The sequence below is a fragment of the Coffea eugenioides genome, chromosome 5 (genome assembly GCF_003713205.1).
Source record: "Coffea eugenioides isolate CCC68of chromosome 5, Ceug_1.0, whole genome shotgun sequence".
Taxonomy (NCBI): Eukaryota; Viridiplantae; Streptophyta; class Magnoliopsida; order Gentianales; family Rubiaceae; genus Coffea; species Coffea eugenioides.
The window spans coordinates 34,613,322-34,685,410 of NC_040039.1; the positions used below are offsets into that span (position 1 = coordinate 34,613,322).

At 35.5% G+C, this 72,089-nt stretch overlaps 4 protein-coding genes across 5 annotated transcripts; 3 read left to right on the forward strand and 1 right to left on the reverse strand.

Annotated features, from left to right (window-relative positions):
• The first annotated feature begins 12,771 nt into the window (after nt 1-12,771).
• On the forward strand, nt 12,772-19,921 carry LOC113772527 (chromatin remodeling protein EBS-like). 2 transcript variants are annotated; one of them, XM_027317139.1, is made up of 5 exons: nt 12,772-13,196; nt 13,876-14,218; nt 14,319-14,387; nt 18,697-18,832; nt 19,750-19,921. In XM_027317139.1, exons 1-5 carry the CDS (start codon nt 13,124-13,126, stop codon nt 19,900-19,902), a joined length of 774 nt encoding a protein of 257 aa, XP_027172940.1. In that variant the 5' UTR covers nt 12,772-13,123; the 3' UTR covers nt 19,903-19,921. The 2 variants fall into 2 exon arrangements, with proteins under 2 accessions (XP_027172940.1, XP_027172942.1); XM_027317141.1 differs by having other exon boundaries at nt 12,774-13,196; nt 19,755-19,873.
• A 3,544-nt stretch (nt 19,922-23,465) lies between these two features.
• On the forward strand, nt 23,466-26,752 carry LOC113771442 (serine/threonine protein phosphatase 2A 59 kDa regulatory subunit B' gamma isoform-like). Its single transcript, XM_027316021.1, has 2 exons — nt 23,466-24,725; nt 26,051-26,752. Exons 1-2 carry the CDS (start codon nt 23,466-23,468, stop codon nt 26,417-26,419), a joined length of 1,629 nt encoding a protein of 542 aa, XP_027171822.1. The 3' UTR covers nt 26,420-26,752.
• Nucleotides 26,753-28,579: 1,827 nt separating this feature from the next.
• LOC113770374 lies at nt 28,580-31,663 on the reverse strand. The gene is made up of 2 exons (XM_027314808.1): nt 31,504-31,663; nt 28,580-29,345 (listed from the first exon to the last, which is right to left on the reverse strand). Exon 2 carries the CDS (start codon nt 29,292-29,294, stop codon nt 28,863-28,865), a length of 432 nt encoding a protein of 143 aa, XP_027170609.1. The 5' UTR covers nt 29,295-29,345; nt 31,504-31,663; the 3' UTR covers nt 28,580-28,862.
• A 1,227-nt stretch (nt 31,664-32,890) lies between these two features.
• LOC113772501 lies at nt 32,891-40,555 on the forward strand. Its single transcript, XM_027317111.1, has 18 exons — nt 32,891-33,141; nt 33,371-33,488; nt 33,596-33,783; nt 33,895-34,002; nt 34,412-34,476; nt 35,213-35,318; nt 35,763-35,846; nt 36,336-36,482; nt 36,573-36,701; nt 36,949-37,016; nt 37,265-37,298; nt 37,379-37,463; nt 38,699-38,766; nt 38,834-38,947; nt 39,094-39,129; nt 39,220-39,306; nt 40,011-40,102; nt 40,222-40,555. Exons 1-18 carry the CDS (start codon nt 33,013-33,015, stop codon nt 40,343-40,345), a joined length of 1,782 nt encoding a protein of 593 aa, XP_027172912.1. The 5' UTR covers nt 32,891-33,012; the 3' UTR covers nt 40,346-40,555.
• Nucleotides 40,556-72,089: the final 31,534 nt, after the last annotated feature.

Below are 72,089 nucleotides of genomic sequence, written 5' to 3' on the forward strand. Positions count from 1 at the left end.
TTTCCAGCTTTGATCTTGATGGTTTCATTGCTAGAATTGACTTGTCTTTGGATGATATTAAACCTAGTTGAAGAGCTATTTTGTTAAGCTTGCTTATATGTTGAATTTGGGCTGAGTTGAGGAAAGAAATGAAGTCTTAAGTGATTGAAAAATAGCTAAATACAAAGGACACGCTACCCAAATTGTCACTCGAGGGTTAGGCGTATGTACTCGCAACTTGCACGAGGATTTGAGATCGAATTGAACTTGGATCGTCAAAGGTATTCGAGTTTTCTTTAGTAGATGTATATAAGATGAAATTTTGCCGGAACTCGTGTCCTTGAAAAAAATGAAAGTAGTGACCCTTGAAAATATGATTTTCTCGATCTTTTATACCAAGTGCGACTTCAAAAATATGACTCACTTCTTTATTGAAACTAAAAGAGTGAGCATGAATTTTCTCGAGTTTGATAAGCCATATGACTACTACTTAAACAAGCTTCATTTACTTGATTTTTTTGAAGCGAAACTCCTATGTTTCAAACCCTAGTAGATTTTAAACTCGTAAATGATATTTTATCGCAGATTTGGACTCCAACCAAGAAGTTGTACCTGAGCGTGATTTTGAGAAGCACTAAGTCTTTGGTGAGTGCTTCCAAGTGCATGTTTGTACTTGATACTTACTTTTACATGTTTTACTAATGTGCTTAGACAATATTTGACTTATTTGAATGGACAAGGGTGTACTTTATCGCACTTGTTCTAAACATGACTTGTTGTTGTGCCTTGAGTACACATGATTTGATATACCTGTCTATACGTGAACACTCTGGAATTCCAGAAACCCTGAGACTAGTTAATCTAGTCAAGCCGGCAAGGGCCTGGTCAATTAGATAACGAACTCTGGGTCTCTTGTTTTATCGAGTAGAGTGATACCTCCTCGACTAATCGGTATACTCGAGTATTACCACCCGTGTTTATTGAGAATTTTGGGTCCGGTGGGGGGTTTGAATGGTGGACGAAGACAGTAGTTAAGTGGTGCTCTACTGGACTGGTTACTTTACTTGAAAGTTGACGGAGTGTCAACTACTACTTGATCAAGCTCTGGTGAAGCAACGGGAATTTGGCTCTTGAGAACCATCCGTATCCTTATACTTTGAAATGATTATTACTTGTCGTGTTATTATTTCTTTTTAAAAACTTTTACACTCGCTCATTTTAAGAGGTCAAGTTTTACATATAGCCAACTTGCTACTTGGGTCCAATTCTTGACTTGTTATGCTCGCTACTTTACTACTTTGATACTTGTACTTTTAAATAATGGTCAACTTACTATTTGGAACCTCACTGAGCTTTAAATCACTCTATTCTGTTAAATTTGTTTTCCTTACAGGAGGTACGAGCGAGAGTATGAGGCTGGTACAGATTAGCTAGTTTTTAAATTTTTGGCAATTGTACGTGCACTAGTGCTCGATTAGAGTTGAATGTATCTAGAACTCAAATCTTTTGTTATACTTGGGAACTATTATTTCATTTACTCTTGAGGTTGTAAACTGTTTTATTTGAAATGAGTGAGTGAGTTCTGGCGAGAGTTGGGCAGGCGGTCCACTAAACCTTGGGGTACACCTTAGGGGGAGGTGGGGTCGTCACAAGAAGAAAGTATATAGATGCGATGTCTGAGGACCCGTAAATTTTTCTAATTTTATCTTATTTATTTTATTTCCTCGCGTGTAATTTTCTTCATTATACCCTACTATTTCGATTTTTCAGAGATTTTATAAGTGAATAGAGTTTTTAAATCATTTTTCCTAGTTTAAATTAGTTCATGATAAGTTTGAAGTATATTATTGACGTGGGACCCGCTAGTGCGGTAAATGCGATATATTTTTGACAAATTGTTGGAGTTTTGTATCAAGTGATATTATTTTACAAGGTGTTAGGATACAATTAGAGGTTAGTTAGATAAATTACCATTGGTAGACAAAGGATGAGAATGAAACCCTAAGGTGCCATTTGTTACAAAATCATTGGAAGTTGGACTTGCCTAACTTTCTTACCTTTACTAAATACCAAAAATTTGACCAAAATTTCCCAATTTCTTCTTCCTTCTTGGCCGACCACATTGAGAGAGAAAAGAGAGAAAACCTTTCATTTTGCCACTTCAATTCTTGTCCAAATCTTGAGTTCTAACCATTAACAAGTCAAATCACTCCATAAAAACTCTTTTCTAGGAAGGATTAAAGTGGTTGGTGGAGTTGTTTTGAAGGAGGAACCCTTAAGCTACTACCTTTCTTGAGGTGTCAAGATATTTTGCTTGAAAACTTACTCTTTGTTCCTAATAATGGTAGATTAGTAACTTGTGGTGGCTAAATAGGTTGTTTTATGGAAGATTTCATGGATTAAAGTGGAGCAGATAAATTTCTGATTTTTTTTGGGAATTTTTCTATTTTCATATGATAGTTATGGTTGGCCTTGGATTGATAGCTCTAAATTGTGTTAAATGGAGCCTTTGTACGAAAATTGCGGTTGTTTGTGGAGAATTTTCGAATTTGTGCGGAAATTCCAGTTTAGGGTTTCTTCTTACCCTGTTCTGCCCGATTCTGTTCAGCTATGATGGAGGCCGAATCAGCCTTAGGTTAAAACATGAAAGTTGTAGGAAATGATGTTTATAGTTGTCTGTAAAATTTCAGCTCAATCCAAGCACTGTAGCATGTGAAAAGATAAAAATACCCCTGACTGCCATAGGTAGAGTTCTGTGGACAGTGTTGACATTTCACCAATCTGATCGCATCTGTTCACCCTGATCCGTACTGAATTAGCATTTGGCCAAAACACAGAAGTTATAGTGTTATATCTTAGCTTTCTAAGGGCCCTGAAAACACCTCAATCGGACTTCGGTAGCCTGAGTTATTGTCATTTAAGTATAGTACGATTAACTAGCCTGATTGTGGGATTCTGGTTCTGTAATTTGAAATTTTGATCTGATTACACTATGAACTGGACTGAGTGGTCTTAATCAAAGCTGTAGCCCTTTATTTTAGCTTCGAAACGGTATAAATTGTACACCAATTCGATAAGCGTAGCTTCGGTTGTGTCCGATACACTAAGCGACGTCAAATCTGTCTTTTGTTTTATGGCTTAAACTTCATTTTCGGACATTTTCCTAACTTGATTTTGTATTTGTACGACATTGAGCCTATTGAACGGTTATTGAAATGAGATTATTTTGTGTGTGATGTTGGGGCTGATTTGAGAAAAAATGAAGCCATGATGGTTGGAAAAGTAAGGAAATTTAGGGGAAAATGCTGTCCAATTTTTTAGGCCGTCTGATTCCTTTAAGTTGGAGTTGCATTGTGGTTGAATGAGGGGGTTTGGGGTTGTTTGTAATCCTCGTACCAACTGTTATCTGTTTGCTCAAAAATTTCATTTTTATTCTTTTGTACTCATATATAACTTGGAGAGGCACCCGACTAGTAATCGAGTCTCACTTGTGCATTCCGTTTACTCGATTTTGGATGTGGAAACCTCAACTACTTTACCTTTGTTATTCTTAGGGTTTCATGGTGATTAAGGCCATTTTGGGTGAAAATTTTGACGTACCTGTACTTGAACTGGTGAGTGTACTACTCCCCTCATTTGTTGCTTAACTTGGTTTCTGCACCTGTAATCTGTGATTTGAATGACTGTACTATATATTTATTTTGTTTGAAACGAGGGTGTACTTTATCACACTCGTTCTCTTGTCTGTCTGAATGCCTATTTACTGTGTGTAATCTGTTATCTGTATCTGAGTCTGTTCGGACGTCGTTTGGAGGCTGGTATCCAACGACCTTTCTGTGACGTCTGAGCTCAACACCTGTGGTTAGTTACTCGAGTCGGACCGGCAAGGGTCTGATCGATTAGATAACGAATCACGGTAGTTTGTTTCTAGGAATCTTTGGGTATTGAGACTCTTAATTCCGGTATACTCGAGTATTACCACTTCTGTTTCTATTGAAGTGTTCGGACCCGGTAAGGGGTATGTTTGATGGACGAAATTTGGTGTAAAGTGGGGTCTACGGACATGTTGGTTCTATATACGTTGACGGAGAGTCAACGGGTTTGGATCAAATTCTGCCATGGAAATCTGGCTCCTGAGAGTCACCTTTATCCTTCCTATTTGAATCATGGTGTCTAACTGCTTTACTTTATATCTGGCATGTATATCTGATTGGTTAAACGTGAAATGCCAAAATTTGACTGCTATTATTTTGATATTTCATTGAGCGTAAACTCACCCCCTTCCCGTTATCTTTGTTTTCCTTTCAGGAGCAAACTTTGAATCCATGATCTTGGAAAAAAGGGTCGAGCTAGTGTAATTAATATTTTGTTAATCTCTTTTGCAATCGAAACCCGAATCATATTTTAAGTGTATGAATATTTTGGCTTGTATTTTAGTTTAGTTAATTTGCCAAAGACTCCGATGTAAATATATGTATAAGTGTTTAACCTTGTCTATTAAGTGTATTCAGTTGAGATTATGATTTTATGGTTTGGTAAGCATATTCTCACCTTAGTAGTCTCTGATTGTTCGTTTTCTTTGGGTCCTATCGCGCGTGCTATATTGGATTTGTGTGATTCGACTCCATAGTCTTGGCAAGAGTTGGGCAGGCGGTCCGCCGAACCCTTTGATTCGTTTTAGGGTGAGGTGGGGCTGTCACACGATGACTTTGGTCTAAAAATTTGGCTAGTCAAGTTTTTATTTTACCATGACATGTAATTCTAAATGGTCGACAACAAATGAGCACTTAATTGAAGAAGAAGAAGCACAGAATCGACCAGATTTAATTGTGAGGGTTTTTCATGCTAAACTTGAGGAGTTTAAAAATGAGCTTTTTAAAAAAATATATAGATTTGGTGAATTGACAGCCTATACTTGTGTTATAGAGTTTCAACAAAGAAACTTCCCATATGCACACTTCTTGTTAATTCTAAAACTTCACTACAAAATTTTCAAACTTAAAGAGTTTGACAAAATTGTGAGTACTGAGATTCCACACAAAGTCAAATATATACACCTTTAAAAGATGGTTAAAAAACACATAATGTAATGGCCCATGTGGTGTTTTGAATCCATAGAATGTGTGTATGACTAAGCGAGACAATTGTAGGCATTTCTAAAGAACTTTTGTGAGAATACAACCTAGACAATAGATGCCTAAGGTGAATAAACAATGGTATTAAAGTCAAAGTTAAGGGACACCTATTTCATATAATACCTATGTGCTTGCTAAATTTAGCTGCCATATTAATATCAAGATTTACTCAACAATTTGGACTGTTAAATACATTTATAAACAAATTTGCAAAGGACACAATAGGATCAGATTTCATGTGAATTTTGATAATCCAAATGAAGATATTGATGAAATTCAGTAATATCAAGCAACTCGTTGGGTCTCACCACCTGAGGGTGAATAGAGGCTTTTTCATTTTGCACTAAATGAGATGAAACCTACATTCATCCACTTACAACTTTGTCTAAAAAATTATCAGCCTATTAGCTTCAAAAAAAATATGAGAATCTGAACAATATTATTAGAAATCTAAGAAACAAAAAAATGATATTTAATGAATTTTTCTATATGAATAGAACAAATTCAGAAGCATAGGAACTGAAATGCACATATGCTAAATATCCAGACCATTTTGTTTGCCTAGCCGATGAAAAGCACTGGAAAATTAAAGATAGAGGATACTCTATAGGTATAATAAATTCAGCTCATCCATCCGAGAGAGAAAGATACTACCATAGACTCTTTTTATCAAAAGTTCATACTCCACAATCTTTTGATGATTAAAAAATTACAACAGAATACGAGTAAATACTTTTCGTGAGGCAGCACTTCTACGAGAGCTACTTGAAGATGATAACAGCCAAGAGCATAACCTCCAAGAAGTTTCTCTTTTTCACATGCCTTATAAAAATGAAAAGATATTTTGTGACTCTCTTTATTTATTCTTGTTCTTATAACCCTAGGCAACTATGATTAAAATTTGAGGTTGTAATGTTAGAGGATTTCCTTGAGTGTCTAGATTTGAATCCTAAAGAAGTTAGGAAAAGAGTTTTGCAACAAATAAATGGTTTCCTTGAATCAATGGGAAAAACTATAAGCTTATTTGATTTCGTTTCCAATAATTTCTCATCTTTCGATATTGAGAACCAAAAAGAGAATTGGCAGCAGAGAGAATCATAATGGTTGGCAAAGAGAACCTAAATGTACTTGTTTAATGAAAGGCAAAAACATGCATTTGATATGATATCTCAGTGTATATATGAGAATAAAAAAGGTACCCTCTTTGTACACGATCTTGGAGGCACCAGAAAATCATTTCTTTATAGAGCTTTCCTGATTGATGTTAGATATAAAGGGTATTTAGCACTAGCAATAAACCATTTTAGGTATTACTACATCTATATTGCTAGGAGGTCGAATTGCTCATTTGAGATTTAAGATCCCCATTGATATCTCAGAAGTAAAGCATGTAAAATAAGCAAACAAAGTAGCCTTATTGATATGATCAAAAAGTAAAAACTGATTATCTAGGACAAGACTCCATGGCTAAAAGATCAGTAATAGAAGCATTAAATGATCTATTATAAGGTTTGTTAAACTCACAATATCTTTTTGGTGGAAAAGTTGTTATTTTTGGTAGAGACTTTAGGCAAACATTGCTGTTATCCGTACAAGGAACCAATTTGGGACAATAGATGCCTACATGATTAACTCTCCCTTATGACCAAGTCTTGAAAAATTGCAGCTAACGAAAAATATGAGAGCTCGAATAGATCCTTCATTCACTGACTTTTTATTAAATAAAAATCCCTTCTTCAATTTTGCTCAAAGACAGTTGGGATGAGTTCACACTTAATGATCTGATCAACAGTGTATCCAAAAATTCAATCAGAATCAGAAAGTGTTGGCACTCCACTGAATCGAGCAATTTTGACCACAAAGAATCAATTTGTGGATGAAGTTAATGATGTTCTAATTAATAAATGTCGAGGTGAAACAATGAAATACCTTAGTTTTGATCAAACTTTGAATCCAAACGATCAAGGACAGTATGAAGACTTCTTCAATTCCCTTTTCCCTAGTGGCTTTCCACTGCATAGGCTCATCCTTAAGGTTAATGCGCCATTGATTTTGCTTAGAAATCTAGATCCAACTAAAGGTCTTTGTAATTGAATGAGATTAGTATGCAAAAATCTTAGTTGGAATATTATCTATGCGCAAATTGCAGTAGGAGACTTTGTTGAAAAAGATGTTTTCATTCATAGGATCCTATTGCAACCTTCTATGAATGAGCAATATCCCATGCCATATAAGAAAACTCAATTTTTGATCCGATTGTGTTTTGCCATGACAATAAAAAAAGTACAGGGACAAATCCTCGATTTTGTAGGCATTTATTTGAAAGAATCTGTATTTTCACGTGGCCTTCTCTATGATGCACTATTACATGCAAGAGCAGATTTACAAGTGAAATTACTTATTAAACCTCCCTTTCTTGACACACCTAAAATAGATCAGACTAAAAATATTTTATATAGAGAAGTTCTTGAAGCTTCTCCGTTAGCCACCGAGTATATTATACATTTTTCTCCTTTCTATTTTGTATTTTATTAATTCCTTGTGAAAAGTTATTTTCTCTCAACAATTGAATTCTGTTTGTTTCTGAAATGTACACATGACCATACTAAGGTGATATCTTCCAGTGAATCAAGTCCTTCAACGTGTAACAATATGGATAGTACTCATGTAGGTCATTGAAAAGAGCAATATTTAGCTTAGCCAAGCAAAAAAGCTTGTGAACTATCACCGTTTCGTCCTCACAGATTCTGAGGTTACAAAAAAAGAAAAGAAAAAAAGAGCCTATGTTTGATTTTTTTTTCAATTTTGATACATTTTTAACTATTCCCCATATCCATACTTATTTTCTATTCATAACTAAATAGGGAACCAAATTCTTAGCATTCATTTAAGGCAATGATATTCACTACTTTATTGCTATACTTATGCCATTCAGGAAATATTATATCTCTAGTGCAAGTCTGCATAAGGTTGACAAACAATACATGGTTAGTGATTACCAGTATTTTTGGGTCATATTTAATAAGACACTTGTCAAAGAATATGTGGAGGCAATTCCACCTACTATACTATGCCATTTTGAGCTTGTAGAATTCAAAAAACTCATCAAGTTTGCTAAGACAGAAAGATTGTAAAGTAAGCTTATCTCAACTCACATACTTGAAGTTAAATTTATTTTATTCTTTAATTTATAACTAAATTAAAATATTATTGCAAAAAATATTAGATGTGCTAGTTGTTGTGGTTCATGCTTTCCTCTTAAAAGAACAGGGTCTTGAGTCTACAATCATAGATTTCATTATTGTCAATGAAGAGTAAGTCAATAAGTCCTATAAATGTGTTCTTTTATTCAATTAAATAACACTTTATAATTCTTTCACTTTTCTATTTTTGTAAAGGAAAAGACCAATGCTTCTTATCTTGTGGAATGAATTTGAGGCAAATGAAGGAGCACAACCTGCTAACACTATTATAGTTAGGAACATCATCATAGCTATGAGAGTCAAAGTCATAACATTTAACTGTAACATACCCTATTTGCTAATTTAAATTTTTTTACTTCTTTGTTCATTTTAGTGCATGTCAAACGAAATCTTTTTACTTTATGTTCTTTTATTAGCTCTATCTTTGACAACAAGGCTTGCAAGTTGCCTTCTACTGAATGCTCCAACTTATCAAGCCAATTCACTAAAAGAATTGTAAAGTATTTTTGATTTATAATTATGCACAGATATTGCTAAATAAAGTTTGGTGTGCTCAATTGGATAGGTATGCTCATAATCCAGATGTGAGTTGCTTGTTTGGTTGAACAAGGCACCTACAAAGCCTCAACCAAATTGCTGCCGCCTCTTGCAAATATTGATATCATTTGTCTGAAGGATGCTCTCACGACACTAATAGATGTAGAGATGTAGTTTTCTTATTTCAACCCTTAAATTGTATTTTTACTTGTCAACAAAATTTTCATGTCCAATATCTCAACTCTAAAGTTAATAGAAAGATACCGAACGAATAAAGCATCTCTTGTATTTTATGGATGTTGAACTTAGTATATCAAAAGAAAAATAGAGCATTTTTGTCCCAAAGACTCGAGATGAATCTTTTTGGTTCATAACACTTTTCTAGTCATATTTTTTCTAAAGAAAGTGATGCATATATGTCATGTATGAAATTTAAATGGAAAAATTGGTAACTCAAAAAGGTCACACCAATTGGTCTCGCTATTTATTCTTCTAAATTTTAGCCCCTCACAATTCTAAAATGCACCATTTTAATCCTTCATTCTTTATTTTCTTGATATTTTGGTGATCCTCAAATAGCATGAGTGTAGGCCACAGTAGCTGTAGGTGCTGCAAGTCAAGAGCTAGTAGCACTACTAATACTGACTGGAACAATCTTTTATCATGGGTCTCAAGTAATTTGAGTAGCACTTGTAATGATAAAGAACCAAAATATAGGAGTTATAAGATGATGAACGTGGTGTTGGTGGTGCCAGAGGTGTTAGGGGAAAGATATAGGTGATTGGTAACAAAAAAAAAGAGATAGTTTGATCGCATGGGAGGAAGAAAAAAGTAATGACTATTGGGGTGGTGGAGGTAACCAATAAAGGTGCTACAAGATGGTTAGTGGTGAGACTAGTAAAAGCAGTGGTGATAGAGGTGAATTTGTTGTCTTTTGCTTCAAATTTGGCACATGTTGATCTAGTTATGTGGTTTTCTTTTTTAACAATCTTTCATCTAAAAGATGAAGGAATTAAAAGAATAATTTGGAAAGGTTAAAGAGAATGAGACCTATATGTTATTTAGTTTAAATTCTTTAAGTTGTCTTTTGCCCTTACTAATCAAATATGTGGTATATGAATTTGTTGTCTTTTGCTTCAAATTTGTCACATATTGATCTAGTTATATGTTTTTCTTTTTTGTACAACCTTTCATCCGAAAGATGAAGAAATAAGAATAATTTGGAAAGGTTAAAGAGAATGAGACCTATATATTGTTTGGTGTATACACTGACAGTGTATACACTATCAGCGTTGGATGAATGACAAATATGCAAAATTTAATTTGAAATTTAACTTTTACACACATGTCATGAATCAAACGGTGATACTGTATACACTGTTAGTGTATATAAAATTTACTCTTAAATTATTTGAGCTATTTTTTGCCCTTACTAATCAAATATGTGATATATGAATTTGTTGTCTTTTGCTTCAAATTTGGCACATGTTGATCTAGTTATGTATTTTTCCTTTTTTACAACCTTCATTCAAAAGATAAAGAATTTAAAAGAATAATTTGGAAAAGTTAAAGAGAATGAGGCCTATATGTTGTTTGGTTTACATTGTTTGAGTTGCGGTTGCCCTTACTAATCAGTTATGTGATATATGCATGACTTTCTCTGATGACAACATATGATAAAAGAGTGTTTAGTTGGGGGGGGATGGTGCATTTTGAATTTTTGCAGTGACAAATTGCTTCATTTTGCTTGTATGAGATGAAAAATCAACATCACCAAAATGTGATGGATGACTAATGTGGATTTTCCATAACCAATTAGTTGGTAATTGAATCTGTTTACGTTTTATTATAGGATAATTATAAAGGCCAATGAACTATATATATATATATATATATATATATATAATATTGTTATAGCAGTAAAGAAACGCTATGAGAGAAATAAAATTGAGCATTGTTCCGTCTTGAAAAGACAACATTCAGCAATCTAAGTAGAATTGTAGTTGAATTGTAAATTTGGATTCTAAAGCAATAAGGTATGACTAGAGCACAAAATTCCGTGAAAAAACAACATTCAACACTCAAAGTAGAATTGCAATTGATTTGTAAATTTGGATTCTAAAACAATAAGGAACGATCAAAGTACCGAATTCCAACAACTTAAATGAACATAACATTGAACACCAAATGTCAACTTTACTAAATATATGTTCACATTTTCTTAAAAAATGAAAAAAAAACTTTTTGCTATGTGATTGTATGTAATTTTTTTTTTGAAAGAAGAAACATTTTGATTAATATTAGAGTATGTTTGATAAAATAAAAAATTAAAAGTTGATATAGTATCTGAATATGGAAACTTAATTGTTAAAGTTTTAATTTGCTGAACCATATAGGTAAATTGGTTTGATAATCAGTTAATGTATAAGTGATTTGAAATATTTTAATCCATATATATAATAGTTTAAGTAATAATATGTTTATATTTATATTATATTTATTTTGTAAGTAGTAATTTTTAATACTAATAAACTATATGCTAATATGGAAAGTGTATTTGTGTGCGTGAGAAAGAGAATGTGTTTTATGTGTAAAATGCCTATACCTGACAAAAGAGAAATGCAAATCTATATGTTTGATGGAGAGATTATATTTTAAAATGTGTAGTATAAAAGAAAAATATGTGCATATGTGTAAAGCTCTGTTTGATAACTCAATTCAACATTTAAATTTAATGGATTCAAATCTTAACATATTTAGACATATTTGATGATAAAAAATAAAACATTTGAATTAATTAAATGACATTGAATTTTTTAGGCCAAATTTGTTTCAAAAAAAAAAAAAAAGATATACACTTAAATGTATCAAATTTAGTACTTAATAATTCAATAACTTAACAAATTCAAACTTTAGATTTTAGATTTCAGATTTCAATTTCATTAAATGCACTCTAAATATGTGATAAATTTTGAATATGTATACTTTTTAAGAGACGATGTGTATATGTCTGTAAGAATATGTAGAAGAATGAGGGAAAAAAGATTTTTTTGAGTAAGTGTTTTAGTTTAACAATTCAATAAATTAAGAGATATAATTCTGGCTAAAAATGAGTATATAAAAATTAAGTGAATCATGAAACAAACACAATAGACGAAGCAGTTTGGATTGTAGTTTTCTAATAAAAATTTTTAAATGTTCTATATACACATTTTTCATTCACTTTTCTATCTCACATACATTAAATTGCTACAGTATATTTTTTTTTTTATAAAAATTTCAAAAAATAGCAATCCAAATAGCACCTTAATTCTTTAATTCCAAGTGGTTAATGGAGTTCGTTAACACACACTTTTACCTAGGAGTGGGCAAAATTACCCACTAAACCGAAAATCCACTATGTCTAATTTGATCTGATCTAAAAATTAGGATACTCGATTGGTATTATTTGATCGGGTCAAAAGAGGGTTTTGGTATATTTAAAAAAAGGTGCTACTTATTTCAAATTTTTATTAATTTTGAATTCTTTAATTTTTTTCATTTTTCTTGGATTCTCTTTGCATGATTATTTCTTGGTGAAGACTTTTTTTGAAAAAAAAAAAAATTCTTTGTTAAATATTATATGAATATGTAAAATACAAATTTAAATTAGTGCATAAATTATTTTTAAAAAAAAATTAAATAATAAGTGGAGTGGGACGATTACCCCTTGATCCGATCAAATAACCGGACACCTCTAATATTTGGGACGGATAAAAATAAAAAAATAGTCGACCTCTTGTATAGATTGAGTCAGCAAGTGGTACATGAGACGGATACCCGGCTTGTGCCCCAACCGACTTTTACCACCCAACTTTTACCTCTAGCAAAAAGGCTTAGAAAAAGACTAGGTAGAAAGTCTAGGGAGGTACCACAGTATCAACTCCTATCCAAGCACCCACCCGACCAAGTCTCATTTCTTCCGACCCCTCTCCTCCGCCTTCTATCTCTTTCTCTCTCTCCGTTTCCCCCTATTTTCCAGCAACTAGGGTTTCTGCTTCCCTCTTCACTGCTCTATTTCCCATAAACCCAGCAAGACTTCTCAGTCTTCGGCTTTTCTCAGTATTGTCCAAGCCTTTTAACCCGAAAATAAACATAAAAAACCATTTTTCATATTTTTCTCAGTCCTTTTCGTTTTCCTACTTACTGATTTTCCCAGAAAAAAAATTTATCATTTTTCAGGGTTTTTGAGTAGTCAAAGCTAAAGGGCTCCTACTGAAACTGAGAGTTATGGCGAAGACTAAACCTGGGAAGAAGGACCTGGATTCTTACTATATTAAGGGCACCAACAAAGTTGTCAGACGTAATTTTTTTCTAATTTTTGGTTATTTTGTTTTTTTTTTGGCTTTGTGTTGTGCAAATTACAATGCCTGTTGATATTTGTGTTTTTTGTTGATGGGTTTAAGGTTAATGGCTTTATTTTGCAGTAATCAAGTTTTTAACATGCGTTTTAGACTGTAAATGTGGAAGTGTGTTACTTTGGTTGTTTCATTGCTCTTATTTTTATCGGCACGGTTTGTTTTCGCACATTTGAGCTGATTTGAATTTTTGGAGTTTGATTGCAAGCAGAAATGTTTGTTGATTTTGAAAAGTTTGAATTTTGAATTGTTTTTTTTTTTTGGGGGGGGGGGGGGGGGCTATGAGCATGTGCATTATGTACTGAAATGCAATGCATTTCGGTTGACTTGGTGCGTAAAGTAAAGATTATGTACTGAAAATCAATGCATTTCGGTTGACTTGGTGCTAAGTAAAGATTGAGGTTTGGTCTGTTGTATTAGTGGACATGTTTGGTTCATTTTTGGCTTTGTTAACTGTGACCTTTATCAGGTCATGGGGCCCGGAGTCTTGTAGACGTTTTTTCTTGCATTGTAAGCTTTGGACTTGGACTCTTTTGACCAGAATCTAACTGTTTGTACTTGCGCATTTATATGAGATCATGATTTTTCTGTCAGTAGAAAGTGATTTGCCAGCTATGTTTGCAGCTGGAGATTGTGTCTTGATGAGGCCATCAGATCCCGATAAGCCCCCATATGTGGCACGAGTGGAGAAGATTGAGGCAGACCATCGAAACAACGTGAAAGTCCGGGTAAGGTGGTATTACCGGCCTGAGGAGTCTATTGGGGGTCGCAGACAATTCCATGGGGCCAAGGAACTTTTCCTTTCAGACCACTACGATGTGCAGAGCGCTCACACCATTGAAGGAAAGTGCATTGTGCACTCATTCAAGAATTACACCAAGCTCGAGAATGTGGGTGTTGAAGATTACTTTTGTAGGTTTGAGTACAAAGCAGCCACTGGAGGCTTCACCCCCGATCGTGTTGCTGTGTGAGTTTGAATGTCTCGCATCTGTATGATGGATGGCACAAATTAAGTTCCTTAAGGCGTTTAATGGTTTTTTCTTTTTTGTGTTTTGTTCTTTCTATAGGTATTGCAAATGTGAGATGCCTTACAACCCAGATGACCTGATGGTGCAATGTGAAGGGTGCAAAGACTGGTAAAACTATTATTTATATTCAGTCTATATATGTGGTTTTAAAACTACTAATTTACATGTAAGTTGAACTAGTGTGTAAAAGTGAAATAAGTTTCTTTATCTCTTTGTTATGGTCATGGCTCATTTTAGGCACTGCTGATTGAGACTTGTTCTTAATCTGGTACTTTAAAATCAATTTAGAAATTTAATTTGTTTTGTGCACCTGTACTTTTGCAGATGGTTAATCCGTGGTTTTCCACTCTGGACAATTAGTTTTTGTGGTAACTTAGAGGATTACGAGAAGGAATATTTTATATTTGGTAAATATAAGAATAGAAATCATGAACTTGTTTACCAAATGAGCCATGTAAGAGAATCCTTTGTCCTTTGATAACAAAAAGTAAAGATCTTTGCTTCAAAAGAAAAAGAAACTAAAAAACCCAGAGGTAATGGAGTAAAAGAAATTGTATCCATAACACTTTATAATGATGACTGAAGGTCCACCAATAGTCGATCTTTTCCAGTGGCCATTCAGAGTTTGGACTAGTTATAGCAGGAAGCAGTGTGTTAATGGATCACTAAATGGCATTTGGGGTTCAGAGACACCAAAGTACAATCTGACAAGAAGGAAATTATTTAAGGAGCAGAAAATATGAAACTAAATGAAGATTTCTTGCCATTTTTCTCCTGAGTTTACTGGAACCCAAGACATAGAAAAGTGCAAGGAATGATCCATCATTCACTCAAGAGTATTATAAAGAAATTATCACTAAATGAAGTGTATTGACTATAGTTTTATAGCAAATTTAGAGAAAATACTGCATATTATACACATCTTTATAAGAAAAGACTGACATTTTACTGTAGATTCTTAGCATTATTCTTCAAGCAGGTGCTCTAAGTTAGTATGGTGCATGACCAACTAAACTAGATTTGACATGCCCTTTATGGCCGCCAAAAAGCAGAGCATCACTGTAGTGTAAAGAGAAAAAGGAAATGAAAAAAGAAGCAACATGCATTGTAAGACACATTTGTGGTCATAATTGTTGTAATTTTATAGTTGCAGTCAACCGATCTGGTGAAATGTTGTTCCTTTAGGTTGTGTTAGTTGGGTTCTTTTAGTGACAAATTATTCATAATTTGGAAGATTTTCTGTATACTTATTCGCCAAAGTGTATTATGGATATTTAAAAAATTATTACTAAAAAGATTAGGGAGAGAATGAATAATCGTGAATGTAAAAGTACACTAGAAGTTTCATTGCACTAATACATAGTTTATGTCTTCTCTTGGAATGTCCTAATTAGATCCAATTATAAAACACCATTTCCTTAGGCCTTAATTGAGGAAAGAAAATTAACTGTTTAATAACTTTGGAAGCCTGACCTGTTGACGAAATTCAACTATTTTACACCTTTACAGTTTGATAGTTCGTCACATTACTCTTCAATGGCCCTTGGAATTTAAATTGTAATTTTGAATAGTATCTGACAGTCCACTGACAAAGTTAAAAGAGGTTTTGGGCTTTTAGCAATTTGGCATTTAAGAACGAGGACATTAACTATTATATCACAAGAAATGCACATTTTGAATATGTTTGTCTTTGCACTTGTATGTGTTTATGCGGTTCATATGGTTCTTGATTATGCATGTTTGATTCATCAGATGCTTAAATGTTCTGACTTGATCATCTCTTGATGTAATATCTTTATCATGTTTTTGTTGTTTCAGCCAGCTGATTGCCTTAAGGAGAAAAATATAATTTAATTAGGCATCAAAACTGCCAACTGCCACTTCAACTGGTTTTCCTCTTTTATTTGGTTTTGTGTCTATGTTTGTGTATCTTGATTTTTTCCTGTTATTGTTTGTGTTCAGTTTTCTTCATCTCTTACTTGTCCCAACAATTTCTCATGTCAGAATTCTATGTTGTAGCTATATTGGAACTCATGCTTCCTTGAGCTATCAAAATTTGTGGATGAAACTATTTCTTTCAGATAGATGTAAGAAACAACTTGACTGTCTTGGGCTTGCCAAGAGTATCGTCATTTTTATATTGTCTGGTTATTTTCAAGCCTTCTGTTTTGTTTTTCTTTGGTTTAGAATAATTTTTTTTTAAATTACTGGTAAAGTGTATAGTCTTCCGGACTTCCAACAAAAATGGCTTAGGAGAGGTATCTAGAAGTGTGCCAATCTTCAATTTTGCAGAGATTATGTGGAATATGTATCTCTCTAAGCACATATGAAATGCATTGCATGCCTATATCTGTTCATCTTAGCTGCTTTTTCCCTTTTTTGGTGGGGGATTAATGGTTCCATGTGTTCTTGTGCTTCTCAGTGTTTATTCAATAAAAAGCTATGTAAATTTGGAACCTTGTGGCCCTAAATTGTGAAGAATGAGGAGACAGATGATGTTTTCAGTGGTGGCTCGTATCAAGGAAAAGTGCACACATTTTGTTGAAAACCACTATGAATGGAAAAGGCAGTGTAAATTGTTTTATAGAAGTACTTGGAGATGGCTTTTATCATTTTCAACGCGAGATCAAATGTTGTAAGATGGTAAATCCAAAAGGAGGAGAATTCTGTGAAGGAAATACGCTTCTCTTCTATTCAAAAGCTTGGCTGTTAAACACAATCTCTTTACAAAATGGGATTAAGTTGTATGAGAATCTTCAAGGAAGGAAACTTTTCATCAGATGAAATAGTTTGTATTACATTTCTCTTTTGTTGGGTCATTGTGTTCTCTGGAAGAAATTTCTAAGCATATCATGTAGATTATATATGGCCTATGCATTTGCTATGCCAATTAATCAGAGTTCCAGTTCCTGAAGTATGTATCAGATTTGCTCAAAAAAAGCTGAAGCAGGCATTGATGCTGACTCTTCCTACATAAGGCTTAATGTTCTGCAAGATAGATTAGCATTTGGAAATGTAACATAAATAGGTGAGTTGGCGTGATCCAAAGCCAAGAAGCTAAGAACTAGTGCAAAAGGATTAATGTGCTGATGATGGGTAGAATTGATCTATCGGTCGAGACTGAAGATCGGAATTGGAACAGGTTTCTGGGGTTGAACTTCTAAAATGAAATAAGATATGATGGCACCTCTGCGTCTCAGTTATAGCTATCTTATTTTTTTTTTTCCAGTGAAGACCTGACAGTGAGTAGCAGAACACTGTTATCCTAGCGATGGTCAGTGTTGGTTATTCTGATGCTACATATCAAAATGTATGCATGCCAAATAGGACATTATAGAGAAGTTTCTTGATTTAGCATCCCTTCCTAAAACATGTCAAAGACGAGCAAACTGATTCATTCTTCCTTTCTCCTTTTCTTGGAGTGAATGACACAGGATTTTCTCCTTTTTTTGGTTTCTTCATTTCTTCCCTGAAATCTGATTTCAAAATACCTTGCCTTTTCTTTTATTTTTTTTCCTTTGAATTTCCTGCTAAGTAATGATATATGTCAACTCTGGTAGTCATTGTATCTGAATATGTATGGAATGACTTTAGCTTGTGTTCTAAAACTTAGCCTTTTTGTTTATAGAAACCTAATGATATGTTCATCAAATATCATTAGATCAAATGCAAGGTTTCTCTTAGGGGATTTGGTTCAATTAGATGTGAGTTTCAATTTTGGTAACTAGAGTATATAATAACTGGGTTGTATGGCACTTCCTCCTGTTGATACAGCCTGGGAGGAATGTTTATAGTTGTCTTACCGTTGCTCAACTTATTGACAGGCTTTACATCTGGAACTTTGGATTTTTGAGCTGCTTAGATAGTAAATGTTTATAGTTGTGTTGTCTGTATCTCAAGTTATTGGGCTTTACGTCTGGAACTTTTGATTTTTGATCTGCTTAAAGTGCAAACGTTTATAGTTGTCTTACACTGTAATTTTGGAGTTTTTAGCTGCTTAGGCCTCCCTTCTGCTTCCCTTGGGCTGCAATCACTTCAAGTGGATTTCATTTGATAATAGTTGAATATTTAGATAAAATTCAGTCTAGAAGCAGCAATGCTGCATTGTTGTGGGCTGATTTCTGTTTATGAAATTGGACTTTGGCAATTTACTTGGTTCCAATTGTGTTTACGTGAGAGAAACTTCAGGCTACAGTATGTTCATGGTTCTGCTTGATGGTTATGATAGCTCTGTTTGGTTGCTTTGGCTGATCTATTGTAGGAAAGATTAACAGAAGTCAAGGATCAAAGAATCATGCTAATTTTGTTTTTTCAACTTAATTTGTATGCTATAGTAAATCTTACACTGTACGAGCCTGTAGAACAAAAATGAATAATAAGCGTCTTTCTTCATATGTGTGCACCACTCATCTTGCAGGTTCCACCCTTCTTGTATGGGCATGACTATTGAAGAAGCAAAGAAGCTGGATCATTTTTTGTGTTCTGATTGTTCGTCTGATGATGATGCAAAGAGGTCTTTGAACTCATTTCCTGTTTCACCATCTATTGAGAAGGTAAGCATGCATTACCCTGTGTTAATCTTGATTAAGATGCTTGTATCGGATTAAGTCTGATATGGTTAAGAATTTATGGCAATGTTACTGACAATAATAATAGCTTAATATAGATGTCTTGAATCTCATCCGTCAAACCAACAGTTTGCGGTTGCAAAGTTTGTTTGCTAAGTTTGTGTCATTGCATGATTAAATAGTTGTCAAGTTTGCCAATTTTCTTCAAGTCACATGAAAGTTGGAACACTTCAAAAAATATTCAGACACGGGTATAGAAAATTGGCTGGTAAAGAACACAACATGAAGATATATTGCTAATATCATGCTTTCTTATGCGGCTTAACTGATTCTGTTATTGGCTGAAGAATAGCATTTTTTTCTGCGTGTGCTAAAGAATAGCATTTTAAGAACATTGCAGCTATCGAGTAAAACTTTCATGCCTTAGCCTTAGATTGGATGTCTTGGGGTAAAAGGTGTCAGAAGGTAGTCTCTGATTTCAGGAGCATATTTTGCTGAGCACGGCCTAATTTTTAAGAGCCCAAATACAGTTTCTTTTTATCTATCCTAACAACATCCTGTCTCTGATGCCTTCGCCCTGTTACTTTTTGGAACAGATCAAAGGCATGTAGTTCTCTTTTCTTTTAGCACCATGTTTATCTCTGTCTGTGATAGTTGCTAGGGAAAGTTGAACGTTTTTTCAACATGAAAGTTTGAGGTCGTAAGCCACTTCTATTGTGTATTTGCAAGGTGTAAAAAATGTCCTCTAGCCTCTGCATTGGCTTCTTTTCTTGTAATATTCATGTGATACCCTTCCTTAAGAAGCTTGTATGTTTGTGAACTGTTGCTTATGATATCTATTCTCTGTTTCATTTAAATTCACTTGGATCCATCTGACTTTGTTCCTGTATTTGATTGCTAAGTGGAGCCTAAGCGCAGAAAGAGATGACAGGTTGATCTTGTTGAACTGCGGGGAGAGGCTCATTTTCGCGTTTAGCTCCAGAGTTTGTTGTTGTGTTGTTGAATTGTACAGTGAAGAAAAAGATACTGAGTGTGTTTGGATTGAGATGATTTGAGATAAAATAATTTGCTTCACAAATTCTAATCACCTTTTTATCTTCACAATTAATTTTTTTAATCTCGTATACATCACATCACAAAAAGTACTACAGTAATTATTTCAAATAAATCATCCAAATAAACTTCTATCCAAACAAACACACTGTGCTTGCAAAAAGACCAGATATTTCTTTATTCACTGCAAAAATGTCAACCTATAAATATCTGTATGAACATGAGTAAGAAATGACTGTTGATTTCTGATATGCACGAGTACAACTTAATCCATCCAGGTAGAAATTTCTGAAGTCATCTTTGTCAAATGGCAGAGAATCACATGAAATATGTCATGGTTAGATGAGGAAAAATTGTTAAAGAATCTGATGTCTCATCTTGCTAGTTAAACGAAGCAAAGTTTTGATGTGTTGTAATGCTACTCTATATATGCTGTACTGAGCATCCTTGCCCCGTGTAATTTCTTTAATAACAAGATGCAAGGAGGAAGGGGCAGATATTATAGAGTCCGAATCGTAGGCAGCAGCAAAACTTACCTGGAGTCGTTGCTGCAAGTGATAAAAAGATTAAATTTGTACACAGGCTTAGAATAACTGTCCTAGACAACTATGGTATAGAGCAGAGGTGTCAAGTACGATTCAATTATGTTGGGTTGTCCAAATTCGTTCATTAATAACCTATTAAAATTAGCCCATTAATTTTGAATGAGTCTAAAGGGGTATTTAATTGAATTTATTTAATTGGTAGATAGTGGATTCATTCAATTCATTGATTTATATTCATTTAAAAATAATTAAACATTTAAATTTAACTATTAGTGAGTGTTAAACAAATAAATTTGAATGTTTTACCTATCTAATAATAATAAATACCGTTATTAATTGTCAAATAATATGCAAAAAAAAAAAGAGAATAAGTAGAATTTTAAGTGACTCGTAAAATGGATAGTTGGATATACTAATATTTATTTATTAAATGGTTACCTATTTATACCCATTTATTTAAAAGGATAAATTGTGTTGATTCAATTATACTCGTTACCTAATTATGATTTGTTCAAACTCGTCTGAATCACTTCTTTTGACTCCTCTGGTATAGAGTACCTATAACAACATACCTCTATTCAAAGCCGTTCTTTAGGTTTATGATTACTTAAACATCAATTAATTAACTTACTATATTTAACAGGTTTTGTAACTACTTAATAATAGCTAAATTGCTGACTATAGTTGAACATAAAAGAGAGAAAAAAACACGATATTACGAGGAATTATGTTAAACTTAAACTAGACAATATTCCAGTTTATTAGTTTGGTCACTTAACAGCTCCAGGCAACTTGGGTCCAAGTTGCTTGACTCCTATAATTTGGGTTACGGATATGGACTGTACCTGCGAAAATGGGTCACCCATTTTAGACTTAAGTGTCAATATAATTTAAAAGACGTTTAGAATTTACTTTTTAAAATGGATCAATATTGGATGGAAGATATATAAGAGTATTAATTTTATCTTTATTTGTATTATTTTTTTAGATCTGTTATATCTATTGATTTTAGATCTATATGTATTCGTGTCATGTTTGTTTGATGTATTTTCTGCTATCAGTGGAGATTTATTTGAATGAAATGATCTTTTCTATATATAAAAAAAGGATCAATATTATAGATTTAAACTCAAATATAACCCAAAATGGCTCGTATTTGACAAGTTTAATTGATATATTAACACAAAGCGTTCACGCTTTCCGATTAATACCAACGATGAGTTGTAAAACAACCCACAACAATATTAGCTTACTTCAAGCATCTCTATGTGTGTATGTGTGTATATACATATATGCATGCATACATACATACATACACACACATATTTGGGTCCCAAGTTCAAGTAGCCTCATTGCTTGATCTATGATTTGAAAGGTCAAACGATAAAGAAAACCAAGCACATAATTTTCTTAAAGAAAAATTTATCACAATACACATGAGAAACAAAAAAAATAATTTTTTTTTTACCTAAACACTAGTTAGGGTTAGGGCCCCTATCAAGTGATAAATTCCAAAAAAACCATAAATCATTGTGATTTTAAATATGCATGGGAGCATGTTTCTGGATTTCCAAGTACACCGAGGAGAGGAGTTACATGCATTGTGGGGGAAAAATTGGTCAGGGCTGTGCTAATAATTCTGACCAGTTGACTAATAGTTGCAGGTTAATTGGATAGATTGGTATACTATTAACCCTTTATATTGCGGAATATAAATGTAAGATCCAATAAAATCTAGTTTGCTAAGTATTAATCACACAGTTATGTGAACGACTTATAATTTGTTGTATTAATCACACAGTTATGGATTAGATTTCACAATCCTAGGCACAGTTTTAGCTTCTTTCTATTGATTGAGTTATTTCGATACCATTGACTCTTGAATAAAAAATGACAATCGATTTTCGTTACAAACTAATCATGTCTCTTTGTATTCACTATGAATCTCAATTGACAAAAATGATGTTAAATCTTTGCAACATGTGTAGATATGATTTTTATCATTTCAAAAGCGTTTATGAGTTAAGCATCTAAGGTTGAGATTGCAAAAATTAGCTATTTTAGATTCAATTCCTCTCTTCCCCTTCTCTGTTTCGTAAATTTCAACCCTCCTTTGCCGAAAAGACTGAAAAAAAAGGCTTTACAAGGTGAGTTAAAGTGTCTAAGGAATGAAAACAATTTACAAGAGGATGCATAAGAAATTGCTCTTATGTTTTCTACAATTTTTCCCCCTCTGTTCATCGAAGATTGCAAAACACATTTCTCCTACTTTGTTGGGGCTTTTCTCCAATTTCTTTTAAGTTACATACACCCTTTCTGAAGCATAATCTTAATTCAATCAATAATATATATTCACAATGTTCTAAATGTAGACAATCCTCATGCTTTACATAGTTCTTCTTATTAATCTGATTTGAAGTTTGAACCCCCCAAAAAAAAAAAAAAAAAAGAAAGAAGAAGAAGAAAAAGAAAACTAAGCGCTACCAATCTAGTATTCAGCCACGTACAAAATTAGACCTAAGCCTAAAAATAGTACAGTATGGTAGGCCAGTGTAATTAAGGAAACTTTTAAGGGAAATCTTTATAATTATGGCAAATTTGAAGGCAGTTCGCATAATTATCCGCGCTTTACCTATTTCTTCCCTCCTAAATCCATCAGACTGAAATATTTCAAAATTAGGGTTTTTTTCCGATCAAAATCCATCGCCAAAATCCCTCTTCGAACGTTCTATACTCTAGGGTTTCCTTATTAATCCTCTCATACACTAAATTTCTTTAGTTCATCAGGAATTTTCTGTTTATCCCATTTGTTACTCCCTACATTGAATTGATTTTTGATCAAATTTCTTGGGTGTTAGATTGAATCTCATCAATTAAATCTTCAATTCATACCTCAGATTCATTGTTCAGAAGGTAAAACTTTTCTTTTTGGGTTTCTCGATTCTTGATGATTTCAGATTTTTGCCTTGTTTTTTGATTGATTTTTTATAGTGTTTGATATTAGGATTTTGTAGATAAATATGATGAAGAAGATAATTGGCAAGTTTTTTAAAAAATCATCGTCCAATAAGGATAAAGATTCCAATAAGAACAAAGATGGCGAACACTTTAATGGCTTCTCATCAGTTAAATCAGATTTTGGGATGAATGTTAATAACAGCTATAATTCCGTTGGGAAATCCAGTTCTGTTATGCGTTCTGGTGGTTTCTATGGTTTGAATCCTTGTAGCTATAGTCATGGAAATGCTGATCTTATGAACTTGAAGAAATTTGGTTCTAAAATGGGCACAAAAGTAGGCCCTGTTGGAAGGCTGGATAGTGATTCTTTGCCAAGGTTTGGGGAAGTTCCAAGTTCAGAAAAAGTGGGTCTTTTTATTAAGAAGTTGAATTTATGTTGCGTGGTACTTGATTTTAACGACCCCATGAAGGATTTGAAAGAGAAGGACATCAAGAAACAAACTTTGGTTGAGTTGGTTGAATTTGTGGCCATTGCAAATTTGAGGTTTGATGAGGTTATAATGCAGGAAGTTTTCAAGATGGTGTCTGCTAATTTGTTCAGAACATTGCCAGTTTCTTGTCAGGACATGAAAAGGCTACCGGTTAATATATATGATATGGAAGAGGATGAGCCAATAGTGGACCCTTCGTGGCCTCATCTGCAAATTGTGTATGAGTTTCTGCTAAGACTTTTGTCCTCCTCAGAAATGGATCCAAAAGTGGCTAAAAGATACATTGACCATTCATTTGCGTTAAGACTGTTGGAATTGTTTGATTCTGAGGATAAGAGAGAGAGGGAGTATTTGAAGAATATTCTTCATAGGATATATGTAAAGTTCGTAATGCATAGGCCATTTATCAGAAAAGCAATAGATAACATCTTGTACCAGTTCATTTTTGAGACAGAGAAGCACAATGGAATTGCAGAGTTGCTGGAGATCTTGGGCAGTATAATCAATGGGTTTGATTTTCCTTTAAAGGAAGAGCACAAGCTTTTCCTTGTCCATGTGTTGATTCCCCTTCACAAACCAAAGTGTCTCTCAATGTATCATCAGCAACTCTCTCATTGCATCATGCAGTTTTTGGAGAAGGACTTCAAGCTAGTGGACACTGTAATTCGAGGTCTTCTGAAGTATTGGCCAATTACTAATTCTGTTAAGGAGGTAATGTTCCTTGGTGAATTGGAGGCAGCTCTGGAAGCCACCCATAATACAGAATTTCAGCGTTTCATGGTCCCCTTGTTCCATCAGATTGCTCGGTGTGTCAATAGTTCACATTTCCAGGTAATGCAGATGCACTTTTGTCATTTTTTTTTGTGTTGTATCTTTTCAAAATCTGCAGTAACTTTTGTCCAACCTATAGCTGGTTTTCTTCTGTGAAATGTTTTTCCTCTACCTAGTGACTTCCTCATTCTATTTTCCTGTTAATGTTTTATTTGCTTACATTAGTTCAACTTTCATCTGATTTCTTGATAGATTTGCTCTAATTTTAGTTTATGGGGATCTTCTCCCTCCCCTTGTATTATGTATACATGGCTTGACAATCTGATCTCTTTAATTGTTCTACATTTTTTATTGATATTGTAGAAGAGTTAAATTCATAAATGCTTTTGACTTTGTGTTTGTTATATGTGCTAAAGTACGTGAAAGATGGATTAACATGATAAAAGTATTGATAAACCCTTCTAACTGCTTATATATAGTATTGGCAGTTTTGGACAAAGTCAGTACTAAAGCAATCTAATCTATCTTTAGACCAATTTTGGTTTCATACTCTGAGATAATTATAAGATGAAAAGTCTTTTGCTTGCATTTGGTCCGAGGGGAAGGGGAAAAGTAAAATTGAAAAGACCTAAAGAGATAAAAGGGATAGTGAAAAAAAAAGGCTTCAAAATAAGTATTCTTAAATTATGCAATGAAAAGAAGAATGCTACTTCATGTGAAGTTAGATCATTATGCCCCATTTCTTCCTTCCAGGTTTTGGAGTGAAGCCACCATTTTGATCCCTTGCCTTTTCATAAGAGGCAGGTTGTTCAATGGGCTCAAAGAGCTGTACGTGATGTTTCTTTTAAGCTTTAAGGGGATCTATTTTCCCTCATCTACATTAGATCTCTTGGAGGTCAAGTTGGTTTCTGTACCTTGTTGGTTATGATGTTTGGACGGAACTCCTGTTCATAGTTCCTGCTGTCATTGGCTTATAATGTTGTTTTGCAGTTTATTTCTTTAACAACTGTTTAGCATATGCTACTTACCTTCTTCATATTGCATGTTTTCCTTTCTTCTGATGCTGCTCGTGGACAAGAGTTCGTGATCTTAAACTATGATGTACAATTCTTGTGTCTTGTGTAGTATATGCCGCTTCTGAATGTCATCTATGCTTGAAGACCTAACTTGTCTTGCTGCATTTTTTTCTGTTTTCATCGCTGTTCAGGCAGAATAGTTTGTGGTCTTCAACAGAATGTATGACTAGCACTGTTCTTGTGCTAATGTGTTTCATTTTTTACCTATATAGAGTTGACTGTCTAGAGAGATTAAATTGCAGGGTGCCTTAAATGTCTGCATGATGTTTTCATGAGATGCATATGATCCTTTCCCTTTGGAACTTTCAGGTAGCTGAACGTGCTTTGTTGCTGTGGAACAATGATCATGTAAGAAATCTGATCATTCAGAACCGCCTCGTGATAATGCCTATTATTTTGCCATATCTGGAAAGAAACAGCCATATCCACTGGTATCAGTCGGTTCATAATCTCACGTTCAAAGTAAAGAAAATGTTTTTTGATGCTGACAAAGAATTCTATGAGGAGTGTATGGTGAGAGTACAAGAAGATGAATTCAAGGCTGCGGTGGCTCGTGAGAAGCAGGCGTTCACGTGGAAGCAACTAGAAGATCTTGCCATGTCCAAGGCTGCGAGGGAAGATGCTGTGAATGTCTCTAGGATTGCTTCCTCTCCAGTTACTGCTGCCAGCACCATCTAATCGTCAATTGTCAAGTTAGATATTAGTGCTGATGCAAATAATTGTCATCAGCTTGTTCGCTGACAGATATTGAAAGATGGACAGTTCATAAGATTAGGATCCTTTAGTCCCATGTGATGTTTTCCGTGCATATGAATGATAGAGTAAGAGGCTGGGAGTTTCTGTAAATACTTTTTTTCCCCCTTTTTCTGGGTAGAATTCTCCTTCACTCAGTAAAATATCTGCAGGAATTTGGTTCTTTTTTTTTTTGGTGGGTTCACCAATGAGGCATGTATCATATTGACTATCAGGGTAGTGGCTCATAAGATCTCTACCTGATCATAATCATCACATCTAACTTAGTTTTGCTTAAGTTTTCTGGCACTGTCAACTGGAATTATTTAATTCTGTGATGTATGCTGATAAAGTGACCTATCTCGTCTTTTCGCAAGGACTGATAGTTGCCATCCTTCAGTCTTCCATGAAAATTCAGGAAGCGTGTGCTGGTCTCCTTGTTTGTGAACTTCTTGGGAAAATATCTGCAAAACCATGCAATAAAGCTTCTCAACTAAATTGTACCAGTTCCTCATTTTTGTTTGAAAGAGTTGTCATCGAGTCTTCAGGCAACCCCTGCCATTTGGGTGGATTGTGATTTTGGATGATAGCCACTAATATTGTACAAATTACCAGTGGCCTCCTGGGAGTCAGAATCTTCCTTTTGTTTCAAAGAGGTACCAAATCTGTGATTCCATACAATTGATGACTAGCCTCAAGGAAACTAGCTTTTTTGTCTGTCTTCTCGTCAGGGCTACATCTTAAGAAGTTTTATATTGTTGGACAAATGCAGGCCACTGTCCTCAACCCGTTATCTGGCAAACCTTGGCTTCGTCGGGCGTCTATGGTTTTGCTTTGTAGTCACCATTCAATATGTTATTCCTTGATTTGCCATCTGTTGCTACGAAGTCAAGCATTTGATTGGATGTGTTTTAGGAAAAGATGTCCTTGGTTATTAATTCGGTATGTTACACTGTGCGGGCACGGGTCTGACTTTCCCGACCTAGTGCAAATGCCTCTCGGTAAGGTCGACTCGCCAGCAACAAAGAACGGGGTTTAAGGTGTGGAGTTTTACCTTGGTGTAACTCCGATGCCTAAGTTAGCAACTAAGTGTTGAATGATAAGTTCATGAATGAGTAGTTAGTGGGTTTCGGAAAGATTTGATTACCTTCAGAAGATAGAATGAGAGAGTATTTATAAGGGTAAAATAGTATGGTTCATTGGTATTTGAGCCGTCTACTTGAACCGACCTACTACCGTATGACGGTAAATGTGAGATAGGCCTATTAGAAATCACATCAGACAGCCTTTGTCCTATCAATCTTGTCATGTTGCATCCGAATTATTAATAACTCAGACTTTTCGAACTACATGAAAGGCAATGATCAACAAGAAATGCTCATCGACAATCGAAAGGCGAGGAGGCACTCTAAATCCACAACCACTTTACCCACCTAACCTCCCTTAAAAAATCCTTTAACATGAAATATCTAACAAATGGAAATTTTGTTGTGAAATGATAAAAAAGCCCAAAATAAATCATTTACATATCTTTTATCCCTTGCACGTTGCACCCACAAAAAAAAAAAAAAAAAAAAATCTAAGATGCAACTCAGCCAATGTAATTCAAAGTTCATGATCATCACGATCAATCGAGTAAATATCATTGGTTCCGTTTGTTTCACATTGTTTTTAAGAAACTTATTTTGAAAAGATTACCTATAATGGTATTGTAATAAAAGTTTCTCTGGAAGTACCTTAGAAACAACCATCCATTGGAGCCATAAAACAATGGCTGTGGCATAGAAGCATCATTACACATACATGGACAAAAGAACTCTTGAAGGACATTTTATTTGTCGTTGAAACTGTGAAACTTTTTCTCCCCTATATGAAAAAGTCTTGATAAGATTTTTATGAAACAGATTACAACAATAAAAATGTATTGGAATACAAAATGACAATGCTTGTGGGTGTTTTCCAGTGACTTGAGCCTCAAATATGTCAAAAAAGGAGCATAACTAGCGATATGGAAATTGGAATTCTAAAATTCTTTTTTCAGGTAACAAAGGATTTAAAAAGGTCTCCTCATAAATCATTCAGGGTTATGTTTATTTTTTCATAATATATTTCTGACTTGTCCAATGCTTTTCATTTTGATCATTCAAAGGGGCTGAAGTGTGTATTCCTTTGGTTCACCAAAGTATTTTCGTGGTCATTGTTCACGATTAATAGCCTAGTCTGCACTGACCAAACATGTTGAAAACAGGCATAGTGTGGAACTTCAGAAAAGAAACTCCGTTAGCTATAGTAAATGTAGTAAACTCAAACCACAAACTCATCCCTGCTACAATCAAAACTCAAGTGGAGAAAGTGATTTACTCCATATGATGCATTAGATGCATCATTGCTAGTCATCTCCATATGCTCGAAACTTGTAGCGTTCTTGGTAGAAATCATTGAACCATAGATCTGCTTCAAACCATTTTGGGTAACGAACAAGGTCACCAGCCACGAACCGCATAAAGCGTTCGCTTCCTTCAGGCACTACCCTTACCTCCCCTTCTTCGATATAAACCAACTGATCGACATGCCAGTCCCAAGGAAGCTTGCACTTGCCTGTCTTCCACACCGACCATTTTGAGACACTGAGCTCTGCTAATCGCTCCTTTGACACATTCCTTTCTACCCTTACATTGTATAGTTCCTCCAGTGGTTTCTCTATTCTCATGGCTTTAATACTTTGACACGGCCTAGAACAACTACCTGAGCTTTTATGCTCTCTGCTGCTACTTTTCATGGAGAAGGAACTCCATGAAGGAGTCATAGTTACCGTGGCCATGTTCAACCCTCAACTATTGCCAGCACGAGACAGTTGAATTTGCCTGCAAATCTGCAATGGAGATAAAATTTTAGTTGTAGTTTACTCAAACAAATAACATATACGTCCTCCAAGCTTGCTGCCGGCACATGATGCCAGCTTGCTGAAAATAAATTCAGTATCCAAACATGTATAATGGTTGCTTGGATGTTCTATGAATCTTTGGAGCAACCAATCAATTTTATCCGGAGGAAATATTGAGCACAACAACTCACAATGACAAATACATCCAAAGCTTTCTCAAAATTGCTTCGGAACAACATGGTGCGAGTTGAAATCTACATCAATGTGTAGACAATATACAGTACCATCAAAAGGAAATCCTACCAGATAGCTTCTTTGCATTGAAAGAAGCAAAAGAACTAGGAAAAGGGATCTGCCACCAGTGGGGAGGATGATTTTGGATTAATCTTTATAATGATATTTACAGAAATAAGGTCCAGGAAAGGTCTTCATTAACAGTTTAAAAGTATTTAGGCAAATGAGTCAAACAATTTAACGTAATAGAAATCAAAATACAAGATATCAGGAACACTCCCTGTATCAATGTGAAAAATCAGTGAGAACTATCACTACGACAAAGAATGTATGCTGAATTGGAACACCACTGGGCCACTCCACACATAAACCCCAATTAGCCTTTTCATATCTTACTTTGTTTACAACCAGCATTGTACATGCCTACTATCATCTGCTATTGAACAATACCCACATGTCTACTATCATCTACTATCATAGTAGAAAATACCCACAAATGAATTTAGAGGGTTACTTCATTCCTAGTTTCCCAGAGGAGGTAAAATTGTAGGAGCTAGAAAAAGTAACATTATCCTTCCAATAAACGAAATTTATCAAAAAGATTCGATCTACTATGGAACTTTTTACTGCTTCTTCTTTTTCTGGAGTTCATTCTCCAGGAAAGTCTGCGTGAATTTGCAGTCAAAACTTTACATTATTGTAAACTAACCTACACACTTAGTGACACATCTTCCATGACAGGGAAGAGTTATGAATTAGCATGTATTAGGTATGTATCCATGTCGAGAATCTATAGCGGAATGAATTTGATTCTGATACGTTTTGTCTGATATCTGATTAGTTGATAAGTCTAGGATTAGGTACCCAAGATTCACATCACTATGGCACATAGCTGACTTCCTTCTCAGCTACCAATATAGCAAAATTGCTGCTCACCACCACTTTTAACAGTAAATTTTTTTTTCTTGTACACTTTATTACACTCGGGTAGTTTGTATGCCACATCGTCTTTGGCTTGGTCTTTTACTTTAGGGTCATTGGATCAATCGATTTAATATGTAACAAGGATTAATGTGCTCTAAAATCTCTCTCTCCCTCATCAGCTTTAGTTGCCATTCCCTTCCAATGATTTCTCTTCTGTTGGCTTCACCTATTTCATTCTCCAAATCAGCAGGCTTCAACTTCAAGACTAATAATTAAATGCCCTGATCCCAACCTACAACTAATTGTTACATTTTGTTTCCCTCAAGTGGGTAATCATGTTTTTGTTGAATTATTAATAATTTCGCCAATCCGAAGAGAAAAATTTCTTCCATATTACAATGTCTTGTGTAATGTATATCCAAATTCTTCATTTTCCCTCTTTTTGCTTTTTCATAATAATTTATACTTGCTTATATCATCTCCAAAAACAACAAGACAAATACGAACGTAGGGATCATTCAATTCTCAAATAAAATATTTCATGCTGATTCCACAGGTACAACAAAGGTAAAGGCAAAAAAATGGCTATCAGTTCAAGACGATAAGTAACAGGAGGAGTGCAAAGCCACAAAAAATAAACTTTTTCAACATCTATGAAGTGTGTGTGTTTGTGTGAGTTTGCTGGGAAAGAAATTCTGGTGTCCCATCCTCTCAACCAACTGATCTAATTAGACCAAGAATAACTCCTTATGAGAATACCCTTGCCCTTTCTGCCAAATGCACAATATTCAAGCTGAAATTCATCCCAGATTAACTAATCTTGAAAATGCTTTATTTTTTCTATTTTTCATTTTCTCAACTCAACAGAGGATTTTCCAAGGAGAAAGTAAAGCAATGAAAAGGGTCAAATTCAACAAGCTAACAAACAAGCAATTATTGGCAATCAACAGCAAGGAATAAGCAAGCATCTGAGAAGAATTGGGTTCACCTTTTCCTTGATTTCTGATGAAACTGGACGATTGAATTGAACTTTCTTGTGAAGATTGACCAAAAGGGGTCTTAATTCTTAAACCCTTTCTTGGTAGAGACCAGGGAGCTGGCGGGGTTTATCAATTGTCTCTGCCTGTTTCTCTCATCATCTTATCCAGAAAAAATGCACTTTACAAGAGGTGTATGAGGAAAAATAAGATACAAAAAAGTTTTATTTGAATTATGATCCCCATAAGAGAGCAAAATGCTGTGCTGCCCCACCAATTATTATGCATTTTCGAGCATTTTGAAGTCTAATTTGGAAGGAGTCTGGGAAAAATAAGATTACAGGTTCTTGGACAGGTTCTGAGTCTTTCTACAAATTATGGGAAGATTTTACTGTTATTGTACCATTCAGCTGGTTTAACAGTATGTTTATGTAATAGTTTATACTTGATTAAAAAGATTATTATTGAAAAAAATATACTTAACCAAACTCTATTTATATTGAGTTCAGTTTTGAATTATGTACATAGAATGTGACGAATATTACTATCAAGTATAACAAATGCATGTATATGGCTATTTAGCACATAGATTTACCAAAACAAAGAGTAAAGAAATTTTTGTATCTTATTACATATTTAGAGTAAAGAAACTTTTGTATCTTATTGCATATTACTTGCATGTCGATACTATAAAATGATAAGTTGATTTTAACTTTTTCATATCACTTTATTGTTAAACAATGTTGAACAAATACAAAATGGGGCACCATGATTATAGAAATTTTATTCTTTTCTCCTTCTTTCAAAGATAACGATTACATAAACTTGAGTTGTAATTGACTTAAAATTGTGACGCCATTATAAGATATTTTGCCTAGTCATAAATTTTATTTTCTCATTCTTTTAGAGATAATGATTAGAAAAATTTGACTTGTAGTTGATTTAGATAAAACAACACCACAAGATATGGTCCATTCAACTAAGGCTGAAAAGCATGTTCCCATTTTTTCCTCTCACTAATTAGTATTTGGATCTAAATGTAAATTAATACACATTTACAAATAATTATATATCTAAATCAACACACATTCACGTGTCATACAAATATTACGCCAATCAAAATTTGATTTTTATACATTAGTTTAGTAACCTGGAATCCAAATGATAATTTGGGCTTTCACTTTGATATGATCTTGTTCCTTCGATCGATTGGTTATAAATCCATTAGCTTTAATCGTTTGCTTGAACTTTTGAAACATCGAGGGGAAAATTAAAAGATTGACAAAACTTTAAGGGCTAAACATCCAAATTTTCGAACTTTTATATTTGGGAATAGCGTGTCTAAAGCTTGTTCTTACATCCTATGTTCTACAGCCTAAAGCGGTTTTATCACAATCTTTTTTCTTAGGAAAAAAAACAAAAGAAAACAGCATGTTCGATAAGATAGTGCTCCACTTTATCCAGTGGCTTGAAGGAAGTGAAGAAGATTCAATTGTCACCATTTTCACTGCTTAATTATAATGTTGCTGCTTCAACTTCATCAATCACCCAAGAAAAATGGAGTCTTTGGAAGCCCCATTAGAGCTTCACCTATTCCAAGAAGAAGGAAGCTCTTCCTGCTATCACAAGCCATTCCTTCCAGAACCCAAGTACACCCTTTTCTCTATTTCCTCTCTTCTACATTGTTTCTTGGTCTAATACTGCTCTGTCGTCAGTACTAATGAACTGAAATGTACATGCATTGGATAGAATTTTACATGCCCAGAAATTTTCTTTTCTTTTCTTTTTTTTAATAAATTGAGAGCAATTCATGGTTGTATTAAGTTCTTGATGAAATTCTTGAAGCTGATATTGTCAAAAATATTCAATCTTGAGTAGAGGATAATGGAAAGCATTTCAGTAAGCGGGGAAGTTGGTGGTGCTGGTGGTGCATATTCATATAATGCCTTAAAAAGACTGGACCAGCTGTGGTCTACCATCTGCTCTGCTTCATCAGGTGTTATAATCACCTTGGCTTCTCCCCCCTGTTTGCTTGTTAGTTTTCTTGATTGTGTGCTGTAAATTAGAAAACATGATGATATATATGAAATTGTATGTTTGCAGCTGTCCAAGAACCTCAGCAAGTAGTTTCAAATGTTGCTGGTCTGTTTAGCAATTCTGAACTTGCTGAAAGATTTGAGGATAAATTTGATGTTGTAGTTTGTGGAGGTACACTAGGTATCTTCATTGCCACAGCATTGAGTTCCAAAGGACTACGAGTGGGAGTTGTAGAGAGGAACGTATTAAAAGGGGTATGGTGCTTAATTGCAGAACCTTTGTTTAGCCTTTGTTAACCTGGAGAAAATATAATTGATTTTCTATACATTTTCACGGAAGTTTCATATCTGGTGGTTAATAATCAGAGGGAGCAAGAATGGAACATATCAAGGAAAGAGCTTCTGGAACTTGTAGAAGTTGGCATTCTCACAGAAGATGACATTGACGAGGCTATTGCTGCCTCTTTCAATCCTGTATGTTCAATGGTCCTAGACAGCTTGAAACTTTTTTTAAAGTTGGTGAAGAAAATTATGACTATAATCTGCACAATACAAAGCCTAACAGGCTATGTGGTTGGCATAATGCTACCATTCAAGTATTTCAATCTGCTCGACTTTTGTCTGCAAGACACATAATTTTTGGCATAACAGACTGAATCCACAGAGATAATAGCTGGAAGTATCTTGCTAAATGCATCAGATGTCTTATTTAATCCACCCACATTGTATCATTTCTTTGTGGAGCATTTATTGGAAGCTCAAATGTACACTAATTAACAAAATATGGAAAATCCATCTTGAAGTCACCGCTCTGACATCTCTATCTTCTTGATGCTTGTTTCTTTAATAGCATCTTTTCACTGTTATTTGTTAATCTCTGCAGAACAGATGTGGGTTTGAAAGTAAGGGTGAGATTTGGGTTGAAGACATTCTTAATCTTGGGATTTCGTAAGTCACCTTAATTAATTTCGGCACGTGATATCGTGAAACAATGTTAAGATGTTTGATAAAGGCCATTATTTTCTTATTATAGCACTACTGGTTTTATCTCATGGGCTGCAAGCCTGCAAGCTAGGTCCACTGACAATGGATCTTCCAATTTGATGCTTATGCAGTGGCCACACCATATTCATATTTTCTCCTTATCAAAAGGTGTACAATACTACATGAAAATAGGTTTTGCTTCACATAGATTAACCTTAAATAGACATAAAAAACAAACAGCATCGTAATGACAGGTAGTCGTTGCCCTTCTATGTGTAGATGACTGGGCTTTTCATTATAGCAGACAAAGTGACCATGTTGAGTGGTTGAGCAATTTAGAAAGATTTTCCAATCTTTTCCTGCTTAATGGCAGAAAAGGATAAGAAAAAAAGGCTTCACTGGTTCAATTATTGTCAGTGTTTCTTTTGATTTTTCTATCTCTCTCTCTCTCTCTCTGTTGGGTCCCATGTCTCTTGAATTTCACTTTTTAAGACACGATGTTAACTGTGTACAAAAATGATGAAATTCTGTCAATGTTATCTGTAAAAACAACTAAGGTGCATGGATGTGGTCATCTTTATATGCTGAAAAATTGAACTTGAGCATATTACATGAATATAACTTGTGGCTGTGCTCATTTGAGTGGCTTTCTTTTATGAGTTTGTCTTTCTTTCATTTGTGCTTTTTTGCCTCACTGCAGGCCAGCTAAGCTCATAGAGATTATGAGAAGGCGCTTTGAGTACCTTGGTGGTGTCATTTTGGAGGGGTACAATGTGGCTAGCATACGTGTCTACGATGATACAGCAGTAGGTTACTAACATGAGATATGATATCTCATTGCTTTGTTATTTATGGTCTTCTGTGATGTTTACTGCTTCAGTGTTTCATCGAATATTTTATTCAAGATTGGAATTACAAGATGTGCTCAATCGGTTGCCAAGATGTAATGATATATGTGTATGTACATGAACTAGGAACTGTCACGAAATACAATCCTTGAGATCAACACAATGTTTGCTTCAACATGGAACTTGGGTGTCTTAAGTGAGCCTTCAAACTAGTGAGAAATTTGGAGTGCATCCTTGTGGATACTTCAATGGTGCCAGAATAATCTCTTAAATTGTTTTAAGTTCTATGGATGGACATAAATTTTGAAAATTTCGAAGCCGAAATGTAGTGACACAATGCTTTCAAATAACTATGCATGTGTATGCAGCTTTGGAGTATAACGACTGATCTTTTTCTTGCAGGTCCTGGAGCTTTCAAAGGGAAGGATTTTGTCTTCAAGTCTCGTAATTGATGCGATGGGGAACTTTTCCCCCATTGTAAAACAGGTAAGATTTGTCTACCCCAGTAGCTGCAGATTTGTGCAGGGTCTTCAAGTTTACAGTAGGCCTTCTATGATTCATATGTATTCTCTCCCTTACTATATGCATGTGTCACGTGTAAGATCTTCTATTTTGTTTTATAAAAAAGTCATGGTTACCGTCACATCCCTTTGGATTACGAATTTGTTCAACATAGAAATTGAAGAAACAAAAGCAGTTAAAATTCAAAACTCAGATGATTGGGAAATGCAGATTACAATACTATAAGGATTAGATGAAACTATTCCATAATTTGTCCAAAATTTAGGACCACAGAGCTTGCTGGTATTGCTTCAACTGTAGTTATGAGTTTTATTGCTCCCAGTTCCACTTTTTCTAATTTGAATCAATTGACAGTATTAGATCCTTCGCAATAGTTAATCTCAACTTGATGTCAATTTTGGAGATGTTGAATTCCTTCTTTAAATTGCTTCTTATGCTACAGACATATTGCAGATCAGATGTGGTAGGAAACCTGATGGTGTATGCCTTGTTGTTGGCTCCTGTGGTCGTGGATTTAAAGAGAATTCCAGGAGTGATGTCATATACAGCAATGCTTCTGTAAAGGAAGTTGGAGAATCACAAGTACAATATTTCTGGGAGGTAATTCCAATTGCTCTTGTTTCTTGTTCATGCCTTGATATGATATGATAGGATGAACTTTGGGATAACTTTGCTCCAAATGATTTGCAGGCATTCCCTGCTGGCTCAGGCCCAACAGATCGAACTACTTATATGTTCACTTATGTCAATCCACAACCCGAATGTCCAAAATTAGAAGAGTTACTAGAAGATTACTGGAATTTGATGCCAAATTATCAGGTAGCTGTCAAAGTGTTAGTCTGTGATTTGACAACCTGCGAAGCATCTTGTTCATGTCTTTATTTAGATCATTGAGCACTATCAGTCCTATTCTGGAGTTATTTGTTGCTCATGGAGGTATTGGCTTATCTAGAAAAAGCATAATTGTCTAACATATGGTTGTCCATGACATAAGTAGGTTTAAATGTCATTGCTGCAGATTTTCTCTTCTGCATGTGCTAATGTTGGAATCGTGCTTTTTCAACAGGGAGTGTCACTTGACAACCTGGAGATACTGAGAGTTGTATTTGGCATTTTCCCTACCTATCGAGACAGGTAAAGACATGGATGTGTTATATGAACTGTAGTAAGTTTCTTCTTGCATGTAATATGGGATTGTGCATTCCATATGTGGTTTAATAGAGTTCTAGGTCAATATACCACTTTTTATCATAAGAAGCTTAAACAAAATTAAGGAGCAATTTTGCAGCATCTAGACTTTTGACTATTTATCCATCTTTACCCAAAAGTTTTCCTGGCAATAAACTCTAACACTTTGAAATTGCTCTGAATTGAATTGGCAGCCCATTGCCTGCAGCTTTTAACCGCATTCTACAGGTGTCTGCCATCATACCTTGAAAAACCACATAATATTCTGGTCATATAGAGTGTGACGTATATGAATATATTCTCTACAGTTTGGTGATGCTAGTGGGATACAGTCACCAGTCTCTTTTGGTGGTTTTGGGAGCTTGACCAGACACCTTTGGAGATTAACAGAAGGTGTGAGTTTTTGCTTAACCATATATTTTCTTGTTTATTTTCTCATTCCTACATTTACAAATAAAACTGAGCCATAAACAATTCATTTTACTCTCGTTCTGTTCAATTAAAATCTCTTAGCTTTTCTATTAGTGCGTATGTTATAGAGTACATTCAAGGACACTGAAACCAACATATGTTTGTATTGTTTGGTCAAGTTTATATAGGTCCTAGGGACCAAGTTCATTCGATTTCCCAAAATCTGCAAGTCTAATTTTTGATATTTTATTTCATTGGTAGTGTATTATTTGGAGTACTAATCACTAGGAAGGAAATTTTTTGCATGAACTTGTATATTTTGTGATGTTTATAAATTTTTTTGCCCAAGTATCTTGTATTGCTTTAGTTTTACAGACACCTGATAACAGAATTTTATTATATGGACTTAAATACCTGAGATTATAAGTATGGTGAATTTTGACACTTAAAGCATGATGGCTAACATAATAGTATAACTTTCTGTTACGATTAGTCAAAATAACAAGTACATTGTTTTTGCTAAGACCACCTATGATGATAGTCATGCTTGCAAGACAAGTATGTTTTTCATTTTCCATCACCAGAATCTCAGCAGTGTCTGGAGAGCTTCTTACCGATGAAGAATGTGCATATCTTCTGAAGCTGATCTCTCCTAACCAACAAAATTTCAGTCTAGAAATTATTGCATTATTGGAGAAGGAGACTGTAGAATAAAAGGCAGCAATAGCACAGATAAACAAAAATACTCCCAACCCACTGTTACCTATGTAACAGTCTAAAAGAACAAAGAAGAAACAAATGGAAAAGAAGGCATGCCAAAGAATAGCATTGCTTTTCATCTATCTATGTTAAAAGGAAACAAAGAAATAGTTGAAGGAAGCTTGAAATTGAGAAGAGCAACTGATTTAGTTTCAAGCTACAATATCTGCTGTGATATAGTGTTTTGTATGCAAGGAAACATTTACTGAATTTTACTGCTCCACCATGATTGTTTTCTTGTACATGGTAACCACTCTTTCCCTAGGGGAAACTAATTTCTCGTGTCAGAATGTTGCAACATAATTAAGGTGATTTGCTCCTGAGGGAAAAAAATGTAATAATTGGTTTAAGGACTGTAAGCCCTTGATTTCCTGTCACGCAGCTATTCACAAATTTTGTTTTTGCATCATCTGAATTTGCTGCACTATTGTCTCACTTTCTTCTTTTTGAGGATATAGGCATTTGTGAAGCAATTGAAGGCAATTTTCTGGACCATAAGAGCTTGTCCTTGCTAAATCCATACATGGTAAGTTGTTAGTATAACATAAAGAATAGCATCGTTCTGCAGTTTTTGCTAATATTATGTCTTACAGCCAAACTTAAGTTCATCGTGGTTGTTTCAAAGAGCAATGTCAGCCAAGAAAGAGTCCAACGTTGCTCCTGATTTCATCAATGAACTTCTCTATGCGAATTTTCAGAGCATGCAGGTAGATATTTGTTCACAAGTGCATATGCATTCTCATTTTGCGGGAATCTCTAAGCGATCATTCTGTTGACTGCTGTGAATGAAAGAACTCATCTTTTTTTCTTCTGCTTTCTGTTTTCTTCTCAATTTTTGTTCCATATATATCAGAAACTAGGGGACCCTGTACTGAGACCATTTCTCCAGGTATATCTAGCTTGTCTCTAATTTGCAAGTCAGGGTATGGAAGTTATGAAAAACTTGTAGTTAACTTCAGATATGCATGTGCTAAAACAGGATGTCATTCAGTTTGGACCTTTAGTGAAGACATTGGGCCAAGTAATGTTGACAAGACCTCGAATTCTTCCATCAATATTTCAGCAGGTATCGTACTTGGTAGCTCATTCTTCGTATGTTTGCTCAGTTGCTGTTAAATGTCAGTTTTTGTTATAGCAGGTATTATCCAGTTGAACCTCTTCCATTGTCCTGACTATCAAATATTGATATTCTAAGATGAATCAAAAGGCAAAAGGAAAAAAAAAACATTGCTTTGCTCTATGAGCTGCTTCGAGAAACCCATATTTCAATGGTTCACAAAAGAAACAAACTAGGGACTTTACAGTGATATCTCAGGCCTAGAACTGTAGGAAGAATGAATACTTCATCTCATTTCCAAGTTGGATTGCCTCTGTAAAACCAGTGCACGTTAAGCAAATTGCATGCATACTTTAAGGTGCTATCTAAGAATTTACTAATTCCACCTGCATACTGACCTTACAAATTCTTATGTAATAATCCATCAGAATAGGTCCTTTGTTTTTGGGGGGTCGGGTCTGTGCTGTTATCTGCAATTGTATTTTGCTCCATTGAGGAAAATTGTTTCGAGTAGATTCTCAAACAGCTACTAAGACGAATTTGTGTCATTTTAGAGGATCATATTTGGGTATTGCTATCAGGTCTTTAAGCTAAAGGTCATACTTAAAACGAACTTAAATCTGTACATCTTCTGTTCTGCAATTCTTCCTATGTGTCAGCATTGGAATTCTCCTGGTTCTTTAAAGCTAATGCAATTATGGTCCCAATTTCAGGTTGGAATACCTGTACTGCTTGACTGGTCTGGGCATTTTGCCATGTTAGGATACTACACATTCCTTTCCACCTACATTGACCCTACAATTAGGTAATGGCCTTTGATTTAATATGCGTTTCATCTAGCGTTGCCACTAAGATTTTCACAAACTATTGCTGCTCAAAATTCTTCATCTGTATAGCAGTTCTGATGAGAAAAATATATTTTAGGCCATTGATAAAGACATTCCCCCCAAAGATGGAATACAGATGGAAGAGGCGTCTTGAGGCTTGGAAATATGGAGCTGGTTTAGACTACAAATTTGAGGCACCCCAGAACAGGACAAATAGATAAAGCACCTATAGAAAATTATCCAAAATAATGCTATTTTTTTCTTTGATGAATAGCTATTTACTATAGATAAGAAAGAAAATTCCCCTTGTCCCCTTTTCCGTTTCTTAAATCCTACCCTTCCCTTACTAGGAAAGAAAAAAAAGATTAGCTGTAAGTAAGAAGAGCAAACCCTCAGATCCTAGCTGTGCTTATTGGAATTTCCTTTACTAATTGACTTATTTTTGTTGGTTATTAGAAAATTACAAAAACAAAGACCAGTAGCAGAATTGCAATGGCTACAAGAAAAGAAACCTTTTGCATGAAAGCCTTGCTCAATCTAGAGGGTTATGATCTTTTAACCTCTTGGAAGATATTCTAAATAACAAAGACATAATCTGTAACAAAAATGAGAATTTCAAATTAAGTTCAAACATATCTGAAAGAGATAAACATCTCACAATTCAGGGGAAAAAAAAACAGAGCCTATGCAATTGTATTGGCCACAAGAAGTTTGTGTAATTTCCAAGGATAAACGTGTTCTCTGGTACAACATTTTGTTTTTCTAAAAGTTAACACAAACTAGCTCGTATTATATCCAGTCTTGTAATTTCGGCACAACTTCTTACAAACCACTGATCTTACCTTTACTTCCATCTTCAAACGATCGTTGATAATATCACCAAAAAGTTCTCTTGGATGCTTTTTGAACACCTCCTCAAGTTCCTCACTCATTCGACCATCCAAATACTGCTCCTCAAGTTCCTCACTCCTTTGACTATGCAATTCTCGCAGAGATTCCAAATCATCCTCTGAGAAGTACACTTCAATGTCTCGGAGAAACTCACCCTTGCTAATTGAATCCGAACACTCGAGCACTCTACCAGCAAGTTCTAAACTGTCAATCCCTCTCTTGATAGCTTTTTCAACTTTAGACAGCTGATTTTCGATTATAATAGTTTTAATTTCTTCGATTTTTTCCCGAGTTTTCTTATCTAGATCAGTGAAGAAGTAGCCAAATTCCTCCATCAAATCAAAGTGGCCAATGAACAGCTTCAAAATCTTCTCATAAACTTCTACCACATTATTGTCACCTTTTTCATAATCTTCCAATACTGTCAGGAACTTTTCATAAACTTTAGCGTTTTTCTTGAATCGATCCTTGACTTTTTTCAGGTACTTCATACATGCTTCGTCGTTCAACTCATAACCACCATGATTGCCGTTGCCATTCTTGCTTTTGCAACTAACCAAAGAAGCTTGATCAGTTTTTTTGCCGTTAAGCAAGAACTTCTTGAATCCTGAAAACAAGATTTCATGTCCTTCAAATGTATCTTCCACTATGGACATTAAATCTTCGAAACTAATTCTTCTAAATTTGTAGTCTTCCATTCTGAAGAAAAAATTGTCATACTTATTTTTTCCATCTTCATCGCTGGAGAGAGCTTGTTTCATTTGTTTGATGAATAAAAGTGCTCTATCCTCTAGGGTTAGCTTCCTCAGATTACCACATGAATTTGTGACCGGCTCCATTGAACAAATAAGATAATAGAATTCTGGTTAAGCAAATAAGACAGAAATTTTACGACAAAGATTCTTGTTAAGGCAGTACATATTTGATAGAGAGAATTCAAGAACAATGAAATCCATCTAGGAATTGGACAACGAATATTGAAATTCAAGTGGGATTGAAATTGGAAGTTTCCTTTTTCTTGTGGTTAAGCCAGTACACAATATTGAAATTGGACAACGACTATTGAAATTCAAGTGGGATTCAAATTGGAAGTTTCCTTTTTCTTGTGGTTGAGCCAGTACATAATATTTTATAGAGAGAATTCAAGAAAATCAAATCCAATTAGATAATGAATATTGAAATTCAAGTGGAATTCAAATTGGGAAGTCTCCTTTTCTTGGTCTGTCTGTGCTTCCTTAGTTTACAAAATAAAAAATAGTTATCGTTTTTTTTTAAATTTTTGTAGTTACATATTGCTTCATTAGCCCTCCAACAAAAAGAAAAGAAAAGTCTTCGTTTGTTAAAATTCAGTATTCCTGTTTTTAAATTCAAAAATTCTCTCTCTCAAAAAAAAAAAAAAAAGAAAACAAGAAATTAATTCTTGAGGAATATTTTTCAATCCATCTCCATCACTCTTTTTCATTTATTCTATTTAGTTGCCAATTAATGTAAGTTGGGATCTAATACCTAAAAAAGCTTGATGATGTAAGTCAACAACTTGCTGATTGGATACATAAATCCTAAAGCAATGTCAAACCTAAGTTACTAGCACGTCTAGAAGCATGTTGGAGAAAAGAAATTTTGAACTTGACATCAAAATTGATCAAATGAACTTTTTTCAATTATCTATCCAAAATCCTATATATTTTCATTAGTTGTATTTCCTTTATCAGGTATCAAGTGTTAGCTTTTTGGGCAAAGTGAAATTAAATCTAGAAAACTTGTAAGTGTAAGGGGGCATTTATGGAAAGTTAGCAAGTGTACAGGGACCAAGATGTAGTAATGAATCTCGTTACACTCATTAGAAAAATACTTTAACTTTCTTGTTTGGAAAATTTGATGGCGAATTACGTGATTTAGATTAGATTGTAGTTGAAACTAAAAAAAAAAAGAAAAGAAAAGAAAAGGAACTCAAACACAATAACAAATGGTAACTGGACTCGATATCTTTTGAGCTTTTGTTAATGAGTACTCAGTCTTCAACTCAAATTCTCAAAGTTTCCCAACCGTGAATTCTGCATAAAAGTCCTTCCATTTACATAACTTCTTTGACTATTTATAAGGGCCAGATTCATTCACTTATTAATTACTTTTTGGACAAAGAATAGTTACCATACTTCTTGATTTTGTAACATTGGAAACATTTTTCCTGGCTTTCTGATTGGAAAGGCTTAAGGCTGGCAATGTGGATAAATTGAATCAAAACACAGTTTATTTCCACTCAAGGTGAAGTAAATGTTACAGCAGAGGAAGGGGAAAAAAAAACACAGACACAAGCATCTGCTTACAGTCTTGTCTAGACATAATGCAAAAGGCACAAAGAAGAATGTGCAGAAACGCACTTATTGAAACCTTTTTTTTCAGAATTTGACCAAAACAAAAAAAGAGGGGAAAAGAAAAAGAGAACCTTTTTTCAGGAGGTTCTAAATTATTTTTCAGTACTCTCTTCTCTGATCATGCAGGAAGGACATAGGTGGGAACTCCGGGGACCAGAAGAAGTACTATTCCAATTACGGCATCAACTATCCTAAACACTACCAAAGGGTACCTAAGGAAGCCATTTGGGATGTTAAACATGCAGGAATTTTGTGGTATGGTCGCTTTAACATAGCACTTGTTGGGGTCACTTATCAAAGTATCAGCCGTCGTGAAGAGGAAAAAATATGCCCCTTCAAGATTGGTTACACCGGATTTTATAACACTTGAAGCGGAGCCATCTCCACACACGACATCCACCGGTGCATTGGATATCGCGGTGTAAGTTCCTGCTTGGGACAGAGAAGTGTTGCTGCGCTCAACAGTTCCTGCAAGGATAGCACCGGCGATGGACGGAACAACGGTGTTGGTATTGGCATTGGCTGGTTGAGCTAATGGAATAGTGACTGAGACAAAAAGGAGAGTGTTGATCGAGGGAAGTGTTGAAGGAAAGGGTGCCATAACTGATTTTTTAAGCTGATGCTGGCTAGTTGGTTTGTGACTTTGCTGTGGTGCTAGGGGTCCTAAACCAGTGCCAATTTATAGGAAAACAGAAGGGGATTCTCAACTTGGCATTGATTATAAGATCCATTTGTCCATTGGCTTTATTCTGAAGCCCATACCTGTGAGCGATTGTACCAGTCTAACAAACCAAACCAGGAGTATGGGATTAAAACAATTCATGTGGATATTGACTTGATTCTTTTCTCAATCTTAAGGAAGCATGGGTTGGACTGAGATGAGTACTGACCCTAACAGAATAACTTCAGCAGAGTATTCTAGCCCTGAATTGTATTTAAATCAATGGCATGTAACAACCTTTGGCAATTTAATTATTAATTTCCTCTCCCACGAGTAAGAAAACAGTCTCCCTTGGCTTCTTATACAGGCTGGTGCAGAATATATTAAAGCAAAAAATATTACAGGTACAAAAGCAAAAGGGGCAGAAGGAATATAATTAAATGCTATCATTCAATTGAGTTCAAAGAATTAATTGATCCACCTTCCAACCTACAGGATCGGTAACTAGTTTTAATTTGACTAATCATAGGCAAGAATTCTTGAAACATACCCCAAATTAGTTACACAAAAATTAGTTAGTTGACTCTGAGTACAACATATTCATCTATGTTCTATCCCAAGTCCCAACAATCATCAAGCATCAGCCGAGCCTTCCTTTTCCTGGAAATGCAATGCAACCGGCGAATTTCTACCAGAAAGTTGAGAGCGTATGATCGATACCTTACTAGTTCCTGTTCTTTCTGCTCCAATTGAGATAATACATCAGGGAAAATCTCTTTGGGACTGTTTTTCAAGGCCTCAATTTTTTCCATATCAAATTGTCCATAAAATCTCTTAAAACATCTGAAACGAAGTCCCCTTAATGGATCTTCAGATTCTGGGGAGGAATTTGACTCAGGATCTGATTCAGGATCGAACTCAGAATCTGGCTTCAAAAGCCCCAAGACTTTCTGCAGGCGTCTGATTGAAGTCCTCAAATTCGACAACAGCACTTCCAGTTCATTCATGTAATCATCGATTGTAAAAACCCGAATCTTTTCAACTTCTTTTCGAGTTTTATGGTCTTGATCGACAACGAAACCCTCGAATTCATATACCAAATCAGCATGGCCAATTAACAGAGTAAAAATCTTCTCAGAAACTTGTGCGATATCTAACTGACGATCCTTATACTTGATCATCATCTCCAAGAACGATTTGTAAACTTCAGGATTGCCTGCGAATCGAGCCCTGACTTTGTCCAAAAACTCGTGGCATTCTTGCCTTCTGGATTCAAAACGGGGATATTTCTTGTTTCTGTTAACAATCCGAACGACCCTTTTGGTTTCTTGTTTTTTAGGCAAGAAATTCTTGAACCCTGAACTCAAATTTCCGCAGCCTTCAAATAAAGCTTCAACAGTAGCAACTAAACCTTCGCGACTCAGTCTGTGATGGTAGAAGTTATCAAGCGCAGAACCAAATTGTTCATACTTGCTTTTTCCGTCATTCAGATAGACAAAGACTTCTTTTACACGTTTGATGAATTCTAAGGCATCATCCATGGTTGGGTTTTCCGTAGATTCTTCCATGGTTTGGCCGTTTGAATCCTTCAGATTTACTTGAACACTAAACATGATGGTACAACAATAAATCCCATATGAATTAATTTATATATTTTTCAATAGATATAGCAAATCCGTATTCCTTTAGGAGTTGGATACTTGGATGATGAATATTCGTATTCGAGTTGGATTCAAATTCCATTTTCTTATATTTTTGTTTATTTTTTGTTAGTTTCCAAAAACAAGGAAAGTAACGGTATAAAAAAGAGGCATGTAAAGTGATTAGATCGATTTATGTGAACACCACAATGTGCACCTCGTACTAGGTGGTGGAGAACTTAAGCAACCAAATACTGATTAGAATTTCAATTAATGTTGCTTAAAATAAATTGTTTTTAAATTAATAATGGATTTTCCTAATGAATGCTTGGGACACTCATCAATATATATAAATTATGCCTAATTCACCATGTGAGTGCGTACACTAGAATTTATTGCGTTTACATGTAGACATTTTTCAAATTCATTTTATTTTTGGCAAAAAATTAATGCTTGAAACCATCTAACGAGTGTCTCAAGGGCCCACCTTAAACAAACTCTGGCAAAATTTGCAAGCAAAATCTTGATCAAATCTAAAGTTTGTCTTCTAAACATGCAAAATAATTTTTCTCTTTTTATGAAGAAAATCATAAAAAGAGAAAAATCAATAATAGCAAGTAAATTCGGTAAGACAATTAATCGTTAGCCGTGATTACTACGTTCTTGTCTATTTCGACAAGATTGAACATTTTGTAATTTCCAACAAGGTAAATAATCTTCATGAAAGATAACCTAGTTGTCGAAAGTTTGAAGATTGATATTTGTACCCTTTTCTTAAAATGTTGTTAGATGAAGGTTCTATTAATTTTGATAATTTTGACATAGTCATACATAAGAGATTAGGAAATTCAGAACACTATGGGATAAATATTCAGACCACAAGGCAAAAAGATAAAGTGTATAACAAAGAAATTTTGTTGAGTTCAACAGTTTTATAAAAGGTTTAGTTAACAGGTGTTTAGGGTACTCGTTAAGAGGGGCCTCAATTGTTAAATTTTTTAGAAAAATAAAATTAATTTGGGAGAGTATTTAAATGCCTTTATAAGAACATAATTAAATAATTGTTTGAAGATTGATATTTGTTTGAGAACATAATTCAATAAGCCTTTATCATATTAAATAATGTGTAATTTGAAAATTTTAAATTTATTTATCGCTTTATTTAGTTCATAATACTAAATAAAATGATTAAATTTAATTCTAAAAGCATGAAATTTAAACTTTTACTACAAGTACTTTCAACCTCAAAAACTGCACTCCTAATTTTATGAAAGATGTTCACCAAACGCTTCAAAACTACTTTTAATATTTAAAAGTGCATTTTTTTTAATCAAAAGCACTGCAATCCCAAACCGTCCTTAACAGTGTATATTGGAGACATAGGGAATGAAGGATAGATACTATTAAGCATTTGCAATTGGAATATCACGATAATTATTAACCATTTTGGGTTTCAAGTTAAGTTTTCCACAGCTGGGCCAGAAAAAATACTGAGTGGACGTCGTCCCTCCTGTTGCTAGCAAACAACCAACTGAAGAGGCCTTTCTATGGTGGTCAAAAACAAAACTTATCTAGAAAATTTATGTATTTCAATCGATTTTGATGGCAAAAATGCTCTTCAAAATTATGACTTGGACATCTTAGATATAATTGTTTGATCTAGTCATGATTTAATTTTAGTTTCAAATAATTTCGTGAGATTGTAAGTCATATTGTTATGAAATTATAGAGGAGGATATAAATCTCACACAACAGAAGCATTTTCTTTTTCTATCTAATGAAAATCCCAAAAGCTGAACATCTGAGCTTGTAGGTCTATTCGAATTGCAAAGCTCATGCACAAATTCCTATTCAAGCGTTACTTTATATTGAAAAGTTAACTCCTAAAAGAATTTGGGTATAATCAAACTTGACATTTTTATTTAATTATTTTTCGCGTAAAAGAAAATGAACAAAAGAAGCATGTATCCGGCTCATTATCTTCTCTTAAATAAAATGTATAAAAAAACCAAAACCTTTTGTTGATAATCCAACTTTTGGTGATTTTTACTAATTTAGAAAAGAGGAATAGATTAGATATCTTACTTTTTTGTACACACATACCTATATTAAAAAAAAAAAAAAAGACTATTAGCAAATCTGGTTGAATAAAATGGAGGACGTAATCACTAGTCTTAAATATGTAATGGCCTGTAGTAATATTCTTAATTTTCCTTATATGGATTGGTTAGGAAAATTTAGAGCAGTGATCTCCCTTGTCACCAACCTAAAGGCTGAGATCCTTAGATCTTTAGCCCATATTAAGCACCAACTTCTAGTGAAGCCAGTGGATGTTACATTGAGCTCCTCATGTATAACTATACTCACCTATGGACTTATCTGTAGAATCTTTCATCATTTTGATAATAACACTACTAATATTTGGATCAAATAAGCTAAAGTTAGCTGATGGCTATTTTGTAAGAATATAAAACAAGTAAAAGTAAAATGAAATGCATGTTGTTGTCTATGTTTTGCTAATGAGATGTTATACTCTCCTATTACTTACACAAGATTCAATTACATCCACAAAATCAGAAGCTTAGCTGCATGCACCAAATGTCCAAAAACAATGTTCTTACAAAGTGGAGAAGTGAATAAAAATTCAATTGTACAACTCAAAGAAATAAAATGTACATAGAAATTTTAGAAATTGTAGGGTTAAATATGATGTATAGGTTAATGTGCAGCACAAGTTGAGGAAATTTAATTTGTGCCACCGCTAAGTTTAGACTCAATCCTTTTCAACTTGAATTAATTGCTATATGCACACTTAAACTATTATTGATTCACACTATGTACATAAATTGCCAATCTTACAATTTTAGTATTTCATACTATCACTTTATTGCACATTGTTTGATTGATTTTAAAAATTAATGAATTGTCCTGTCTTATTTTTTAAGGAAAAGACTTTACTATCCTAATTTATGGCTTTCTCTTAAAGTATTGTTATCCATTTAGGCCTGCTAAATTCTTTTTATTCAAAAAATAGCTTCCGCATTTTATTGGTCTTCAATAAATTTGAGCAATATGTTGCAAATTAAGAGTTTAACATGCAAACTACAAATTGGTGATAGTTTGAGCTTGCAATTTTTTTTTATTTTATTTTTGGGGTAAGTTTGAACTTGCAATTTGCATACACTCTTTCAACTTCCAATCTAACATGGTTTGAGAAATTTCCAAGTTTGTGATGAAATTTAAAAAAATTCTACAAAAGGGGTGATTTTGGTGAGGTATTCCGTAGGGGGTCTTCGCATTCCACGAATGTGAGCTCAGCAGAATTTTTCGCATTCGCGGAATGCGAGCTCTACTTATTGAGCGAATGCGAGCTCTCCCAAATTTAAGCTTTGGGAATTTAATCTCTCCCAAATGACACCTGCACTGGCTCATGGAGATCTTTATATGTTGCAGCCACTGCCTGCAGTCCTTCATCGCATACCGAGTCAAGCACCTGCATAAATCAAGGGTAAGGAAAACCAAAAGATTGACAGAATCAACATTCAAACGGAAATTCCATTTACTTACCCACAAAGTCTGGAGCTTATGGCAATGATAGATAAAGGATTTCAGTTGTTCAGTACTGATTGTGGCGTAGCTAAGATTCAGAGAGGTAAGGTTAGCACACACTAGAACTATTGCAGGCAGATAATGAGCATTGATTTCTCTGAATCCAGAAAGGCAAACTAGAGATTTGCATGCAGCAAAAGCAGAAACGTAGTCTGGCTCCTGTTCACCCTGAGCAACAATCTCTCCGGGGCCTAATGAACCAGTTCCCAAGTGGGTGAGCTGTGGAGCTCGAACCATCAAACGATAGAGCTGCACAATTGTTACATGTCGATTCAATCTAAGCTTCTTCAAAGACGGTGACTTAACCACAAGTCTCTCCAATGCCTCAAAATTAATAGGGGAGTCCACACAGTCAAATATCAAAGACTCGAGACAAGTTCCATTCTGTGGAAAACATGAAATCCAGTCCACTTCATCTTCTACCAACTCTGACTCAATCAAATTGAGCACTCTAATCTTCCTGAGATCACGTAAAAACAACTCACATTACACAAAAGAAGATCACATTAAATGCGAGCTCACTGACCTCGCATTCCCAAAATGCGAGCTCAGTGAGCTCGCATTCCCGGAATGCGAACACCCTATTTGTAGAACCCTCTCCAAGAAACGCCCTCGTTGTAGAATTCTTTTTTTTTTTTTTTCATCATAAACTAAGAATTCACCCAACATGGTTTCCACAATGATGTGCTGAGTTGCCACTAACTGTGGGATCGGACTCTGCAGCCACCACAGTAGAGTGGGCTATGTTTGTTCTGGTTAACCATCCTCAAGAGCGGATGGTTAAAGAAAAATGATTTTTTATTTTTAGAAAATAAAGAAAATTGACCTAAATGGGACTAAAAAGTGCGACGATTTTGCCCCAAGAATAATAGTTTAAAAGGGTTTTTAATGAAAATAAGGAGTCGCCACTTGTTATTGAGTTAAGGTGTACCAAGTCATCTAAAAATGAATTTTAGATAAAAAGTAGAAAAAATCCTTTTTAAATGACTCCAAATCTACGAAAAATCAGAGAAAAGTGTTCGGGAGTCACATTTGAAGAAAGGGAAGGCAAGGATAAAATCCAAGGCACCCTTTCAATCTAGCCAAGGCTAGTTGCGTGATTTAGTCAAAGATTTTCTTATTTTAATCTAAAAATTTATCACATTTAGAAGTCACTATCTGGATGCAAAAAACCTAGACCTAGGAGTATATCGGAATATCTCTTCGAAGTTTAATTTGTTCAAATCGCATTAGTTGTGGCGCCCAAAAAGTGACTCTTTGAAGAGGTCACGAATTTTGCAAAAAATGAGACTCGAAAGAGCGAAAATGATAATAATATACAAATATACGTGATCTAAGAGAATGCATCATAATGGGTGCGGGGAACTAATACTCGTGACTTTTCAACTTTCCCTTTAATAGAGGGAATACGAGCGTGCTAAGGCTAGAAAGCCAAACTCGTCCATATCCCATATTTAAGGGGTTTTTCCCATCTAAACAAGCAAATGATCTACTCTAGTTCTAATTCTTACATAAAATGCCAGTCTAATGTCATGTATCGCATATGGGGATAAGGGATATACATATAAGGAGAGAACATGCATGGGATAAGGGATATACGTGTAAGGAGGGATGTCATGCAAAAATGATAAAAGATCCTAGAAAGTAAAAAGATAGGCATGAAAATGTAGTGTAGTCACACAAACATGATCTAGTGAGTGAATGGTTCCTAAGGGTTTAGCGTTGGACTAACCCACATCTATGAATTCCCACTAGCGTTGGGCTAGCGGAAAATCGAGGGAAAATGCCACAACTAGCGTTGGACTAGTGTGGTGACGTCACACATTGAGTACAGCTAAACTAATCATATAAAACCTAATAAAGCAAGTAAACACGTAATATCACATAAACACGTAGCACATAAGCATGAAATCTAGATGCAAGGCCCTAAGAAAGCTTGTAACACGTAACACCTAAGCATGCAAAACACACAAAGCAAATAAAGTAAATAAAACCCTAACTATTACATTTGGGGGCCCTAACTACAATCTAAAGGGGGAAAGAATTAAATAAAATGAAATAATAACCTAACTATTACAATTTTGGCATTTAATTGCCTTCCAATTAATTACAAATTAAATTAAAATAAATATACAAAATTGAAACAAATAAAGTGACTAAAGAAATAAATATAAAACATTCAAAAGGCATGCAATTAAGCACATAGGGGGCACATAGGGTCGAGTAAAATCAAAATGAGGGATAGAGTGTACCTTCCTTGAATTGGCACCCTAATGAAATGAAATTTTCTTATTTATCCTCCAAAAACAAAGAAAAGGTCAAGGCATCACTTTAATTAACAAATAATCACATGAAATGGAAATAAACACGAAATTGAATCACAGGCATTCAAATAAACTAAACAATCCATATTCATCAAACTAAAACAAACAAGGACCCAATTGAAAGAATTAAAGAAGTTCGAGGGATCAATTTATTATTATTACAAATATTAAGGATCCAAAAGGAAATAAATTAAGATTAAGGGCTTAAGGTGAAACCTATCAAAACTAAACTAAAATTCACAAAAAAATAAATGAAAACCATTTGTTACAATTAAACAGCAAAATACCCAAAAATTTTACTAAAATCCGAATCAAAATCATAAATCTCTAAACCTCAAAGTTTCATCCTAAAATTCGTGAATAATTTGTCCAAAGACCACATTACAGCATGCCAAATTGCCAATCAAAAAATAACATTTAACTGGGACCAAATTGATTAGTTTTCCCAATTTTCCGGGCCATAATAGCATTAAATGCATATCAAGGGGTTAAAAGGCAGTTTTTTCTTTTTGATTTGCATGCAAGCTACGTAGAAGAAGCTTTCTTTTCTGCACCATTCCAGCAGCAACTTTCTTTCCATTTAGCCGAGACATATCCATGCAAAGCAACCCAAGAAATTCCTAATGGATTTGATAACTCAACTCAAATGAAAAGAACTTGGGACAAAGGGGAGAGGAAGATAAAAGCACAACGGAATGCTATGATCATTTGCTGAAAATTCGACTCAGACTTCCAAGAAAAACAAACTCAAAACAAGATAATGAACGCTGATGGGCTTTACCACTAAGCTCCCCAACATGCACACGACATCTCAGTCAAACAGCAAACAAATCAAGCATTTCAAGCAAGCAAATCTTTCACAACAATTCTTCTACAACTCTCCTAGATTGGTTCTACCCAAGTACAAACCGAAAGGAAATGAAATCCAAGCCAAATCATGCAGCTGATGCTTTTTATTTCAAAACTAACACCCAAGACACACAAGACAGAAAAAAAGGAAACAATGGCAAGAGAATCATCAAAGAACAACCATGTTAAAGCTGTGGAACAAGCTCAGCAAACCAGCGGCAAAAAGGTTTGACAGTTCATGCATCCTCTTAGCAGAAACCTCCTTTTCTTTCGCTGGTTTCTTGAGCTGCAATTTCTGGGTTTTGAATGCAATCTTTTCCGTCTAAACATTGCTAACGACTCAACCAACAACAGCTTGGGCCAAAGTTACAAATTCACCAAGCATTCTCTCCACTTTGTGACCCTAAAAACTGAAAATTTCATAGGAAAAGAAAAAGCATGCGAAATCTGAAAATTTCTGCAACTTTCGACCATGGCTTTCTTCCATTTCATCACGCAAACAAGTCCAACGAATATCAAGACTTTGGGTCAAAACAAACGAACACTACAAGTCTCAATCATCAACTAAACCAAATACTATATTTTGTTGCAGAATTAAAGCAGAAAATCTGGGTTGACCAACAGTAAAAGAAAGAAAAAAAAAATGCAGCAAGAACTTCTCTGCAGCTTCGCACTTCTCCGCTGCAAATTTGCAGCTTCCCCCCCTCTCACGCGGACATTTTTATGCAAAACTCAAATGAAACCCATCAACTAAACTCACATAAACCTCAAAACTTTTGTTCCCCCCAAACCATTCCAAACCCACGGATTTCTTCATTATAAGTCGAAAGAACAGAAAACAACGGGAAATCCATAACTAAACATGGATGGAACTCTACAAGAACCAGCGAACTTAACAGGAAACAAACAAAGAAAACCCTCCTTGACACACAATCTTAGATCAAAGGCCTTCTTCTTCCCCCCCCCCAAACCCAACCAAATTCAGAGAAATTTCTAAAATTATAATGATTTTTAAAAAAATTCTACAAAGGGAGCATTTTGTGTATGGTTTTCTATCCTTGGGGTCTTCGCATTTAGCAAATGCGAGTTCTTTTAGCTCGCATTTGCTAAATGCGAAGTCTCCCTGAATTTTTCCAACACCGAAATAAAAAAAAACAAACAAAAAAAATCAGACCTCGCATTTGTGAAATGCGAGGTATATGAGCTCTCATTTTACAAATGCGAGGTCATAAATACCTCGCATTTGTGGCAATCGAAGAGAAAGGCAGATTCGAGCCTCGGATCCGAGAGGTGAAAATGGATCCGAACTCGAATTTTTAGGATCCGAGGCCTTTTTTATGGATCCGAGCCCGGATCGTTTGTACTCGGATACACTGCTCCGGAAGTACAGACGAGGGCTCGGATCATCTCTTTAGTCACACGGATCAGGGCTCGAATTTTTAGAATCCGAGGTCTTTCTTTTATGGATCCGTGCTCGGATCGTTTGTACTCGGATACACTGCTCCGGAAGTATAGACGAAGGCTCAGATCGTCTCTTTAGTCACACGGATCCGGGCTCGGATTTTTAGGATCCGAGGCCTTTCTTTTATGGATCCGAGCTCGGATCTTTCGTACTCGGATACACTGCTCTGGAAGTACAGACGAGGGCTCGGATCGTCTCTTTACTTGTCTTGGCTATATCAATCACTTACTTATAAAATTAAGTAAAAATGAAAATATCATTAAACATGCAAAATTCTAAGCATAATTTTCCTTATTTAGCCAAATATACCTTCTAAAATATAAAAATCCTAATTGCATAATGACTAATTCCAAGTCAAATAAGAACTAAATTTTTCCAAAATACATATAATATTTTATGTAATGGAAGAATTAGACACTTAAAATTGAACATTTTGGCCATTTAATTGAAAGAATTGCAATGAAATATTGGAAAATATTTTAGAAAAATTTTGACAGAGTTTCCCCATAAAAATGAATGAAACTCCCTGCCAACAACCTCAATTTCAATAAAATTAACCTCATGACAATATTTCCAAATATAATTCCAATATTTTTAAGCCATAGACAACTAAAATCATGCATTTCAAGACACAATTACCCATAAGATCAAGTAATCCCTCCCTCACACTTAAAAGCTACAATGTCCTCATTGTAGAGGAAGGTTAAAGAAACTAAAACTTCCCTCAAAATAAGTGGTGATTCAGTGTGAAGCCATTAATCCTCACGATCATCGAAATTATGTCCACCATGAAACAAAAGAGTACAAAAAACCAAAAGTAGCACAAAAGATCCCAAAAGAAAACTACAATGTTTATACCGAACCCAATAAAAGAAAAATAAAGCAACAACGGATGTAATCAGCTAAAAATCTTCATGGCTACTCAGAACGAGGGTCTACTGCCTCCTCAACTCCATGAGGACCATGTGAAGTACCAATATGCCCCTCCTCATGCTGAAGTGTTGGAGTAGGTGACCATCGGATATGGAAATGATCCTCGATCGCACAAAAATGGCGATCATGTCTGTCGAGTCGCTCAGTCATCATCCGCTCCGTCTGGTTAATGCGCTCGACGACTCGTGTCTCCATACAACAAATAGCATTGAGAAACTCTTGCCACTTGGATCGCGGCGGAGATGGTGGTCGTGGAACGGGAGGAGGAAGACTCTGTTGTGCCTTCGTCTCTTGAGCTTCCGCTTGTGGTTCAGTGTGAGGTGGAGGCTAAGCAGAAGTCGAAGCCTCTCCAGTGTCTCGAACCAGAACAGCTCCAAAATCAGTAGGGATATCCAAGGATTTAAGTATCAAGACACTGACCTCCTCGGTGGACCTAGTGACAACGGCCCGCTCGGTTCCAAGAGGAACCTTGAGCTTCTCAAAAAGATGGGAGAGCAGTTGAGGAAATCCGAAGCAGGTCTTGCCAGCCCTCATTCGAGCGGTAGTCCGCATGTAGCTGATGATGATGCTGGGTAGAGGAATACCGGTCAACTGTCTACCCACTCCATGCATAATCTTATCCAGAAAATATAAGTCACTATTACGGAGCTCCCGTTTTCCACTCCTTTTGGCACCACATTAAAGGCAAAAAGATAGGCGATTAGGTGGTACCGATACTCGAAGGAGTCGGCGTATACCGTGAGCTTTTTCGCACTTCCTCGCTCACGGTACTGACCCTTAAGACGTGCCACGGTCTCTCCCACTTGCCATGGATCACGTGCCTTGAACTCCTTGGTCAATTTAACATCTTCTCCTTCATCTTTGAGTTTGATGAATTTGGCGATTGCATCCCGATTTAGATCAACTCTTTTGCCTCGAACCCACGAGACGATGAGATTGCCACTGTGACTCTGTTTGTTTTTCACATTGGCATAGAACTCTCGGACCAGATTGGGGTAGTAATGCTTCAGCAAATTAAGGATAGTTTCCTATCCAAGACGTTTGAATGCCATGGAGACCTTGTAGTGGTCATCCATCTCCGGTGCCAAATATTTTTCAATAATGATTTCTTTGTTCAAACCGGTCTCGTACCACTGTTGATTCTCGAGCGAGGTGAAACGAGTGGTATCGTAGTCAAGAAATGGCTCATCACGGCTCGTGGACACTGTCTTATGCCGTGAGCGTGGAGGCGACTCGGGTGAAGGGGATTTCTCCACTGGTGACTCCTCAGGCGAGGGAGTGCGTTCCTTACTTGAAGAGGGGGAAGGAGTGCGAATAATAGCCCTTCTTGTGTAGACCATGGTGCCTATATCAAGAACAAGATCAATGCACATTAAAAGCAATCTAAATTCCTTGAAAATACATTTCAAAAAATGTTGGAAAATAATTTGAAAAAAATTTCGGCAGAGTTTCTCCTTGTAAAATGACGAAACTCCTTGCCAACAATCAACATATTGAAACAAATACTCTACTTAACACATTCTCAAATCCACTTTTAACATTGAGAAGATATATTTTCTATAAGGAAATTAACTCTCACATGATAAATCCAAATGTGTGAGATTTAAAACCAATTGCAAGCATAGAATATTATCTCAAAGTAAATTGGACTATCAAAGACAATGTGCTATTAAGTTAAGCCTTAATCATCAATTGAACACAACATCTCCTCATGCATTACGAAAAACATCCTCAATTCAAACAATTCTCAGCTTTTGTCTATTTCCCTCAAAGCAATGCATAACAATCCACTATACCTACTACAATTTATCATCACTTTGCATAAAATGAACTTCATTTCAAACAATCAAATGCCACATATACAAAGAAACAAAAGTATAATGTGCGTTCATGAGAAAAATTATACAAAATTTATCATCATATTAACAAATTTCTCAATTCTAAGCAAACAAGCATTTCTATTGACATATACTAGCACAATATAGCAAAATTAAAGCATTAAAATCCAAAATTTATGCATTTCCCAAATTTATAGAAAAATACAAAAATTGAAGAATTGAGAAATGTGAAATTCCTTAGAAAGTTGAAAATAGTTACCTCAAATGTGTAGAGTGATGATGGAAGGTGATAATGATGCAAAAATGGAAGAGAAACAAGCCCAAATTCAACCTCAAATTTGAAAAAACTAGGTGTTGCCCGAATTTGTTTTGACGATGAAAATCCTCAAAATTGATGTTTTGGCCTCGAAATCGTTGAGGGTTAATGCTCGCAAGAGGTTAGAGAAGGTTTTTATTGTGAAAAATTGAAAATTTTATGGATGAAATGGAAGATTGGCGGAAGGGATTAAGGTTTCGGTGAGAAGAAGGAAGAGAAAATCTGGAAAATGAAGAATCGAGCCCTCGGTTTCATACATATCGCGAACCGATCCGAGCACGGATCGGTTCTGGATGTCCTCGGATCCGACAAGGCTCGGATCCGTCTCACCAGAAACACAGACGATCCCTCGGATCCATCTAGGTTGACTTGGATCCGAGCTCGTTTCTTATGGATCCGGGGTCGGATCCTTCTGGATTGACTTGGATCCGAGCTCGGATCTTTCTTTCTCTGTACTAATTACAAAAACTGTAATTTTTCAAACTTTTTCTCCCTTTTCCGGCCAATTGAGAAATACACATTGGACAAACTTTTTATCAATTCCAACCTCCTACGCACATGTCATATACAATAAACACAATATCTAACCTTTCAAAACACATCAAACACATCCACATTGCAAATCGAGGGATGAGGTTCTTTGATCATTTTTGTATTTTTACACAAAAATGGCATTTTTAGGCATTAAATGCACATCAAATGAGTCCATGAGCATTGTTATATATTGAAAAAGTTAAATTTCTTAATCAAATGATTATTACGTGATTATTTATGTTATAGAGTACAAGATATACTTTGCTATAAATGCTCCATGTGTAAAGATCCAACATAATAATCATTTCCAAATTTTATTTGTTTATTGTAATTTATTATGATTAATAAATATATATATATACATACATTTACTTTTTTTTGAAAAAATTTTGACAGAATCTCCCCTTAAAAGTGGACTAAACTCCCTGCCAGCAAATCCAAAATAGACAACATTTAATCTAGACAATATTTCCAACAACTTGTCCAAATATTAAACATAAAACTACTAAAAGTCCCACACATTTCCTCCCCTACACTTACAATAATATTCATAACACGAGCACATAATTAAAGTTTCGAATATCAATGATGTCTAAGTTTTCCATGAGTGCCACATCCTCTGGCTTTGTGTACTCTTTGTGTTCGACGTGGCTGGGCTGGCATCACTATATCGACTTGAGTAATCTGTGACTCAGGTCTAGCATCAAGTGCTTGGGTACTTTGGCCTGCATCTGTACCTCCTACATGTTGTTCACCACTGCCATAATGTAAGTCTGTATTGGGCGTAAATTCCGCCATAGGCACTGGGGATCTAGAATGGCCAATGGACTTAGGGGTGCCCTGATACTCAGTAGCCTATGACCCTCCATCAAATCTAGTTTGGACGGTGGGTTTTGGTGACCGGAGTCTACGACGCCGTCCACCACCATGCTGACCTCCGTGAACATTCCTAGGAGCTCTTTCAACGCGGCGTGGGTCAGCTGGTTGTGAAATTTGTTGTGGTACTCATGGAGGGTGAAATGCAAGTCGGGATGACTCCCCTACAGTTTCCAATGTTATGGATGCAAAATCCTTTATTGCATTAAAATAATTCGTGTGTTGTTCGTCACTCTGTGCTAGAGAAGTCTCAGCCATGTAATATACTTGAGACATAGCATCCATCTGGAGTGCAAATATTGGAATGAATAAGGATTAATAGAGTTAAATCTTAACAAATTGGATGAACTCAGAATCTATTTCAATAATTGTAAGGAAACCTTACTAGATATTGTGCTCTAGCGCTATCACCCTGAAAGCCCTCCGGAAAAACGGGATGCCTAGTAGGATTTGAAATATATAGCACTGTCCGCTCGCGATACCATTGACGACACTTATCGGATGGATATGTAGAATCTTCAGTTACAGCACCGTTTTCCACATGCATACGCCGATCAGTCCACACATCAATATATACTCCATGTGTAGTTATCCAGTCTTGATTCCCCTTGCCACGACGATCAAGAGAATGCAGTGCCTGTAGATTTTCAGTCATTATTAGATCAGGCACGGGCTGATGATATCCGAATTGCCTCATAACTCGATTAGGAAGATGTGGATCGACAACTTCTCAACATATGAGATACGTGACAGATCTTCAAATGCCGTTTCCTGCAGTACAATATGCAGGCAGAGAAGTGAGAATATCGTCCGAGTATGGCTGCCATATGAACTGCAAGACCAATAATTATTCAATGACATACATACAAATGAGTGCACAATAATTATCCTCCATTACACTTAGAATTTAGAAAATTTGGGCAGCATTTCCCCTATAACTGGACGAAAACTTCCTGCCAATCAAATCATTTTGACGATGTTCAAGCATAATCTTGTTGCTATACAACCAACATATACGAAAATTTTAAGCATCTTACTCAGATATAACGGCAAAGAGCAATCACAATGATATCAAAGGATAGTTAGTGTACCTCTCAGGCACATAAGCCCGTCAACTGATCTCGAAATATAGATACCACATGTCTTGCCACTCTGTGTACATCAAATTCAACATTCCACCTACGGGAACGAATTCCGAATACTGTGTCTTAAAGGAGATAGTTGATTGCTATTAGTATTATAGAAATATATTTGATATACATACCAAGCTCCATATAGACCAGGATAGTGCTCTTACGGCTGCACTCGATCAGGGTGCATTGTTGGTATACGTTTCCACGCCTATAGCTGTAATTAAATTATATTTGAATATATTAATTGACCATGTAATAATTCTATAGTTAAATTTAGACACGTTGAATGAGGCAAATGTACCTGGAGCGAAACTAATGGTCCCGCAATGGCCGATCTAGAGAGAGATGTGGCTACACAATGATCAATACAGAGTTGCTAATATCGTACTACCCCAACTATATTGCCCAACAGTTTTCAAATCTCGTAGTAATGGCATATACAACAGCGAAACTTTATTACCGGACTTATCCGATAATAAATGACCGCCTAATAGCAGGAGCAGGTATACGCGGGCCCGCTGTCTACATTGGACATCCAAAGTATCGGGTGCCAACTCTGTATCTAATACTCTAGATAAACACCCCAACTTGAGCCGTTGCCCATCAAAATCTGACATCGTTGGAGATAAACCAATCAACTCCTCACATATATTCATCCACTCCTGAATACTGTGAGATGTATCTATCCCTATAACTGGAGGACCATCTATGGATAGACCCTACAGAATCTCTACATCCTGTAAGGTAACAGTAGTCTCTCCAACGGAAAGATGAAATGTATGAGTCTCGGGCCGCCATCGCTCCACTAAACTAGTGATCAAAGCATGATCGAACATCATATATCCACAGTCAAGTACCCCTTCAAAGCCAGCCAATCGAATATAATGCCGAACATTCTCAAGGATAGGTGTATGGTCCCAAAAATACCTATCACATCATCTGACATCAAGCTGATCACCTAGAATGTGCCCGTAAAATATAGAATGTGCCTGGTGTGCAGTGCTTGCTGAGATTATATCATACACAAATGAGTCCGGATGCAAGGCTGCCTGTGTAGGAATGTCGGTCATACAAAAAACAATAGCTGCAAATACATTATGTAACATATAAGACTTCACACATTTGAATAGTAGAATATAAGTTTCTAAAACTAATGCAACACTTTAAATACAGAGCTGCTAAAAACGACACAAAAATATAACGAGTAAAATATTGATCAACAAAATATATCTCATAAATCATATTAATTTCATAATCCAAAAAATGGCAGATATCGGAGTACACTGGTTCCTATCCCTAAAACGGATGATGTCAAGCTCTAAAATTTGGACAATTTCTTCTATTATGACCCGATTGATGACAATTTGTGCATCTTCTTGGTTTCTCTGGGTCTCTCTCATCAATTTCATTCTGAATTCTTCTAGTTCGTACCTTTTCAGCCCGACGTGCAACATATTTACTACTATCTGCTCGTAACTCCCAATCTGGTTGGAACCAAGTATCCGGATGTGGCAAAGGGCTAAACTTTCCTCAATACTGCACCGTCCACCGCGTTTTTGTAAATTAGGGATCTACAAGTGCTCCAAGATTATCACCTCGGTGCCTGCACACAGCCATCACATGCGAACAGGGAAGTCTGTAACACTGTCACTTACCACAAGAGCATGTTTTATCAAAATATTTGACCGTTTGTGTATTACCCCCTTTGTCATCCATACGTCGGCCAGTCACAATTTTGTACACTCCCGATGAGCCATCGAACTCAACAACCCTGTGGATTCCTGCTTTCAAGTCCGAATTCTTAAATCGCCGCCATATTTTTGGAGGAAATGAATTACGGGAATGTCTAACATCCTCTCTTCTGGTTTTAAACAACTCAACTATCCGATGAAATGTCATATCAATACAAGCCCGGATAGGGAAATGACGTGCTCCTCTAAGTACATTATTATAACTTTCGGATATGTTGGTTGTAAAAATACCCCAACGGTTCTCACCGTCATGTGTTAGACACCACTTTTCAGCTCCAATGTTAGACAGATAAGTCTATGCATCTGGAAACATGTTCCTCAATTCTCGTTTGAATGCCCGTCACTTACGCAATTGTCTGGCTCTTCCCATTACCCAACATAACCTTTTAAGGTGCAAGCCTTTGAAGTGAGTCATTAGGTTACTCCTAACGTGTCATAGACAAAATCTATGAAAAGTCAAAGGCTCTTGCCAATAGTCATAATGTGTCATAGCATGGATGATACCATTATGCCGATTCGAAATTATACAAATAGGATACCGATCACGGGCCACATTATATCTTAGTTGTTCCATGAACCAAGACCAACTAGAAATAGTTTTTTCGTCGACAATGGCATAGGCTATCGGAATAATCTTGTTGTTGGCATCTTGCGTAACTGCAAGAAATAGTTTACCTTTATATTCGCCATGCAAATGAGTGCCATCAACACATATAACCGGTCGACACATGTGAAATGCATCAATAGCTGGTCCAAAAGCCCAGAAGACATACTTAAATGTCTTCACACGATCCGTACTATCGAAATGGTGCAACCACCTGATCACAGATCCCTGATTTGATTGCATAAGTGCATCCATATATTTTGATAGTTCGACAAAATTGACATTCTAAGAACCAAATATAAGTTCAATAGCTTTGCGTCTGTCGTACCAAGCCTTTTTATAAGAGACATCTACCTTCAAAACTTCCTTAACATGGCTTACTATATTATTTACTTTAAACCCAAGATCATCTTCAATGCTACGAACTATGTGTCTAGCAATAACCAAAGATGTAAGGCTAGCATTGCTATTACTCATCAAATCACCAACACAATTATGGTCGTTGACCCATTTGGTTATTTGTCACAATCCATGAGTCTTTTTTTTCATTGCTCGGACACACCAGTCCCATGGAGGATAGATACGTCGGCCGTAGTGGTAGTGCTCCTTTCAAATGCAAATTTACATTTGGCAACCCAAGTGTTACTCTTGCTCTCAACAACCCTGAACCCCCTATTATGATTGATAGACCATATTCTAATAGCCCTGTTCAGTTGTTGTTTGCTCTCAAATCTCATGTGCAGACTTATATTATTATTCTCCTCACTGAATGTCACAATGCACTCCAACTCACTTTCATCAGTGAGTTGATCGTCATCATCTATATTTCCAAGGTTAGAGAAGAATTTGAATCCTTGTGGAGCATCTGAGAGGTTGTCAGATGCATCAAAGGGCTGTTGGTTCTCGAGATCCTGGTGGACTCCACGTTATTCAATTTCGCCATCTGAGTCACTGCCTGACACATCAACCGACTCAGATTCTTCTACATCTTCTATATTATGCTCCGAATCATCAGCTAGAAATGTGTTACAATGACTTGGACCAGCAGTGAAATCGAAGCCATAACTACCAACATGATCCGGCGATTCTGGATCTCTATAACTTTGAATCGAGTCAAGGCCTTCAACAGATTCAACATCTGTCCTTAAGCCTGATGTAAGAAGTGGCTCTACCGAGTCCCTAACACAATCCCCATGTTGCAATTGTGATACCGATGCTGTCTCTGGTACTGCTGTACTAGATTATGGTCGAAATCTTGTTGGATCCATGTATGCATGGACAAGCGACATTATCGGACCACAATTGGCATTTGGTGAAATGAATGTGCTACTGACTCGAGGATTTTGGAATATTTCCTCCTTCTCAATATAAAGTTCTGCGATGTATGGGACAATTTCGTTCCATACATCATACATTATCTCCAGAGTTTCATCATCCACCACTGGGGAGACATTATAAGAGGTCCGGCCACGAGGTTGGTGGAGAAATATATTCAACTTGAACAGCCCCCTATCGACCCCCATATATTGATAAATTCTATCCACCAATTCATCATATCCAATTCTGGATCGTAATGAGAATGTACAGTTGGAGGTACGAGGCAAGTAACAAATTGACCCATCCTCATAGTGTATTTTACCTCCCCAATAAAGAGACACTCGCAGATGTTTCTCTATAGACATATGTGTGAAAAGAATCCCTATTTTGGAATAAAAAAAATTAGCTCATGTAGTACAAGACTATATAGCAAATAACAATCCCTACTTTTTTATACTGTTTAAATTGTGATACAAATGACATATATTTATCATTTTGAATGTGCGTTTAAGGTACAAATTAGTAAACGAATGATGTAGTCAGCATATCTAAAACTTTTCACCTTTTCCCAAAACATTTATGATGTTTTTCGGAAACACTAACCACGAAGAAAATGCGACAAATAATATGCGACTATGAGATCGCGTATTGTGTGGTCGCATATTTTTATTTGTGTGTGAATTTCCATGTGTGCTTGTGTCACCCACTTAACATTCTTGCAATGTTAAAAATATCACTAACTTCTCCTACAATTATATATTTTGTAACAAACTCACCCCTAAATTATAAAAATATTCTTAAAATATTCATTTAAAGAGAGAGATGTATTTGCTCCAAGAGAGATGTTAGCATTCAATAATTATTAGATTCACCATTTTTTGTAGGTTTACTTTTATTATCTTCTTTTTTTTGGCATATATAATGGTTAGAATGATGAGGATAATTTAATCAGAGGTAAACGTAGGAAGACTAAAAATCGAGGAAATGGGTGTTTAGGGAATTAATAATAACTGGAATTGTCAAATCTTATATAGTTTAGTTTTTTCCAATGTTTTTAGCAACAAGTTTTTTTTTTCCAAATAGCGATACTAAATATAGGATTGGTATAAAAGACAAAAGTAGTGGAGTGGGAATATTAAGCATTTTCACTTCAAACCTTGCCTTTACCTCCACAAATGTTAGCTTTAGTAAGGGGTGTTTAATATAAAGTTCGTATATAGGGTTTAAAAATTTGGAAGGATAAGGGTGCTTAAATTCAAGTATAATTCAAGTAAAAATTTGGTAACCCACCAATTATTATGTTGGTTCACCATTGCGGTCAGAAGAAAGCTGGAAAATGAGGAACCGAGCCCTCGGTTCCGTTCATATCGCCAACCGATCCGAGATCGGATTGGTTCAATTAGGGCTCGGATCCATGGGCTTCGGATCCGTTCCTCCGGATAATCAGCCGAGCCCTCGGATCCAACTGGGTTTTATTGGATCCGAGTTTGGATCTGTCTTTCTTTGCACTAATTGCAGAAACTGCGATATCAGAAAAGCCACTTCAATTCCAATAAATTGTGACAACAACAATGTCCCATAAATAGCGACAACAACAACAATGTCCAATAAATTGCCATATCAGAAAAGCCACTTCAATTCGGAAAACAAAAAATCCCAGAAAAATATTTAAACTCAGAAAAAAATTTAATTCTTGCCTCTTATACTGTTTCTGGTGAAAGGACTCAAATGGAGAAAGTCGGATGCCAAGAGAAAATAAAATGTGCAGTGCAAATGGGACTCAAAAGTGAGGGGACAGCTAGCTAGCAGTGATGGGTTCCCAAAGGGGAAGCTCTGCAATGGTCGAGAGCTTCCGTTGCTTCCGATGAGAGCTTCGGACCAGAAATACTGCGGCTCTACAAATTTGAAGAGCTTTCGAGGAGAAGGCCGAGAGATTTCCGATGACAAAGCGGTGACCAAGATAATTTTGAGAGTGAGGAGTTTTGGCTGCACGGAGAGAGTGAAGGGAGAGTGAGACAGACACCAAAGATGAAATTGGTGTCTGTCTAATTGTTTTCAAATTGACAGTACCTCGCATTTCTTGAATGCGAGGTACTCAATCTCGCATTCTCCAAATCCGAGCTTATATTAAGCTTGCATTCTACCAATGCGAGCTTGCAGCTCGCATTTGGAGAATGCGATCTTGTTTTTTCTTTTTTTCTGGAAGCACCTACCTCGCATTTGTGAAATGCGAGGTATCTGAACTCGCATTTCACAAATGCGAAGATCACAAGTCTGGAATCAGCTTTAAAAATTACCCCCTTTGTAGAATAACTTTTTTTTTTCATCACAATTTAAGAATTTTCTCCCAAATTCACGGCAAGATATACAAAGAAATAAAAACAACAGAAACAGTCATGACTCTCAATGCAGATCCAACAATCTGCTATCAAACAAGGTGGAAAACATCACCTTTAACCTTTTAAAAGGCAAAGCAAGCCATGAAATGATCGGAAAGAGCAGGTCTTGTGCTGGAAACAACTCAACTCTGGTGCTGATGATGCCGTGGGTTCCTCCAGAAACATTCGCTGTCTTTCTCCTTCCAGCTTTCTCTCTCACTCTTTCTTCTTTCGGTCTCCCCCCTCTCACTCTCCTCTCGATCTCCTTCAGCCCCCAGAAACCCTTGGTTCCTTCCTCAGCTCCGTAGGTTTCCCTCTCTTGGTTTCTAGTTCTTTCTTTTTTTTCTCTCCTGTTGCTCTTTTCCTCTCTTATTTTCTCCTCTCAGCCGCCTCTCTTTTTCTTCTTCTAGCCGTCACTCCTGCTCCCCTTTTCCACTGATTCTCTTTCCACTGATTCTCTTCCTTTTCTAGCTACAAAGATCCCTAACCCTATCATCTAATGGTGTCGACTGAATTGGTATGTTCATGATGATTTATAAGCCATTAGATGGACTTCCATTCTAGATCCTTCTTAGTTTTTGGATGAAAGCTAGGTGGCTTGAAGTTAAAATGATCCAATGGAGCCAAAAAATGAAAAAAAAAATGAATGAGAAAAAGCTAGAAAATCGCGGCTGCATTTTTAGTCCTGTAGCTTCAAACTGGTTGTACGATAAAGAGAAGAAGTAGCGCGCCTTCCTTTTTTTTCCTTATTATTTTTTGTTTTTGCTTTCCAAATCAATTTTGGGTTATACAAAACAAAATTAATTCCTAATAGAAAATACATTGCCCCCAAAAACACATTTTTCATTTATTTTAAAGTAATCGAATATGTTTTATGAAAATTTTCCTTTTCAAAATTTTAATGCAAAAATATCTTAAAAAATGAAATTATAAACCTAACTTAAAAAATAAATAAAGATAACACTAACCATCATTTAATAAAAATAAAAATAAAAATAAAAATAAAATAGTGTCTACAACATCCCCTTCCATTATACATATTAAATTCAAGAGTTTCACCATTAATACGAAAATAAGCTTATCTTCTTGGACATCAATTAGGGTACTTCCAGTGGCAAGGAATGGGTCTTTCAAGAATGATAGGTATGTTCATATTCTCTTTTATGTCTAAAACAACAAAATCAACAGATACAATGAAATGTGCAATTTTTAAAAGCACATTTTCCAAAATACCTATCAGATACTTAATTGTCCTATCCACCAACTACAATGTGATGTTGGTAATTTTCAATTCTATCAAACCAAACTTTCATGCCACTGATAGAGGTATAAACGAAATACTCGTATCTAAGTCACAGAAAGCATGAGAAAAAATTAGACTACCAATAGTGCAAGAAATGGAGAAACTCCCTAAATATTTTAACTTTGGAGGAAATTTGTTTTGTATAATCACACTACATTCCTCTGTTAATACTATTATCTCGTTATCCATAAGTTTTATTTTATTTGACGTCAACTTTTTCAAGAATCTAGCAAAAGAAGGAATCTACAAAATAACATCAATAAATGGAATGCTAATGTATAATTGCTTGAAAATCTTTAAGAACTTGTCAATCTCCCTCTCTTTCTTATCTTGCTTTAACCTGTTGGGAAATGGAACACTATTAGAGCCATTATTGAGAGAAATATTAGCTTAAGGTAAATTAATATCAATAATATCATGATCTTGTTCCATCAGCTTAACCTTTTCCTTGTTAATTTTTCCTCTTCTTGCTCCATTTGCATACCAAGATTAGGTTCCTCTCCTTGTTTACCACTACGAAGCGTGATTGCATTCATGCACTCTCTACGGTTCATCTTAGGCTTAGTTGGTAGCTTTTTAGGTTGTCTAAGGTTCAATGCATTAGCTATTTGACCAATTTTGACTTCTATGTTCCCATACATATTCATCATTTGGTTAGTCTACCCTTAACTCACTCAAACCTTTCAACGGAGGTATTATTAAACTTTTCGATCTTCTTATCTGTCTTACAAGCAAACTTCTCCAATTTCTCATTTGTGTTACTAACTAGTCTTTCGATGGCTAACTCCCAAGAAAGTTTAGTCTTCACAGGTGCAGGACTTGGCTGAAAACAGGGTGATTTGGTGGTCTAAGTTGGTTCCCTTGTTCCTTCCATCTGAAGTTAGGGTGATTATTCTGCTCCAGGTTATGTGTTAGAATATAGATATTGTTGGGTGGACAGTTGTAATTTTCACAAATTAGACCTGCACAATATTTGAACAAATAGAATCTTCATGTTCATCTCCACAAGTTGTATAACATGCCATACTTACATTGAAATTAGAACTAGAACCAACAACAACATGTTTATTAAGCATTTGAACCATATTATCCAATTTTCCAATCAACATGTTGATAGACTCTATCTTGTAAATACTTGCAGTTTGCTCAGGATTATCTCTCTCTTTAACCTATTGATAGTTGTTAGCAGCCATCTCTTCGATTAACTATTGAGATTTTCTGACTGATTTGCTAATCAAGGCTCCACCCTTGCAGAATCTACATGAGTTTTTGTTGGATATGTGAGGCTATTATATAGAATGTTTGAACAATGAGTCAATTGGGTGAACTAGGGTGTGGGCATCTTTGTTACAACTCCTAAAATTGCTCTTGAGCTTCATACAATGTCTCGCATTCTTGTTGACAAAAATTGGTTATGTGCATGTGAAGTTTGGCAGCTTTTTCAGGTGGAAAGTACTTATTTAAGAAAGTTTAAGACAAATCAGTCCAAGTAGTGAATGCGTTAAACGTATATGATTGCAACCAAACCTTGGATTTTTCTCTCAATGAAAATAGGAACAATCTAAACCTAATTGCATCATCACTTACTTCGTTAAGCTTAATTGTGTCACAAATTTCCAAGAAAATTGATAAATGAGAATTAGGGTTTTCAGTTGCATTAACTTCGAAATTGAAATTGCTGCACAATTTGAATTAATGTAGGTTTAATTTCAAAATTGTTAACATTTGTTGTAGGTCTTGCAATGCTTGTTTGTAAGCCAGTTCCAGTTCCAGGTAACGGAAAATCCCTTAATGCTCTATTTGCCTCCTCAGCCATCAGTTCAATTAGTGGGAGTTCAATTATTATTTCCCTTTCACCTTGAGCCTCTACTATCTCTTGTAGTGCACTCCTTTGTTGCCTTCTTAGAGTCCGTTCAATTTCAGGATCCAATAGAACAATGACTCGTAAAGCTCCATGGAAACACTATAATCAACCCAAAAATCAAAAGATTAATAAGAACCAAAGCCAAATGATAAAATTATCAAACTATACTATCTACGAAGTCAAAATATATCCATAACATAAAATACAATGTCTAGATTAATAAAATTTGCTGAGCCTCAATTTTGCCTTGATCCTCGACAATAGAGCCAAATTTGATGAGATTTGAACCTACGCATTAAATTTTATACTTAATTCCTCGTTCATTGCAAATATACAGGTTATTGTTGTAGTATAAGAGGAGTTAGGATTGATCCCGTAAGGATCACTACCAATTACTGAAACTTTTAACTCACTCTATTATTTAGACTAACTTGCAAGTTAACAAAAGTAAAACAACAATGATATTATAACAATGTAATGGAAAATTACTTGAAAATGCTCAATTAAACACAAATGTCCTAGGGAATAGAATCCATTAATGCACCTATGGATGAAATGGTCATTTATTACTATTGCACCTGTCTTACATAGGATGCATTTCACTCAAGCATTCAGGACTCACTTTTGCTAATGAACCGAATTTAGTCATGACTATAGTTTCTCTGCTTTCATGGTAAAATCACAATTGAAGATTTAATCTAGATCTAAAAATGCCAAGAACATCCACCTATTTAAGTGTACCACTACTTAAGATCTAGTTTCTCTAATTAAGTGTACCACTACTTTTGTATGTTTATTCATTAAGTTTCATCTATTCCGTTTTTATCATTGCTAATTATTTTCATAGATTAACAACAACTAGAATGATTTGCAAATGTTGATCAAGCATTCACAATACTAAAGATAGAATAGGTGAACTAACAAGTATAAGACATAGCAATAATCAAGCACACATAGCTTTATCTATTTATAGAACAAAAAAATCTAGCTAGACGCAGTAGATGCAAGAACCAAGTTCAAGCCTTTAATGTAACTAAACAAAAACTCTAACAATAAAGAGACTGGGGACGAAGAAAATGCTAATTCAAGTGAAGAGATAGGATTCTCTAAGTTTCATCATCTTCATTGCCATCAAATTATTGAATTGCATCAGGAGTTCTTTAAGTTTTCTCAAGAAAATGTAAAACTAAGCCAAGCTAGAAAAAACTAGAGAAAAAGTTGTTCTTGAAGCTAAAATTAGATAGGATTCTCCAAGCTTCATCATCTTCATTGCCATCAAATTATTGAATTGCATCAGGAGTTCTTTAAGTTTTCTCAAGAAAATGTAAAACTAAGCCAAGCTAGAAAAAACTAGAGAAAAAGTTGTTCTTGAAGCTAAAACTAAACTAAAGTTATGTCTTCTCTTGATTCTTGTTTTTCTTCTTGTAGAAGAGTCAACAAAAGAAGCTCCTTGAGCCTCAAATACTGATGCAATACAACCCTATATGTCACATCAAGGATAGATAGTGAACAAGCAAGTCATGCAAATTGCCAAGTTGCAACTGCAAAGAATCCATGCATGGATTGTATATAAACCGTGCCTGGATTGCCAATCCATGCATGATTTTTTGCTAGAGTTTGTAGTGCCCTATTTTTGATCATTGAAGGTAACTTGCTGCCTGCAAACTGTAGATAGAAACCGGCTGAATCCTCAGCATTCGGCTGCAGTTTCTCTTCCCCTATTTTTTCTCACTTTCCGCTCTTCATCCTTTCAAGTGTTTGGGTTGCTTCGCTTCATTTAGTCATTGTAGTGACTTCTCAATCTTCCTAATATCACTTGGTTAATCCACCATTTCACTCCTAATTGAGGTTTGATCATTTCACCCTATAAGAACACAAAACTTTTGTGAGTAAAATGAACAAAATCACAAACTTAACTAATACTAGCTCAATACATAAGTCTTGTCATTCTAATACAACCAACTCTACAACCTACAGTGACTCTGTCCACTACTGAGGCAGAGTATATGGCACTGACGGAGGCTGCTAAAGAGGGAATTTGGTTAAAGGGGCTGGTTGGAGATCTTGGCCTATATCAGGATCAGGCTAATATATATTGTGATAGTCTCAGTGCAATATGTCTAGCCAAGGATCAAGTTCATCATGAGAGGACTAAACACATTGATGTCCGATATCACTTCTTGAGATTTGAGACAAGGATCAAGGTGAAGAAAATTGGCACTGCTGATAATCCTGCTAACATGTTCACCAAGCCGGTTCCTCATAGTAAGTTCAAACACTGTTTGGACTTGCTAAATGTCCTAAGTTTCTGATAGCCCTTATGGGCATTCTGATGGTACTTAGAGACAATTCTGATGGTACTTAGAGACAATTCTGATGGTAAAAGAAGACTCTGAGTACGTCTGGCACTTCATCAGTGCGTCTGCTACATCTGTTTCCGAGAAGATTCAAGTCAAGGTAGAGACTTGTTGAAATACCTTGAATCAGATCTTCGACCTCCGCTGAGCTTACAGTATATATTAGATATTGTATCCGTTTTAGTTTGGGTCTCGGTTTTTGGGCCTAATTTTTGGATCCAGTCTGTTTTGGTTATTTGGTTGTATATATATACCTTATATCCATTCTGTACAAAATATCTGATACATTCCGAACCCTAATAGAAAAATCTGATTTCTCCCAAATTTGTTCTTGCTTGTTCTTGTTTGTTCTTCCGTTCCGCTGTATCTGTTTAACAGCAGCCATGACTATTATGTTAGCATCCGAAAGCCATGTTGGCTGGCTTTTTCCATGTTGGTGGTCACCTCGAGTGCAGTGGGGATTACTTGACTGTGAAAGACAATCAAAAGGTTCACTTGGACCCTTAGAATGGCTTATGTATAACGAACGGATGGTAACTGGAAGGAATTTTATCCGCATGGTAACTGCTATTGATGGACAGTGGCTGATTGAAATTGCACCACGTTATTATGATCTCACAAATTTTCCAGATTGTGGGGCAAAGTGTGTTGTGAAGAGATTATACACGAAGCAGGAAGAAGAAGCCCAGTAAAAAAAAGAGGAAACGAAACTAAGGAAGGAAGGCCCTAGGTCTAGTCCTTCTCTCAAAAGAAGGAAAAGATCCAGGCCTTTTAAAATACAGCTAAAACTATGTAGCGTAGGAGGCTGAAATTACTTTAACAGAGGTATTTTTGAACTGTGAAGTATAGCATATCTTGTAAAATTTGTGAAGTTATTTGACAAATGAACTCTTCTGAATTTAGAGTAGTGAAGGTAAATCTAATATTCAAGAAATCATCTTTCAATTGTA

What these genes read in the sequence shown, in the direction of transcription:
- LOC113770374 (XM_027314808.1), bottom strand. Translation starts at nt 29,294, where the DNA reads ATGGCCACGGTAACTATGACTCCTTCATGGAGTTCCTTCTCCATGAAA.
- LOC113772527 (XM_027317139.1), top strand. Translation starts at nt 13,124, where the DNA reads ATGGCGAAGACTAAACCTGGGAAGAAGGACCTGGATTCTTACTATATT. An exon ending in CACCAACAAAGTTGTCAGAC is followed by an intron (nt 13,197 to 13,875) that starts GTAATTTTTTTC and finishes CTATGTTTGCAG; the next exon opens with CTGGAGATTGTGTCTTGATG. An exon ending in TTTCACCATCTATTGAGAAG is followed by an intron (nt 18,833 to 19,749) that starts GTAAGCATGCAT and finishes TTGATTGCTAAG; the next exon opens with TGGAGCCTAAGCGCAGAAAG.
- LOC113772501 (XM_027317111.1), top strand. Translation starts at nt 33,013, where the DNA reads ATGTTGCTGCTTCAACTTCATCAATCACCCAAGAAAAATGGAGTCTTT. An exon ending in AAGTACAATATTTCTGGGAG is followed by an intron (nt 36,483 to 36,572) that starts GTAATTCCAATT and finishes AATGATTTGCAG; the next exon opens with GCATTCCCTGCTGGCTCAGG. An exon ending in ATTTGATGCCAAATTATCAG is followed by an intron (nt 36,702 to 36,948) that starts GTAGCTGTCAAA and finishes CTTTTTCAACAG; the next exon opens with GGAGTGTCACTTGACAACCT.
- LOC113771442 (XM_027316021.1), top strand. Translation starts at nt 23,466, where the DNA reads ATGATGAAGAAGATAATTGGCAAGTTTTTTAAAAAATCATCGTCCAAT. An exon ending in TCAATAGTTCACATTTCCAG is followed by an intron (nt 24,726 to 26,050) that starts GTAATGCAGATG and finishes TGGAACTTTCAG; the next exon opens with GTAGCTGAACGTGCTTTGTT.